General features: G+C 38.9%; 1 protein-coding gene across 2 annotated transcripts; it reads right to left on the minus strand.

Moving 5' to 3' along the window:
- Window positions 1-19,258: 19,258 nt before the first annotated feature.
- On the minus strand, window positions 19,259-58,811 carry GSDMC (gasdermin C). 2 transcript variants are annotated; one of them, XM_063709494.1, is made up of 14 exons: window positions 57,701-58,811; window positions 48,740-48,963; window positions 47,473-47,656; window positions 37,066-37,231; window positions 34,057-34,162; window positions 31,956-32,000; window positions 23,762-23,884; window positions 23,170-23,211; window positions 22,926-22,955; window positions 22,606-22,632; window positions 21,494-21,633; window positions 21,053-21,182; window positions 20,515-20,588; window positions 19,259-19,803 (listed from the first exon to the last, which is right to left on the minus strand). In XM_063709494.1, exons 2-14 carry the CDS (start codon window positions 48,957-48,959, stop codon window positions 19,564-19,566), a joined length of 1,527 nt encoding a protein of 508 aa, XP_063565564.1. In that variant the 5' UTR covers window positions 48,960-48,963; window positions 57,701-58,811; the 3' UTR covers window positions 19,259-19,563. The 2 variants fall into 2 exon arrangements, with proteins under 2 accessions (XP_063565564.1, XP_055205199.2); XM_055349224.2 differs by lacking the exon at window positions 22,926-22,955.
- Between the last annotated feature and the right edge of the window lie 2,137 nt (window positions 58,812-60,948).

Below are 60,948 nucleotides of genomic sequence, written 5' to 3' on the forward strand. Positions count from 1 at the left end.
ACAAACAACCCCATCAAAAAGTGGGCAAAGGATATGAACAGAAACTTCTCAAAAGAAGACATTTATGCAGCCAACAGACAGACATGTGAAAAAATGCTCATCATCACTGGCCATCAGAGAAATGCAAATCAAAACCACAATGAGATACCATCTCGCACCAGTTAGAATGGTGATCATTAAAAAGTCAGGAAACAATAGATGCTGAAGAGGATCTGGAGAAATAGGAACACTTTTACATTGTTGGTGGGAGTGTAAACTAGTTCAACCATTGTGGAAGACAGTGTGGTGATTCCTCAGGGATCTAGACCCATTTGACCCATTGATCCCATTACTGGGTATATACCCAAAGGATTATAAATCATGCTATAAAGACACATGCACACGTATGTTTATTGTGGCACTATTCACAATAGCAAAGACTTGGAGCCAACCCAAATGTTCATCAATGATAGACTGGATTAAGAAAATGTGGTACATATACAACATGGAATACTATGCAGCCATAAAAAAGGATGAGTTCATGTCATTTGCAAGGACATGGATGAAGCTGGAAACCATCATTTTCAGCAAACTATCACAAGGACAGAAAACCAAACACCGCATGTTCTCACTCATAGGTGGGAATTGAACAATGAGAACACTTGGACACAGGGTGGGGAACATCACACACTGGGGCCTGTCATGGGGTGGGGGGCAGGGGGAGGGATTGCATTAGGAGAAGTACCTAATGTAAACGACAATTAACAGGTGCAGCACACCATCATGGCTTATGTATACCTATGTAACAAACCTGCACGTTGTGCACATGTACCCTAGAACTTAAAGTATAGTTTAAAAAAAAGAAAAAAAAAACTTCTAAAGCAATCTAGGAAATGAAGGAAGAGATAAACATCTTAAAAAGAAATCAGTCAGAGTTTCTAGATTTGAAAAACTCACTTAAGGCATTTCAAAATAAAATTGAAACCTTTACCAACAGACTGGACCAAGCAGAAGAAAAAGTCTCAGCTAGAGCTTGAAGACCAGTTTTTGAACTAATCCAGTCAGACAAAAGTAAGAAAAAAGAGTTGTTTTTTTTTAATTATACTTTAAGTTCTGGGGTTTGTTACATAGGTATACATGTTTGACGCTGGTTTGCTGAAGACCTGAAGGAAGTGGGTGGCAAGCCATGTGCACGTTCAGGACAGGTCATTCCAGGCAGAAGGAACAGCAGGTGAGAATGCCCTGAGATGGGACTGTGCCTGAGGGCTTAAGGGACAGCAAGTATGCCATGTGCCTGGAGGGAGCAGCTAAGGAAGAATTATGAAGCGATGGGGACAGAAGAAAGCAAGAGCAAATCCTGTGCACTATTAGGAGTCTGCTTTTTACTTTGAACTAGAGGGGAAATTATTAGAGCATTTTGAGTAGAAAAAAAATGCAGAAAAGTTCATTTGTATCTCTCCTTTTGAGAAATGTCTGTTTGGATCCCTTGCCCATTTTTAAATCAGATTATTTGTTTTCTTGCTATTGAGTTGTTTGAGTTCCTTATATGGTCATGCATCATATAAAGACATTTCTGTCAATGACAGGCCACACGTATGACGGTGGTCCCATAAGATTATAATGGAGCTGAAAAATCCTATCGCCTGCTGACGTTGTAGCTGTCCTAATATCCTGGCAGAACTCATTCTTCACATGTATGTGGTGATGCTGCTGTCAACAAACCTACTTCACAACCAGCCATATAAAAGTATAGCACACACAGTTATCTATAATACACAATACTTGCTAATAATCATAAATGACTGCATTACTGGCTTATGTGTTTACTATAGATGGTTATTTTAGAATGTATTCATTTGTCATATTTTTTTAATTTAATATAAAACAGACTCAGGCATGTCCTTCAGGATGCATTCCAGAAGAAAGCCTTGTTATCCTAGGAGATGACACCTCCATGCATGTTATTGTCCCTGAAGACCTTCCAGTGGGACCAGGTGTGGAGGTGGAAGAAAGTGATATTGATTATCCTAACCCTATGTAGGACTGGGCTAATGTGTGTGTGTTTGTGTCTTCATTTTTAACAAAAAGTTTACAAACTAAAAAATAAAGAAAAAGAAATTTTACATAGAAAAAAGCTTATAGAATAAGGATATAAGAAAATGTTATGTACAGCTTTAGAATGTTTGTGTTTTAAGCTAAATATTACAAAAGAGTCAAAAAGTTTGCAAAAAAATAAAAAGTTCATAAAGTAAAAATCACAGTAAGCTAAGTTCATTGTTGAAGAGAGAAAAATATTTTTTGTAAGTTTAGTGTAGCCTAAGTGTATAGTATTTATAAAGTCTACTGTAGTGTATAGCAATCCTAGGCCCTCTCATTCACTCACCACTCACTCACTGACTCACTCAGAGCAACTTTCAGTTCATAGTAAGCTATTTCTGCAAGTTCCGTTCATGGTAAGGGCTTTATACAGGTGTACCATTTTTAACTTTTATACTTTATTTTTACTGTACCTTTACTACTTTAGATTTGTTTAGTTACACAAATTCTTAGCATTATGTTACAGCTGTCTACAGTATTCAGTACATTAACATGCTGTACAGGTTTATAGCCTTTGAGCAATAGGCCATACCATATAGCTTAGGTGTGCAGTAGACTATATTGTCTACGTTTGTGTAAGTACACTTTATGGTGTTCCCACAACTGAAACCACCTAATGATGCATTTATTAGAATGTATCTCCATCATTAAGCAACTGATATATACACGACTATATATTTTGGATATTAGCTCCTTAGCAGATGTATGGATTGCAAATATTTTCTCCTAATCCATAGGTTGTCTCTTCACTCTGTTAATTTCTTCCTTTACTGCACAGAAGCTTTTTAACTTAATGGAATCCATTTGTCTATTTTTGCTATTGTTGCCCGTGCTTTTGGAGTTCTACCCAATAAATCATCGCCCAGACCAGTGTCATGGAGGTTTTCCCTATGTTTTCTTCTGGTAGCCTTGCCGTTTCAAGTCTTATGTTTAAGTCTTTTATCCATTTTGAATTGATTTTTTTTTATGGTGTGAGTATAAAGGTCCAATTTTATTCTTCTGAATGTGGATATCCAGTTTTCCCAGTACCGTTTATTGAAGAGATTGTTCTTTCCCCATTACGCATTCTTGGCACTTTCGTTGAAAATCAATTGACCCTAAATACTTTGGTTTATTTCTGGGCTTTTTATCCTGTTCCATTGGCCAGTTTGTCTGTTGTAATGCCAGTACCATGTTGTTTTGATTATAATATCTTTATAATATATTTTAAAAATCAGAAACTGTGATGCCTCCAGCTTTGTTATTTTAACTCAAAATTGCTTTGGCTATTCACAGTCTTTTCTGGTTGTATATGAATTTGGGGTTTTTTTTCTATTTCTGTGAACATGATATTAGAATTTTGATAAGAATTGCATTGAATCTGTAGATCACTTTGGGTAATAGGGATATTTTAACAGCATCAGTTCTTCCAGTCCATGAACATGGGATTTTTCTAATTTATTCATGTCTTCTTTAATTGTTGTCATCAATGCTCAATCATCAGGGAAATACTCTAATCATCAGGAAAATGCAAATTAAAATTACAATGCACTATCCCCTCACCCCTGTTAGAATGGCTATTAGCAGATAAATGAAAGATAAATGTTGGTGAGGATGTGAAAAAAAGGAAAGTCTTGTAGGCTGTTGCTGGGAATGTAAATTAACACAGCCATATTAGAAGACAGTATGGAGGTCCCTCAAAAAACTGAAAGCAACAGAACTACCATATGATTCAACAATCCCACTTCTAGTTATATATCCACAAGAATTGAAATCAATATGTTAGAGAAATATCTGCACTCCCATGTTCATTGCCGTATTATTTACAATAGATGAAACCAATCTGAGTGTTCATAAACAGATGAGTGAATAAAGAAAATGTAATATATATATATATATATACATGAAATAATATTCAGCCTTAAAAAAGAAGGATATGCTTTCTTTTGTGACAACACAGATGAATGTGGAGGACATAATGCTAAGTGAAATAAGCCAGGCACAAAAAGAAAAATACTGCACAATCTCACTTATATGAAAAATTTTTAAGTCAAACTCATAGAAATAGAGAGTAGAACGGAGGTTACCAGATACTAGGGTGGGACTGAGATGGGGGTTATTGAAGAGATGTTGGTCAAAGAGTACAAAGTTTCAATTAAACAGAAGGAATAAGTTTTTGAGATCTATTGTACAACAGGGTGACCGTAGTTAATCGCTGAGAGTAAATTGCAAATGCCCCATCACAAAAAATGATGAGAAAGTGAAGTGATAGATACATTAATGTGCTTGATGGAATCATCCCCTATTGTATACATATATCAAAATATCACATTTTGCCCCATAAAAATATACAATTATGATTTATCAACTTAAAATAATATTCATTTTAGAAACAAAAAATCTGTTCAATAATCTAATGATATCTCACTTAGTCAACACATAATTGCAAGCCATCCAACCAGGGTCATTCTACAGGTCTCTAGGGTTTTCTCTCTGTACAACTCTTTCTTCTCTGGTACTCTGTCCTGAAAACTCTAGCTGCCTTGGCTTCCCCAGACTCTCACCTTCATCCATTCAACTCGAGGAGGTTCTTAGGCTGTTCTTGGGTTCCTCCTTCCTGTGCCATGCTGGAAACTCTCTCAAGACAGTAATCTGGGGCAATCAGAGGGCTCACCTTTGTTTTCTTCCATTTCTCAAAGCTCACTGTCCTTTTTAACTGCTGTCCAATTACTTGAAAACCATTATTTCATATACTTTGTGGGTTTTTTTGTTGTTTCCAGCAGAAGGAAAAATCCAGTCTCTGCTACTCCATGTTGGCCATAATCAAAAGTTTACTTTCATTTTTGAAAGTTATTTTGCTGAAAATTATTGTCAATTCTAGATTGATAGTTTTCCTTTATTTTGCTTTGCTTTTTATCATGGACTTGCGTTATAATCATCAATAATTGTAACCTTTCTTTCTCTGAATGCATTGGGTCTTTCTGTGCCTGCTCTTAAAGTTTTCCCTTTATCATTGGTTTTCAGGAATGTGATTATTGTACATCTTGGGATAGTGTTCTTGTGTGCTTATCCTGTTCAGAGTTCACCAAGCCATTTGGGTCTGTAGAGTTTGGTTTTTATTACATTTTCATTAAATTTTCAGCACGTATTTCTTTTAAGTATTGTTTTTGCCCACTTTAGTTATGGGGCTCCAATTACATGTGTTATATTGTATCACAGGTCCTTGAAGGTTTTTGCACTTTTTGTTTTTTGTGCTTCAGTTTAGCTTCTATTACTATATCTTAAATTTCATTTATCATTCCATCTGCATTACCTATTCTACTAACAAGCCTGTACAGTGTATTTTTATTTCACACATGGTATTTTTTAGCTCTAGACATTCCATTTGGTTATTTTCAATTTATTCTTTTCTTTCCTCAATAGGCTTCTGTTTTCTTTTTAAACACTTGAGCATATTTATAATAAGCTGTTTTAAAGTCCTTATCAGCTAACCCACCATCGTCATCCCATCTGTCATTTCTGTATTCTGTTTGTTAACTAATTGATATGTTATAGATCACATTTACCTGCCTCTTCCCATGTGTAGTAATACTGGAATTGTGAATGTTGCATTATTGAATGTGTCTGGATTTTGCTATATTCCTTTAAGAAGTGTTAAATTTTGCTTTAGCTGGCAACTAGTTATATGCAGATCCACTTGATTCTTTTGAGGCTTGTTTTTATACTCTGTTAAAATGGGGTTTATACAGCCTCCACTCTACATCTTAACCCTTCTACTAAGACATGATCCTTCTGGGACTTCTAATGAATGTCCTGAGTGTTCAATGAGTTCTGTCCATGGTAGCTGGTTGAAACCCAAATATCTGCCAGACCCAGTCAAGCTCTAGAAATTTCGCCGGCTACAGCTAGCTGATAGCTTTTAAATCTACTATTTTGAAGCCTTATGCTATACATGCACAAGTTAAGTATTTAGACCAAGGCTCAAGGTACCCTATGTAAATTACTGGATAATACTCCCTCTTTCCTAGAACTCTGCCCTAAAAATGTTAGTTCCTTTGGCCTCCTCAACCTCCTATCTCTGTGTTGTTAACTCAGAGAGACCACTCCACCTTATACAGGTTTCTCTTTCTGAACTGTGGTTCAGAATGTGCTCCAGGCAGAAACCTGGGGCAATCTTAGGACTCCTGTTTGTTTGCCTGTGCTTCCTATTACACAATATCTGAAAACAGTTGTTTAGTATATTTTGGTGAGGTTTTTATTTATTTGCAGAAAGAGAGCAGATTCACTAAAAGCTATTTAATCAAGCTAAAAGTGAAAGCCTACTCAATATTTTAAGAAATATATCTGAAGGTTGATGTCTGCTCTAGAGATAGAGGTTAGGTAATTATTTGAAAAATAGACAGCAAATGAAATAGTAACTGCGAACAATATTGCCCAGGAAATGTATAACAATTAGAATTGGGTTGAGAGAGAAGTAATGCAGATCCAACATAATGGTAATTTCAACAAGAAATTGATTTTCATTCATGCAGAAGTAAAAAGTAGGCAGTGTAGGGCTGACAGGGCAGCTGTGTTTCACAAAGTCCTCAGGAACTTAGTCTTCCTCCAACTCAATGCTCTGCCCTCCCATCAGTATTCCAGCAGACAAATGAATAAATGGACCAGTAAGAGACAAGGAAGGCACACACTAACCGTCTTTAAGAATGGTTTCTGGATATTAACTCAGAAAACTACTGCTTACATCCCCCTTGTCATATGGCCAACCTAGCTGTATAGGAAACTAGAAAACATACTATTTCTTCTGAATGACCACGTGCTCATTTAACAATGCTATCATACTGGTAGCAGTGGAAAATGGATATTGGAAGTCAATATTTTGTGTAGACACTTGTTTCTCTGCCACAAATGTATAAAGAGAATAGATGAGACCTAGAGAGGTCCACTGTTTAAGGATGAATAAGTATAAACATAGCCTATAAGGGATCATGGGTTGCCTACCCTGACTGTCTCTCACGGATTTCTTCCCATTCCCTCTTAAATCCATTCCAATCAAGTTTTCATACTACAAGCCCATGAAAATTGCTTTTGTCAAAGTTATCAATGACCTCAATGTAGCAAAATTCAATAGTCAGTTCTCAGTTCTCCTCTCAATCTATTAGCACCATTTGATCTGTTAGCACTGTTTATACCACACTTAAGGAAGTTTTTGAAACCTTTTTCATATGGCTTCCAAGTGTCACATTCTCTCGTAGTTTTCTCCTTACTTTACATTCAGTCGTCCTCATCTTCTTTGATGTTCCCTCCTCTTCACTCAACCTCTAAACAGTAGGGTTCCCTAGGGATTAGTCTCTGGAACTTTTTACTCTCTCATAGGGATTTTTCACTGCTTCGTAAGTTGTCTTATCCAGCCTCATGACTTTAATACATCTATAGTGTCTGTGCTCAAATGATTGTCTTCAACTCAGGCATCTTCCCGAATTATATGCTATAACCTTAGTATCTCTACTTGGATAAATAATGACACGTTACTTTCTAATATACTATATAATACATTTATTTATTTTCTCTTTTTTTTCCACTGAAATATAAAATCAATGGGAAGTGGAACTCCAGGTGCATAGAATAATGACTGGCACATACTAGGCCTTCAGTAAATAATGTTTAGTAAATAAAAAGAAATAGGTGATAGGGAAAACAAGAGCACTACTTCTCTGCAGCCACAAAAGGAGGAAATTTGAAGAAGGAGTGAGTAGTTCATAGTGTATAATTCAATATCAAATCTCCAATAAAACTAGGACTATAATTTTTTCATTAGTTTAAATGATTAGGAGGTTATGGTAACCATGATGAGAGCAAATTCAATAAATGTGTCAGGTATGAAGACAGATTGCGTTGGGCTGAAAAGTGACTATAAAGTGAGTTAATAAAGATAATAAGCATATTGTTTTACTAAATTTTGAGAAGTTTGGAAGAAAAAAGGAAAAAAGATTAAAAGACTAAAATTAGTTTTAAAGGATTGGAAAAATGTAGACATTTTTCAGGCCAAAAAGAATCTGAACAGTTTTGAGGGCGAGATTGAGATTCAGAAGATGGAAGAGACAATTAATAGAGAAGGTTACTTAGGGAGGGAGAATAGGTTCTGCTCAGTCTACAGCTGGCCTTGAATAGTGTGGGAGACAGGCTAACCTCTAAGGAGGAAAGAAAGCTTGTTTTGTGTATGAATCTGTCAGTAGGGAATGTGAAATTGAGGTGTGGTGAGGGCAGGAAGAAAGGCTCTAACATGTGGACAGAGGTAAAGATAGAAGCAAATATTTGGAATGTGTTTAGAGAGAGAGAGAGTGTTGGCCGAAATAATATAAAAGGGGCATCAGTTAAAGAAGTTGGGTGACTGAAGCAAAGGAAGTCTCAAAGACTTGTAAGAGCCAAAGCAAGATTGAGAGTTTAGCTAAAAGTGAAGACCAGAATCACAGAAGATGAAAGCCCTAGAAGTAGAATCCATCTAGTCAAAAACATTTCATTTTACAAAAGAGAAAACCAAAATCAACTCAAATAAAATAACTCATCCATATGCCTTATCTCTTCAACCTCTCCCTCTTTATTAATATTTCCTGTTAATTTTTAATCATGCTCAAATGAAAAAAAAAGTTTCTAGTCAACCCTCCAACACCCTCGAGGAACTTACTGCCTTATAATTACCTTATTTTCCTACCAAGAAGAAGGGAAGTTCCAAAGATGTCTATACTTGCCATCTCCTTTAATTTACCTCCCAGTGTTCTCAATCCATGCCAACCAAATTTCAGGGCTCGTCACTCCAGGCAATAGGTCTTGTTAACCTCTTCAAATTATATCTGTGTACCTAAACCTAATATGTAGGGTTAATTCTTTGTTTTTATTTCTTAGCAGCATTCAAATCTGTTGGCCATTTTCTCTTTCTTGAAAAACACTCTTTCTATAATGTTGATTATTCAACACACTTGGCTTTTCCTCCTACCTCTTGTTAACTATATTAGTTTTCAGTTGTTGCATAAGAGGGGGAAAAGCTCAGAAGTTTACAACACTCTATTGTTATTACTATCTCACATTCTGTAGGTCAGAATTCAAGGCAGGCTTGACTGGATTCTCTCCTGAGTCTCACAAGGCTGAAGTCAAGGTACCCAGTCTGGTTGGGCTGTTTTCTGTAAGCTCTAGGAATAAGTCACTTGCAAGCTCATTCAGTTTGTTGGCAGAATCCAGTCCCTTGTGATCATAGGACTGAGGTCCATTTCTTTACTGACTCCAGGGGCCTCACTCTCAGCCCCTTAAAGCTCCCATATTCCTTCTCACACGCACCACCCCATCTTCAGTCAGCAGCGGCACATGGAACCCTTCTCATGTTTAGGATCTCTCTGAATTCTTCTGCCATCAGCTATAGAAAATTCTTTGCCTTTAAGGACTTATTTGATTAGATTAGACCCATGAAGATACTCCATTTTTTTAAATCAACACTGCTTTATAACATAACACAATCACATGAGTGATGTCACATTCACAGATTCCAGGGATTAGGGCATGGAATATTGGGGACCATTCCTAAAGGTTCTGCCTACTATACCACCCCATTTTAGTTTTATTTGCTGGATCAACCTCCTCTAACCACCTTTAAATGTTGGGGAGCCTCAGGCTCAGCCTTAGGTTCTCTTTTCTTCTGTCATGTACTGTGTCTGAAGCCAATCTTACTTATCTCTCCCCATGCCATCAGTTACCATCTGTAGAGCAATAACTCTAAAATTTACATCATCACCCCAACCTCTCAACTCCAAAACCATTATGTGAAACTACCTTTTTTTTTTTTTTTTGAGATGGAGTCTCGCCCAGGCTGGAGTACAGTGGCGTGATCTCGGCTCACTGCAAGCTCCGTCTCCCGGGTTCACACCATTCTCCTGCCTCAGCCTCCCGAGAAGCTGGGACTACAGGTGCCTGCCAGCATGCCGGGCTAATTTTTTTGTATTTTTAGTAGAGACGAGGTTTCACCATGTTAGCCAGGATGGTCTCAATCTCCTGACCTCGTGATCCGCCCGCCTCAGCGTCCCAAAGTGCTGGGATTACAGGCGTGAGCCACCGCGCCCAGCCGTGAAACTACTTATTCTACACCTTCACTTGGAGATCTCACAGACTTTTCAAATTCAATGTGCCTAAACGTGAATGCAAGATCCTCCCCACCCAAGACTGATGCTCAGCCATTGCCCCTCAATGCGCAGCACTACCAGCCACTCAGTTGCACAAGCTAGAAAGCTAAACATCATCTTTTACCTACTGTTGTTCTATATCACTCTGAATACTCGTTTCATCATCAAGTCCTGCTCTTTTACCACCTAAATACTTATAAAATCCCTCCACTTTTCTTTATCTCCATTCTTAGCACCCTAGTCCAAACTATCAGTCATCCCTCACCTGGCCTACTACAACTACCACCTCAGAGAGTACCCTGATAGCTACTATACCCCAACTAACTTATTCTCATCACCATCAGAATGTTCTTTTTAAACCCCATATTTTGCATATCATTGATATGCAAAAAATTAACCCAAAATAATCATAGACCTAAACATAAAACCAACCTTTAAAACATAAGAAAACACATAAAATAAATTTGTATGGCCTTGAGTTAATCAAAGATTTCTTACATGCTACACAAAAGACACAATCCATAAAATAAATAAATGATAAATTGGATTTTATCCAAAATTCAACTGCTCTTTAAAAGACACTATTAAGAGAATGAAAAGATAAGTGACAGATTAGGAGAAAATATCTGCAAACATATATCTGATGAGAAACTATACATAAAGAACACTGATAACTCACTAATAATAAGACAACCCAATTTTAAAATTACAGAGAATTTAAGTAGACATTTATCCGGAGAATATATACAAATGACCAGTAAGCACATGAAAAGATGTTATTAGCCAAAAGGAAAATGCGAATCAAAACCACAATGAAATACCAAATCATATCCACTAAGATGGCTATATTCAAAAAGACAGATGTAACAAGTGTTCTTAAGGATGTGGAGAAACCTCAACCGTGTTACACTGCTGGGGGGAATGTAAAATGATACAGCTGGTTTGGAAAATGGTTTGACAGTTCACTAAGATGTTAAACACTGAGTAACCATAACACTCAGAATACCCACACCTAGCTATACAGTCAAGAGAAATGAAAGCACATGTCCAACATAAAAATGTGTACATGAATCTCCATAGCAAAGTAATTCATAATAGCCAAAATGTAGAAATAATCCAAATGTCCATCAGTCAATGAATGGATAAAATAAAATGTGGTATATCTACACAATAGAATATTATTTAGACTTACCAAGAAAGGAAATTTTTTTTTTTTTTTTTTGAAACAGAGTCTCCCTCTGTCGCCCAGGCTGGAGTGCAGAGGCGATCTCGGCTCACTACAAGCTCCGCCTCCCAAGTTCACACCATTCTCCCACCTCAGCCTCCTGAGTAGCTAGGACTACAGGCGCCCACCACCACACCTGGCTAATTTTTTGTATTTTTAGTAGAGACGGGGTTTCACCTTGTTAGCCAGGATGGTCTCGATCTCCTGACCTCGTGATCCACCCACCTCGGCCTCACAAAGTGCTGGGATTACAGGCGTGAGCCACCGTGCCCGGCCACAAAGAAAGGAAATTCTAACAAAAACTACAACATGGGTGAACGTTGAAAACATCATGCTAAGTGAAGGAAGCCAATTGCAAAAGACCACAAATTGTATGATTCCATTTATATGAAATGTCATTGAGCAAACCCACAATGTCAGATTAGTGGTTGCCTAGGATTGGGGAAAATTCTCAGTGGCTGAAAATGGGTGTGGGGTTTCCTTTTGGGGCAATAAAAATGTCCTAACATTTATTGTGGTGATAGTTGCACAACTCTATGAACATATAAAAAAACGTTGATTCACACACTTTAGGGGAATTAGGTCGTATGTGAATTATATCTCAAAGCTGTTTTTAAAAGCTGTTAAAAATATATAAATAAATAAAACATCTGATAAAAGACTTGTATCAAGAATATATAAAGAACTCTCAAAACACAATAAGAAAATTAAAAAAAATTTTTTTGAGACAGTCTCTCTCTGCTGCCCAGGCTGGAGTGCAGCAGCAAGATCACAGCTCACTGAAACTTCAAATTCCTGGGCTCAAGTCATTTTTTGACCTCAGCATCCTGAGCTGGTTCTACCACACTTGGCTAATTTCTTTCTTTTTTTTTTTTTTTTTTTTTTTTCTGAGACAGAGTCTCACTCTGTCACCCAGGCTGGAGTGCAGTGGTGTGATCTGGGCTCACAACAAGCTCCGCCTCCCAGGTTCACGCCATTCTCCTGCCTCAGCCTCCCGAGTAGCTGGGACTACAGGCGCCCACCACCAAGCCCGGCTAAGTTTTTTGCATTTTTAGTAGAGAACGGGGTTTCACCATGTTAGTCAGGATCATCTCGATCTCCTGACCTCGTGATCCGCCTGCCTAGGACTCCTGAATTGCTGGGATTACAGGCGTGAGCCACCGCGCCTGGCCAGACAAAAGATTTCAATAAACATTTCACCAAAGAAGACATATGGATGGCAAAAACTAAAAAATTAAATGACATCATTAGTCATTAGCAAAATGAAAATCAAAGCCACAATGAGACACCACTATACAATTATCAGAATGGCTGCAATCAAAACGCATGACAACGCTATTGAGACTGCTCTGGAGAGTACAGATAAACTGGAACTCTACTGGGAATGCAAAATAATACAGCCAAAAGAGTTGGCAATTTTCCATAAAATTAAAGAGCACATACCATACAACCCAGCAATGCAAAAATTAAGTGTTTAAAGTGAAATGAAAACTTATGTTCATAGAAAAACATGCTCACAAATGTTTTTAGGGTCTTCATTCAAAATTGCTGAAAACTGGAAACAATCCAAATATTCTTCACTGATGAGTGGATCAAGAGACTATATAAAATGGAATAAAAACAAACTCAGAAAGGAAAATGAACAAGTGATACATGCAACAACATGGATGAATCTAAAGTACTTTAGGCTAAGAAGCCAAACTCAAAAGACTACCTAGAGTATGATTCCATTTCTGTGCTGGGACACAAAACCCATCAATGCTTATAATGGGCTAAAGGTTGGAAGAGTGGCTAACTACAAAAACCCACAAGGGAAATTTGGGAGGGTGACAATATTCTGTATTTTGATTCTTATGTTGGTTACATACTTGCATGCATTTGTTAAAACTACTAGAATTTTTAAGGGGGAATTTTATATTATGCCAATTATGGTCTATGAAAAAGGAAACCTTCTCTGACCCCCCCATACCAGGGGGGCTCCCCTATTTGTGTGCTGTCACACTATTATGCCACTTGTCCCTCATGTTGAAATAATAATATTTTAGATATAATACAATAATGCCATTATGAGCATTAATTTTACTGGTTTCATGTTTACTTTTTTAATGCAGCTGCTGGGAAAGTTAAGATTACATATGTGGCTGCACTATAGTTCCGTTGGACAGCTTTGCCTTAGCACCTGCCTAAATTGGTAGGAGAAGAAACCCTTAGACCTTTAACCCTCACCAGTGAGAAAAAGAAATAGTTTGGCTATATTCTTTTCAAATCCATCCTTTGGTATTCCCACTGTAAGTTCTATGCTGAACTAGACTCAATATAGATGTCTAACTTTTCCTCGTCCTTTTCCATTCAGTAGAAAATCAGCAGATCATCTTCCCCTCCCAGGTGATGCGTGCTCCCCTTTCTGTGTCCATTCACCTTGGGAAAGTTTCTCCACACCTGAACAACATGCCTGTAAGTCAGTCACGTAGTTAGACAACAAGAAACCTGAACTGCAAAGCTTCCTCCAAAGGACACCCCTTCGTATAGTACAGGCTCAACAAAGCCAATGTTTATTTTTGTCTTTTGGAAACACTTGTGTGATGTGAGCCAATTCCTCTAATAACTCTCCTCGTGTATACGTGGTTCTGTCTTTCTGGAGAACCCTAACTTGATATTTCTATTATTCTCACTTTTTTTCCCATTCTCTGGAGAGCAATGGGGTCAATCACCGTATGTCAGCATGGGACAGCAAGGAAGGCAGACGTCAGCTTCAGGAGGAGGGACAAATCCAAGGGCCAGGACCCTGGGAAGCATCTCTGAACTGCCTGGCTGTGGGAGTCTGGACATCTGTACAAGCAGAATTAATGTTTTTAACACCTCCTTTCTGTCAAGCACCTTGCATATATTATATAATCCAATCTTACAACAATATTCTAAAGATAAAGCAAAAGGACAAAAAAAATCTTGCCCCAAACCCATTCCCTTTCCATTTACTCCCTGTGGGCTTACAGGAATAAGTGAAGTGCCTGAAGGAGGAGAAACTGTGTTAACAGGATTGCCACACCTGTAACTTCTGAGTAGCATCCCAGAACTGACACACAAAATAGTCACACTCCTTTCCATTGACAGTATTCACAATGCATTTATTTTACTTTTGCCTTCTCTAATATTCATAAAAATCCCATGTCCTTCCTTCTCAATCTTAGGAATCTGATATGCAGCCCATTGAGAACATAGCTTAGAGCTGTAATTTCTGCATATTACCACCAGACAAGATTTACCAAAATGGAGTTTTACTTTCTATCATTTACATTGTAAAAACTACAGAATTGAAATATAAAATCTTAGTTACATATGCCACTCCTCCATACACCAACATGCTGAGGGTCCTGCTTCAGGTGAGGTTCCTTGATTGACGATATTCTGTATACCTCGATGTGCCAAGAGGGTGAGCCGTCCCTGAGGACGTGAGAGTTTCACATTTATTTTCATTTGCTTCACCATAGTAACTGATATGGTTTGGCTGTCTCCCCAACCAAATCTCATCTTGAATTATAGCTCCTATAATTCCCAAGGGTTATGGGAGGTACTGGGTGGGAGATAATTGAATCACAGGGGCAGTTTCTCCCACACTGCTCTCGTGGTAGTGAATAAGTCTCACGAGATCTGATGGTTTTATAAGGGGTTTCCCTTTTCATTTGGTTCTCATCCCCTCTTCGCCTGCCTCTTTTTTCTTTATAAATTACCCAGTCTCGGGTATGTCTTTATCAGCAGCATGAAACCGGGCTAATATAGTAACCATTTTACTATTTATATGTGTTCCATAATATCATGTCATATACCTTAAATATACACAACAAAAGATATTTTTTTAAAAAACCAATTTCACATATCAGAACCTCCTAGACCTCTCCCTATGCAACTCTACCTTTTGCTGATTCTGATTTGTATCCTTTTGCTATAATAAAATGTAAATGCATGTATGACACTTTCGATGAGTTCTGTGAGTTGTGTCAGTGAATTATTGCACCTGAAGGTGTAGTGAGAAACCCCAAGTTTGTAGCCAGCTGGTCAAAAGTGAAGATGTCCTGGGAACCCCCAAATTTGCAACTGGTGTCTGAGGTGAGGGCAGTGCCCTGCATCTGTGAAATTCAGCCTGACTCCAGGTAGTTAGTGTCAGAAGTCATTTTTCTGATCTCACAAAAGTGGTATTGGCTACTGACCTGGACTCACTGAAACACGTGTTTTGGGAAGAGAAAGAATGAAAGGGTGAGACATAAATACTCATTGATTCCTGAATGGCTACCTGGTCCCTAGTGACCTGTGATATAAAATTGCAGCTGTGCAGTGATCAGTTATAAGTTGAGGATCTCTGTTTTCTAATTGCTAACTCTTATCTTAACTGATAAGAGTTAAGCAATGGAATTTGTCTTTTTTTTGAGACAGAGTCTTGCTCTGTCACCCAGGCTGGAGTGCAGTGGCATGATCTTGGCTCACTGCAGCCTCCACGTCCCAGGTTCAAGCAATTCTCCTGCCTCAGCCTCCAGAGTAGCTGGGACTACAGGCGCATGCCACCACTTCTGGCTAATTTTTGTAGTTTTAGTAGAGACAGTTTCACCATGTTGGCCAGGCTGGTCTCAAACTCCTGACCTCAAGTGATTCACCCACCTTAGCCTCCCAAAGCATAGGGATTACAGACATGAGCCACTGAGCTGGGCCAGCAGTGGAATTTAGAAAAGAGAGACCCAGCTCCTAAGGGAGCTGGCTCATTGTAATGCATCAGAAAATGCAAAGTAACAAGAAAGAGCAAAACATGCAATTCTTTGCTTATTGTGATCCATGGTAGCTAAAATCAAAGAAATAGACAAGCGGAGCTTAGATTCTGGCTGGCCTGACTACAGTCTGAGGACTCGGGATCATCATGGAAAGGATGTGCTGGGATAGATCCTGATGCTGGATCAAGTTCAGATGCTGGCACACCAGAGATATAGCCACTAGCCTCAAAGCCATTTCCAAAAGGAAAGGTTATGCTGAAACTTGGACAATGAAGAAGACTGGTGTAGTTCCTAAGAGAATGGGGAAAAAGGAAGAGGGTGAAATAAAAGAGAAAGGATGTCAGGGATCTCATCCCAGCAGGGTGGAAATCTTTAAATGCCTATAAAGAAATGGAGTGAATAAAGCAGATGTTCATGGGCCAAAAAAAGCTCTTAATGCAGCACTCTTAAGATTTGGAATGGGAGCCCCTGCTGTTCCTCTAATATTGAAGGGTCTGCTTCATTCACCCTAGTTTGATGGAATTAAGAAATCTGACCTCAGATCACCTGCCATGATGATCCCACAATCTAATCAGTACAAGGATTGACAAAAGTACCTGAGTTCCTTGAATGAATTCAGGTAGTTGGTGTCAGAAGTCATTTCCAAAAGGGCAAAATCCCTTGATGAGGTGAGGGAACTCAGGTACAGAGAATGTTTAAAATCGTAGAAGGTGAAAGAGAGGCCGGGGCAATCATCCAAGACTGCCCAGACCCCCAGGTGAGCCCTCCTGCCGTTCTACATGCCATGACCTTAAGCACTGGAAAACACAGGTTTCAATCCATAGTTTGCAGAGGAACAGAAACCATCTCATTTAATTGATAAAAGAGTTGAGAAAAACTCATTTACCCTATTGTCTTTGTGCAAATAGAATTTGGACAGAGCTACCCATGCTGAGGATGAGCATTGGGGGCGGGTGGGGGGAGAAGGTGGGAAGTGACAGAGATTCCATACAAACACACTACAGGAAAAGAAGAGAGTGGAGGAATCAATTCAGGTAGAAAACATAGCTCAAGAAAAAGAACGGTTTTATGCCATGGAAGAATCTAAGAGAAATACTTTAATAAGGTAAAAACCTCAAAGCTGCAAAGATACAACAGAAATATGTGAAAAGAGAGACTGTAAAGCTAAGGAAAAGAACTGAAGGTCACAACACAATATCTGAACTGATGAATTGGAAAGTAATTATAGTTGAGAGTCGAGTTATAGACATAGAGGAAAGAGCTGCCGTGATCTCAGAGAATGCAGACGAAAAAAAATCAAAGATGCAAGAATTAGACAAGATAATGTATGGAGAATCCTAAAGGACAATTGGTATCTGTGAGGTAGGGAACCTAACAAATAGAATATAAAAGATATTTAATTATTATAAGAGGAAATTTTCCTGAAAGGAAAAAATGAATCTGTAGCTCCCAGGAAAAGTGACACAGAGTGACTGAGACACAGGTATTGCCTGGTTAAAGTGCTTAACTTCAAGGATGAAGAAAGAATTCTTCAGGCATACATTTAGATGTATATGCAAAGAGTTTGGGAAAATTTGACTAGCCTTGTTCTTCTTCAAAGCATCAATAAGTCAACGGGAGACCTTTGCATGGCTACAAAAGACTGAGGGCAAGAAGGTGTTACCTGTTACCTAAAAATATAATCTCTCTCCAAGGAGTTCTTGAAGAACAAAGGCAAGAGGCAAAGTTTCTCAAATATGAAGGGACTTGGGGAGTGAAGCACTACTGAAAAAATTATTTGATCACAGCCATTCAAGGAATAAAACAAAATGACTGATACTTACCAATGAATAAATTTAAACAGACTGGGAATGGTGGCTCACACCTGTAATCCCAGCACTTTGGGAGACCGAAGCAGGCAGATCACTTGAGGCCAGGAGTTCAAGACCATCCTGGCCAACATGGTGAAACCCTGTCTGTACAAAAAAAAAAAAAAATTAGCCGAGTGTGGTGGTACATGCCTGTAATCCCAGCTATTCAGGAAGATGAGGCACAAGAATCACTTGAACCTGGGAGGTGGAGGTTGCAGTGAGCCGAGATCGTGCCACTGCATTCCAGCCTGAGTGACAGAGTAAGACTCTGTCTCAAAAAAAAAAAATGTAATAAAGAATTAACACTAAACAGCCATGAGGAATACGGTTACACTCCTTGGCAATTTACAAATAATAAAATAATTGGAGATAGGAGATGACAGAAGAGCAAGATGGGAGAAGAACTCATTTTCTTGCCTTTTTTAGCAGAAAAAAAGTAAACACTGTTTAAAAGTGAAGACATGATGTGAGCAATAGGGATTACTGGAATACACTAGAGTGAAGTGGTGATTAGTCACTTCATTATTGTCATGTGGAAATGTCGGCCAAGGTGATTCTGATGAGACATCATATTTAAAATCTTGGTTGATAATTCTAGATGACAGGGAGCATCTAAAGGATTTTAGGCAGAGGAGTGACATACAAAGGTTGCATTTTTAAATTATTCCCCATGCCTGCTGTGATATGAGCCTCCAGGATTCAAGGAAAATTTGAAGAGAACAAGATGGTGGCAGGACAACCAGCTGGGAGCACCAGACCAGCCATCCAGGTGAGAAGAGGAGGGCTATGGTGAGTCGGCTGGACTGTATTGACTGGGGATTAAAGAGAGAAGTCAAGGTGGACTCCCAGGTTTCAGCTTAGGAGGCGAGGTGGCATTAGCAAATGACACAGAGAGCACAGAATGAGACAGATACATGACCAAGAAAATGTGACAAAATATTAATAATTGAGGAATATGCACATACACACACACACGTGGGGGCTAACATCTAATGTGAAACAATTTCGGACTCACAAAATGTTTCAAGGAAAAAAAAATCTCTTCTATATCCTTCACCCATATTCCCCAATTACTAATACTTTATCACATTTACTTGGTCACTTATCTGTCTATCATCAAGTCAACTTACTTTTTGTTGCATTTCAATGTAAGTTACCGTTATCGGTACACTTCACCCAAAACAATTCAAAATGCACACCATTAACTAGAGTCAGTATTTGTTTTTATTATTTTGAAGTAAAATTTATACATAGTGAAACGCTTACGTCTTTAACATACTATTTGAAGAGTTTTGACAAATATATAAACTCTTGTCAATATATAAACTCTTGTCAATATATAGAGTATTCCACCACCCCAAAACATTTCCTAAAGTCTCTACCCATTACTGCCTCTACTCCACCTGGAAACGCAGAGAGGCACAGCCCTATCTCTTGCACCCATAAGGACACTCACAGCATAGACTGGGCGAGCGCCAGCATCTCTGGACTGACTGCCCATCAGGGAGGGCTTAGGCCTCAGCCAGCTGCTGCAGCAACGAGAGAGTCCCATAGAGGGCAGACAGGGGCACCTTTGCTTCTACATCCCAGGTTGACCTGGGGTTATCCAGCTCCATCCTAAGGCCACACTCCTCCAGCAGGCCATAGGTGATGGCCAAACCCTCACTCTGGAGTGGGGCGAGGAGCTCAGGTTTGAGGGTGAAGGGAATGCTCCAGGGGTATCTGAAGTTTGGCTCCAGGATGCTCCTTACCTAGAAGAAAGATGATCAGGTTCTACAGACCAGCCTTTAAGATCAGGAAGAGAAGGCTTCTGCCCCAGTATCCAGGGGCCATGCAGGATAATAAAAGGAGCAAGAGCTTTGGGATCCAGAGGACCAGGAGTAACATGCTGGTCATACCCTACGATCCAAAGATCAAGTTATCGGAAATCAGGGAGCATTGGTTCCGCATCTATGAAATGGTGAAAATAAAACTCCCCTTGTAGAATAGTGGTGTTTTTATTTCTAAATGTATATGCATATATGTATGTATATAGTATATGCATATAAAGGTACGTATTTATATACACATATACTTGGAGAGAGAAAAACAGAGAAATTAGCAAATCATAACAGTGTAACTAGAGCAGGAGTAATTAGCAAATGGTAACAGTGTGACTAGAGCAGGAATATTATATCCCCTTAGACCTCAAAGTCCTGTGCTCCTATATGGCTATTTTAGGCCTGTTGGGGAATGCTGCAGGGATTGCCATGGAAACTAAGACCCTCCTGAGGGAGGCTTATACCCACTGGACCAGGTCTCCAGAAGGACACTGCAGCCAAGGATTCCCCAGTGGCCACCCTGTGATCTGGACTCCCCTCCCAGCAAAAACCTGTATCATCTCTCTTTCCTCAGAATCATTCTTCTTATCTCTGGTTCCATCACCCTCTTCCCTGAACTTCTGGCCCCTGGGAAGTTCTCACCAGCTCCTGTTGCTGAAGCAGGATCCTCTTCTCCATGGAACAGGCCAGCAAATCGTGTTGGAAGTCACTCAGCACTGAGGGTGGGGGACATGTGGGGAAAGACAGTAGTGAAGAATCCAGATTTTTCCTCCCACCATAAAGCAGGAGACCCCCTGAGAGAATAACTCCAAGGCAGAGGAATAAAACCCATTAGACTTGAAGGTCAAGCTCCCTGCCCTGGGAAGCCCTTCAGAATGGTCTCCAGGATGCTAAATAAGAGGGACCAGAGGACAGGATTCAGGGGCTGAAAGCTGGAATCACCCACCTCCAATGATCTGTGGATGAACATAAACTGGTAACTCCCTAGGCCTTAAACCCAATTCTGTATCATATGGCAAGTTATCACAGTGAGCCCTCTGACCTTAGAGAGACCTGTGATGTAAGGATGAAAGATCATGGCATTCAAAGGGCTTTGGAGACACGGCATCTAACACAGCTTTTTGCGGGTCCTGGGGACCAATCTTATGATTCTCCCATTCTTCCCTTTAATTACTCTTACCCATTATGGCTTCAAGGAGATAAAGAATGGGGTCCTTTGGGTTAAACCATGCATGGTTTGAATCCTGTTGAAGTTTCTTTAGGATGGCACCACCAGGGCCATCCAAATGACCTGAGCTGTCCAATTCCAGCTATAGAAGACAGGTATTATTGTTAATAATAATACTAATAACAGTAATGTTATATAATTTGCCTGTGTCTACTGGTGATAACCAAGGAGTAGGCATGAGGGTTCTCTACCTCCCCCAGGGGATTCCAAGCAGCCTCAGTAGTGGGGGCGACACTTCCCTGGCCCATTGTGCCCGGCACCAGAGTCCCCAGTCTTTCTCATTCCCCTGGCATCTTGCTTATTCTTCCTCCTCCATGTAACTTGGGAGTCATATCTCCTAACCAATCGCATTTACAGCTTTTACCAGACCTATGCAACTGTGGAGCCCCTCACCATGTTCATCAGGTCCTGTAGAGCCCCTCTGTCTCTGAGCATGGCCAGGATACTATAGAACATGACATCCTGAACATCCTTTGAGAGCTGAGCCAGTGTCTTTATTTTCTGGAAAACCTCCTCTTGTAGATGCTTGAAATCTGCTCTCAGGCATCAACGCCGACCAGAAAGTGGGGACAAGTCTTTGATTAGAACATCCTTGGAATGACAGCCTGTTTGCACGAATATGAACCAAACTCCTCTATCCCTTTCAGCTGCTAACCAAAATTGTCTCTGCTAATGGCATGCTTGAGCTTTGTGGATAGAGCTGGCATAAGAAGCTAAAAAGATGGACAATCCAGTGTTCTGAAAAGGGGAAATAGGGTACTGGGAGCAGAGATTGAGATTCTGAAAAGACATCATCACAAATGGAAGAGAATGACAAAGTGGTCATTTCTGGGACATGTCAGGAATACTGTAAAATCTAGCATTGGGCCTTAGAGGCGAAAAACTTAGGTGCTCTGGAATCAGTTTCCATATTGGTTAAATGGGATGTTATGAGGATTAAAAGAGTTTATGTAAGCCAAGCATGATTGCTCACACCTGTAATCCCAGCACTTCGGGAGGCTGACATGGGGGGATTGCTTGAGGCCAGGAATTCAAGACCAGCCTGGTTAACATAGTGAGACCCCATCTCAAAAAAACAAGAGAGAGAGAGAGAGTTTATGTATGTAAGGCACTTGGCACATATAAGCTACCCTTATTATCATGCAATTTTGCCAGTATCCTCAATGTTTATGAAGAATTAACCAAGGGGTGGATGTTGGGGGCCCTCTGTCTCTCCCAGGAGACATCTGGCTCCCTCAGGGTGATCTGCTTGGGATGAGAGATCACTGGATTGGAAGCTCCAAAGAGGCAAGAATTTGTCTGCTTGGTTCACAGCCATAACTTTCAGGTTCAAAATAATTCTTGTTGTCCAATAAGTCCTCAATAAATGTTTGTTTGTTTCATGAGCAAAGTGCAAATTTGGAAGTGGACCTCAGTTTCTGACTTGCATAGAAACCACCAACTTGGGTGCTCAGACTTGCAGCTCCCACCCAGAAGCCCCAGGTTCCCCCTTAATAAATACTTACTTTGCCAGAAGGGTTCCTCTATTCTTCCTAGAAGGAGAATCAAGTCATCATCTCACTTCCTCATCCCCCCAAATTTGCTTTTCAGATGTTTTGGAGGGTTCTGCTCTCCTACCACCTCCTCCCTCTTACGCAACTTCTTCCTGCCCCCATTCCCATTCATCCTCCATGTTCTCAGCTTTCTGGACCCTTCCCATTCCACATGACCAAAGGCCAGGCCCTAGGGCGGTGGTGGCAAAGGCGAGGCAGGGGCAATCTGCCCTACTTACCCCATGTGTGCAGGATGGGATCCCCACCCCCACCTCCAGCAAACTCACACTCACCTACTGGGAGGATGTGAACTTGTTTGTATTCTAAAAAAAGAAATGAAATTCCTCACCAAAGAGGCTCAAAGACTAGATTTCTCCAACCTTCTGCCCTTCTTTCCCTGAACCACTCTTCTCTATCTGTTCCTGCCCTTTTCCCAAGAGGCCAGACCCCAAGACTTTGGGTAATAGCACCAAAGGCAATCAGGTGGTTTTTTGTTGTGCAGATTGTCCTGGAAGGGGAGGGCCAGATTCCACTCACTTGGCAAATGCCCGCTCAAAAATTGCTGTGTCAGAAATAGCTCTGGAAAGAGAAAGAAAAGTGTTTACTCACCAAACATTAGTCTACCCCTACTTTTCCTCTTCTACTTCTTTCCCTCTTGGTCTCACCTCTAACTCCTCTATCCTCCCCTTATTTCTCACATGTTCCATCAGTTCAGTTGAAAAACTTCCCCAGAGAGATGGATCCCCAGGCAGCCTCTTTCCCCAACAGACTCACACCTATCCCAATGTTCAAAGGAGAAAGCCTGGTTTCCCTGTGGCCCCAGGGGACAGTGGCTGGGTCAGAGGAAGGGGACAGTTGCAGGAAATGGAGGAGCATGACTGGGGGAATGTTCTCTGTGGGTCTGTGTGGGCTGAGCCCAAGCAGGGCTCTTGTGGGAATCCAAAGGGGGTCAGGGATCAGCAGTGCCTAAGTTCTAGGCAAAAAAACACTGCCAGAGGAGGATGAGCAAGATGGTGCAATAGAAGCCTACATGGTTCATACACCCCACATAAACACCAAATTTTAACAACTATCTGCACAAAGAAAAGCACCAACATAGAAGTAAAAATCAGGTGAGCAATCACAGTACCTGGTTTTAACTTCATATCATTGGATGAGGCATTGAAGAGGGTTGGAGAGATGGTATGAAACGATGGTAGCAACCCCTCACTCCTCGCAGCACAGTAGCCTACCATTGCGGAAATTTCGTATCCTTGGGAGAGAGGGAGAGCAGAGTGACTGGGTAACTTTACATTGAACTCAGTACTGCCTTGTCATAGCAGAGAGCAGAGCCAGGCTGGGCTCAATCAGTGCCAGTGCACGAAGGGAGCATTTGAACAAGACCAACTCAAAGAGGAATTGCCCATTCCTTCTTTCAGAACTCAAGTTTCTTGGCAAGCCTCGCAAATGCCAGCCAAAGAGCTCTGGAGCCCTAGGTAAACTTAAAGGTCAGTCTAGGACAGAAGGACTGCAATGTTTAGGCAATTTCTAATGCTGAGCTAGGCTCAGAGCCAGAGGACAAGAGTGACATGTGACCTAAAGAGACACCAGCTGGGGTGACTAAAAAAAGGTGCTTGCGCTACCCCACTCCCAATCTCAGGCAGTGCAGCTCACAGAAATGAAAGTGTCTCATTCCCTTTGTTTAAGTGAAGAGAGTGAAGAGTACAGAGGATTCTGTCCCGCATCGTGGATACCACCTCAGCCACAGTAGGATAGGAGACTGGGTAGAGTTGTGAGGCCCCCATTCCAAGCCCTAGCTCCTGGACAACATCTCTAGACACCCCTGGGTGAAAAGGGAACCTACTGCCTTGAAGGGAAGAACACAGTCCTGGCAGAATTCATCATCTGCTAAATACAGAACCACTGGGCCCTAAATAACCTGCAGCAGTACCCAGGTGGTATGTAGTGGGCCTTGGGCTCTGAGATGTGCTAACTAAAGGTGTGACTCAGCATATTCCCAGCTGTGGTGGCTATGGTGAAAGACTCCTTCTGTTTGAGAAAAGCAGAGGAAAAAGTAAAGAGGAGGCTTTGCCTTACATCTTAGGTACCAGTTCAGCCACAGTGGTGTAATGCACGAAGCAGGCTCTTGGGGCCCTCAAGACCAGGCCTAGGGTCTTCAACAGCATTTCTGGACCTGCCCTGGGCCACAGGAGAGCCCACTTCCCTAAAGGGTGAGACCCAGGCCAGACACCATTTACCACAAGCTGGCTGATGAGCCCTTGCGCTGTCAGCAAACATATGCAGTGGCCTGGCAGAACCCCTCGTGGGCCGGTGGTAATGGTGGCCACAGAGAGAGCTCCTCTACCTGTGGAAAGAGGAGGGAAGAGTGGGGAAAACTTTGTCTTGTGATTTGAGTGACAGCTTAGCAGCAGTAGAGCAGAACATAAGGTAAATTTATAAGATATTTTACTTCAATCCCTAGCTCCCAAACAGCATCTCTGTACCCACCCAAGGCCTAGGAAAACTCACTGCTCTGAAGGGAAGTGAAAAAACCTCACTGGCTTTGTCACCTGCTGATTGTAGAGCCCTAGGGCCTTCAGTGAACACAGGTATAGCCAAGTAGTGGTTACAGCAGGCCTTGGGTGAGACCCAGTGCTGTGCTGGCTTCAGGTCTAACCCAGTGCGGTGCCAGTGGTGGTGGCCACAGGGGTGCTTGCATCACCACACTCCCAATTTCAGGTGGCTCAGTACAGAGAGAGAGAGACCCCATTTGTTTGGGAGAAAGTAAAGGGAAAAAACAAGAGTCTCTGCATGGAAATCCAGGTAATTTTTCTGGATCTTATGCAAGACCACCAAAGCAGAACCTCTATAAGTCTGCAACAACAACAGAGATATCAAACAGGAAGACCAAGTCCCTTTGAATACCTGGAAAGCCTTCTCAAGGACAGGCACAAACAAGCCTGAGAAGACTAAAATAAATACCTAACTCATCAATGCCTACATACCAGAAAACATCTACAAGAATCAGGATCATCCAGGAAAACATGACCTCACCAATGAACTAAACAAGGCACCAGGGACAAATCCTGGAAGAAAAAGAGACATGTGACCTTTCAGATGAAGAATTCAGAATAGCATTCTGAAGAAACTCAAAGGAATTCAAGATAACTTGAGAAGAAATTCAGAATTCTATCAGGCACATTTAAAAAAGAAATTGAAATAATTAAAAAGAATTAAGCCAAAATTCTGGAGTTGAAAAATGCAGTTGACATACTGAAGAATGCCTGAGAGTCACTTAATAATAGACTCAATCAAGCATAAGGAAGTATTAGTGAGCACAAAGACAGCCTATTTGAAAATATACGGTCAGAGGAACCAAAAGAAAAAAAAATAAAAAACAATGAAGCACACACATATGATCTAGAAAATAGCCTCAGAAAGACAAATCTAAAAGTTGTTGACCTTAAAGAGGACACAGAGAAAGAGATAGCGTAAGAAAGTTTATCCAAACGAATAATATTAAAGAATTTCCCAAACCTATAGAAAGATACCAACATTCAAGTACAAGTAAGTTATAGAACACCACGCAGATTTAACCCAAAGCAGACTACCTCAAGGTGTCTCATAATCAAACTCTCAAAGATCAAGGATAAAGAAAGGATCTTAAAGCAGCAAGGAAAAAGAAACAAATAGCATACAATGGAGTTGCAATATGTCTGGCAGCCGACTTTTCACTGGAAACCTTACAGGCCAGGAGAGAATGGCATGACATATTTAAATTGCTGAAGAAAAAAAAACCTTTTATCCTAGAAGAGTATAACTGGCAAAAATATCCTCCAAGAATGAAGGAGAAATAAAGACATCTCCAGACAAACAAAAGCTGAGTAATTTCATCAACACCAGACCTGTCTTATAAGAAATGTTAAAGGGAGTTCTTCAGTCTGAAAGAAAAGGACATTAATGAGCAAGAAGAAATCATCTAAAGATACAAAACTCACTGCTAATAGGAAGCACATGGAAAAACATAAACATTATAACACTATAATTATGGCATGTAAACTATTCTTAAGCAGAAAGACTAAATGATGAATCAATCAAAAATAACTACAACAACTTTTCAAGACATAGTACAATAAGACATAAAGACAAACAACAAGAAGTTAGAAAGTGGGAAGGTAAAGTGTAGAGTTTTTACTTTATTAGGTTTCTTTTTGCTTATTAGTTCATTTGTTTATGCAATCAATGTTAAGTTCTCATCAGTTTAAAATAATGGGTTATGAGACAGTATTTGCAAGTCTTACAGTAACCTCAAATCAAAAGACTTACAATGGATACAGAAAACAAAAAGCAAAAAAATAAAACACCATCAGAGAAAATCATCTTCACTAAAAGGAAGGCAAAAAGGAAGAAAAGAAGGCCAGAAAACAATAACAAAATGGCAGGATTAAATCCCTATTTATCAACAATAACATTAATTGTAAATGGGCTAAACTCATCAATCAAAAGATGAAGAGTGGCTGAACGGATTAACAAAAAAAACAAGATTCCATGATCTGTTACCTACAAGAAACACACTTCATCTATAAAGATACACAAAGACTGAAAATAAAGGGTTGGAAAAAGATATTCCATGCTAATGGAAACCAAAAAGAAAAAAGCAGAAATAGCTATATTTACACAGACAAAATAGATTTCAAGACAAAAACTGTAAGGAGAGACAAAAAAAGGTCATTATATAAAGATAAGGGGGTCAATCTAACAACAGGATATAATGATGGTAAATATATATGCACTCAACACTGCAGTACCCAGATATGTAAGGCAAATATTATTAGAGCTAAAGAGAGATATTATTAGCGCTAAAGACAGAGAGAGCTAAAGAGAGATTATTAGAGCTAAAGAGACAGTAATAGGTGGAGACCTCAACACCCTACTTTCAGCACTGAACAGATCTCGCAGAAAGAAACTCAAGAAAGAAGCATGAGACTTATTCTGCACTATAGAGCAAATAGAGCTAATAGATACTTAGAGAACATTTCATCTAAAGGCTGCAGAACACACATTTTTTTCTCCTCAGCACATGGATCATTCTCAATGATACATCATATGTTAGGTTATAAAACAAGCGTTAAAACATTCCAAAATATTGGAATAATATCAGCCACCTTCTCTGACCACAATGGAATAAAACTACAAATCAACAATAAGAGGAATTTTGGAAACCATATGAATACATGGAAATTAAACAATATGCTCCTGAATGACCAGTGGGTCAAGGAAAACATTAATAAGGAAATTGAAACATTTCTTGAAACAAATGAGAATGGAAACACAACATACCAAAAGCTGTGGGACAAAGCAAAGCAGTACAAAGAGGCATATTTATAGCTATAAGTGCCTACATCAAAAAAGAAGAAAAACTTCATAAAAAACTACCTAATGATGCATCTTAAAGAACTAGAAAAGCAAGATCAAACCAAACCCACAATTAGAAAAAAAGAAATAATAAAGATCAGAGTAGAAATAAATGAAATTTAAGTGAAGAAAACAATACAAAAGATCAATGAAACAAAAAGTTAGATTAATGAAACAAAAAGTTGGCTTTTTCAAAAGATATACAAAATTGACAAAACTTTAGCCAGAACAATTAAAAAAAATGGAGAGGATGCAAATAAATAAAATCAGAGATGAAAAAGGAGACATTACAACTGATACAGCAGAAATTTAAAGGATCATTAGTGGCTACTATGAACAACCATATGCCAATAAATTGGAAAATCTAGAGAAAAATGATACATTCCTAGACATAGAGAACCTACCAAGATTAAACCATGAAGAAATTTAAAACCTGAACAGATCAGTAATGAGTAATGAGATAGAAGCTGTAATAAAAAGTCTCCCAGTAAAGAAAAGCCCAGGACCTGATGGATTCACTGCTGAATTCTACCAAATATTTAAAGCAAAATATGAATACTAGTCCTACTCAAATTATTCCAAAAAATAGAAGAGAGAATACTTCAAAACTTATTCTATGAGGCCAGTATTACCCAGATACCAAAACTAAATTAAGATACAACCAAAAAAAAAGAAAAAGGAAAAAGAAACCCTATAGGCAATATCTCCGATGAATATTGATGCAAAAATTTTCAACAAAATACTAGCAAACAGAATTCAATGAAACATTAACAAGGTCATTTACAGCCAGGTGTCATGATCACACCTGTAATCCCAGCACTTTGGGAGGCCAAGGTGGCTAGATTACCTGAGCTCAGGAGTTTGAGACCAGCCTGGGCAACATGGTGAGACCATGTCTCTACAAAAAGATACAAAAATTAGCCAGGCATGGTGACACATGCCTGTAGTCCTAGCTACTTGGGGGCTGAGGTGGGAGGATCATTTGAGTATGTGAGGCAGAGGTTGCAGTGAGCTATGTTCATGCCACTACCACTACAGCCTGAGCAACAAAGTAAAACCCTGTCTCAAAAAAAGAAAAGAAAAGAAAAGGAAAGAATTCATTATGAGCAAGTAAGATTTATCCCAGGGATGCAAAGATAGTTCAACATACACAAATCAATCAATGTGATACATTATATCAAGAGAATGAAGGACAAAAACCGTATGATCATTTCAATTGATGCTAAAAAGGTATTTCATAAAGTTAAATATCCCTTCATGATAAAAACCCTTTAAAAACCAGGTACAGAAGAAAGATACCTCAACATGATAAAAGCCATATATGACAGAGCCACAGCTAGTTTCACACTGAGTGGGGAAAAATTGAAAGCCTTTCATCTTAGATCTGGAACATGACAAAGAGGTCCACATTCACTACTGCTGTTTAGCATAGTGCTGGAAGTCTTAGCTAGAGCAATCAGACAAGAGAAAGAACTAAAGGGCATCCAAATTGGAAAGGAAGAAGTCAAATCATCCTTTTTCCCAGATGATATGATCTTATATTTGGAAAAACCTATAGGCTCCACTAAAAAAACTATTAGAACTGATAAACAAATTCAGTAAAGTTGAGGAATATAAATTCAACATACAAAAATCAGTAGCATTTCTATATGCCAACAGTGAACACTCTAAAATAGAAATTTAAAAATTAATCTCATTGACAATACGGATAAAATAAAACATCTAGGAATTAACTTAACCAAAGAAGTGAAAGGTCTCTACAATAAAAACTATAAAACATTGATGAAAGAAATTGAAGAAGACACCAAAAAAGTGAAAAGATATTCCATGTTCATGGATGGGAATAAATAAAATTGTTAAAATGTCTATACTCCCCAAAGCAATCTACAGATTCAATGCAATCCCTATCAAAACACCAATGACATTCTTCACAGTAAGAAAAAAAAATTCTAAAATTCATATGGAAGCACAAAAGACCCAGAATAACCAAAGCTATCCTCAGCGAAAAGAACAAAACCAGAAGAATCACATTACCTGACTCCAAATTAAACTGCAGAGCTATAGTAACCAAAACAACATGATACTGCCATAAAAACAGAACCATAACCAATGGAACAAAATAGAGAACCTAGAAACAAATCTATGTACCTGCAGCGAATCATCTTTGACAAAGTTGCCAAGCACATACAATGGAGAAAGGACAGTCTCTTCAATAAATGGTGCTGGGAAAACTGGATATCCATATCCAGGAGAATAAAACTAGACCCCTATCTCTTACCATATACAAAAATCAAATCAAAATCATTTAAAGACTTAAATCTAAGGCCTCAAACTATGAAACTACTAAAATAAAACATTAAGAAAACTCTTCAGGACAATGGTCTAGGCAAAGATTTCTTGAGTAAATACTCCACAAGCACTGGCAACTAAAGCAAAAATAGACAAATGGGATCGCATCAAGTTAAAAAGCTTCTTCACAGGAAAGGAAACAATCAACAAAGTGAAGACACAACCCACAGAATCTGAGAAAATATTTGCAAACTACCCATCTGAGAAGGGATTAATAACCAGAATATTTAAGAAGCTCAAATGACTATATAGAAATAAATCTAATAATCTAATTGAAAATGGGCAAAAGATGTGAGTAGACATTTCTCAAAAGAAGACATACAAATAGCAAACAGACATATGAAAATGTGCTCAACTTCACTGATCTTCTGAGAAATGCAAATCAAAACTACAATGAGATATTATCTCACCCCTGTTAAAATGGCTTATATCCAAGACAGGCAATAACACATGCTGGGGAGGATGCAGAGAAAAGGAGACTCTCATATGCCATTGATGGGAATGTAAATTAGTACAATCACTCTGGAGAACAGTTTGGACCTTCCTCAAAAAACGAAAACTAGAGTTACCATATGATCCAGCAATCTCACTGCTGGGTATATACACCAAAAGGCAGGCAATCAGTATACCAAAGAGAGATTTAAGAACGAACATTGCAACACTGTTCACAATAGTCAAGATTTGGAAGCAAACTAAATGTCCATCAACAGAGGAATGTATAAAGAAAATATCAAACATATACACAATGGTATACTATTCACCCGTTAAAAAAAGGAATGAGATCCTATTATTTGCAAAAACATTCATGAAACTGGAGTTCATTATGTTAAGTGAAATAAGTCAGGAATAGAAAGACAAACATCTTATGTTTTCACTTACTTGTGGGATGTAAAAATCAAAACAGCTGAACACATAGAGATAGAAGGATGCTACCTGAGACTGGGAAGGGTGGTGGGGGGCCTGGGGGAGAGGTAGGGATGGTTAATGGGCACATTTTAAAAAGCTAGAAAGAATGAATAATACCTAGCATTTGATAGCACAACAGGGTGACTACAGTCAAAATAATTTAATTGTACACTTTTTAAAAACTAAAAGAGTATAACTGGATTGCTTAGAACATGAAGGATAAATGCTTGAGAAGATGAATACTCCATTTTCCATTATGTGATTATTACACATTGCATGCCTGTATCAAAACATCTCGGCCGGGCGCGGTGGCTCACGCCTGTAATCCCCGCACTTTGGGAGGCCGAGGCGGGCGGATCACGAGGTCAGGAGATCGAGACCATCCTGGCTAACACAGTGAAACCCCATCTCTACTAAAAATACAAAAAAATAGCCGGGCGAGGTGGCGGGCGCCTGTAGTCCCAGCTACTCGGGAGGCTGAGGCAGGAGAATGGCTTGAACCCCAGGGGGTGGAGCCTGCAGTGAGCCGAGATCGGGCCACTGCACTCCAGCCTGGACGACAGCGAGACTCCATCTCAAAAAAAAAAAAAAAATCTCATGTACCTTATAAATATATATACCTCCTATGTACTCATAAAAATAAAAAAATAAAAAGACCAGGCTTTGGAACTCACCATCTTGAAAGGTTCTCTGTTCATCATCATCTGAGATGAGAATGGCTGAATGGAAAAGAAGAACTTCCATTAGGAGAGTTGAGGTTATTCCTGCCTGAGTCTTTCCCATAGCCTGAACCTAGACCAGGGAACCCCTTATATCAAAACCACTGGGATGCCTGTTAAATCTGACCACTGGCCTCACTCTGTGCCTTCTGAATCACTTTGAAAGGTGCCCTGGAACCTGCATTTAAATAAGCAATTTAGGTAATCACTTTGCCATCCAACATTTGGAAATTACCTTGATAGAGTAAAGGAACTCAGCTCCCTTTGACCTTCACTAGGTAGGATTGCCTCTTGCTGCCCTTTTCTTACTGATCTGCCTTACTTACCACTCTCAATTTGGCATCTTCTTGGATGATTTCACATTCCGTGTAGAGAAATATGCTGAGGTCTGAAATTCACCTAACACTAGAGTGTAAGTGTTCAACAGGGGAAAGAGCCTATGAAGAAGACAAAAAGCTGTATAAGGGTTGAAAAGTGTGAACTGAATGAAGTTAGAGGAAAAGCTAACCTCACAGCAGTGACTGCAAGTCATGTTCTGACTACTAGCGGGGAGAGTGGCGCTCCTCTATGTCAGAAGCCTCACTGTAAAATGGAGATGAGATCTTCTCTCCCTAGCTGATGCAAGGAGTAGAGATACATGCCCAGCAATGTAACTGACATCAATTCATCTTCACCCTCTCCAGTTCATCAGGATCTTTCCCCTAGCTTGACAACAGGCTCAGGTCTTCACCATCTCATAAACCCCCTTCCCAAAGCTAAGTGTCCTCCTTTAGTTATCACCTCCTCCCACCTGTTTTCCCCTCACAGCCAACTTCCTTCAAGAATCAGCTACACACTGGGTCCTCACTTCCCCTCTTTGCATTCACACTTCAACCACTGTAGTTTATTCTCCAAAGAATCCACCTGGCTTCAGTCACCAATGAATATTGACCTGATTCTATCTGGATACTACCACATCATCTTCTGTAGGGTCTTCTTTTATCTGACCACATCATTTTTTGTTTGTTGTTGATGATGATGATATTTTGAAACTAGAGCTCCTTTTCTTTTCCTTCTATGTTAAAATCATCTTATCATTCACCATGACTTTTGATAGTGCCACCATCTCCTGGTGCCCTCAGCAGGACTCTCTGACCTCTCCTGAGAGTGGGAATCCCATTCTCACCCCTTCTCCTCATTAGAGAGCTGCTTTGGATATGGTCGGTCTTTCCAGAAGCCAGAGTCCTCTAACTGAAAGACTGGAGACAGTTCAGCCTCATTCTGTCTATGGTCACTGAAGGGAGGTAACTGACATCAGGATACTCCCGTGACCATGTTGCAGTGAGGATACTATAGGCAGTAGAGTGTGAGAGTGAGTGTGGGAGAAGGAGGAGCTGAGCTCAATCTGTATTAGAATGAGCTCTAGCTGGGACTCAGCATTTGGGAAGGGAGAAAACAAGGACTCTGAGAGCCAGTTGTGTTCCCAGCACTCCCCGTCACACCTAGGTATGCAACTGACACAGATGCTTCTGCCCACATGGAGTCTAAACCCAAAGTGTGTGTGGTCAGGAACTGTGCATTTTGAGGCTGATGAAAGAGGGAAAGATGTAGATAAAATTCGGGCTTATGTTCTTAGGACATCGTGTCTGCAGTTTTGTTTGTGATTGTGATGTAGTTACCTCATAGGACCTTAATGTGGGGTTATGGGTAACCTTGGGTAAGCCTCTGTGGCTGATGAGTTGCTGAGGGTACTTAAATGAATAAGGATGGTCAGGATTAGGGTTGGAATTTGCCCAATGCTAACAACACTCCAAGATGAACAAGTTGGATTATTTTCCATGTACGAGACTGTCTGTATCTGTCAATAGCAGCATTTCACCCAGGCCATGCTTGGAGGTGCCTCTGTGTGGTGAGATGGGTGTGTGCCCTGGACAGTAAGAAATGTGCATGCTTCTCCTTGGATATCGGCAGAGCAGCAAAGGTTGCATACTATGGTTATTTTCCTCTCATTTCTCTCTTAGGAGAAGCAGACACCCCCTCCACTGCCATCTGCCTTGCTGAGCTCTGCTGCTCCCACCTTTCTCCTTGATAACCAGCTGCTTTCTCTTATAAGCCATCACCATGCCTTTCTGCAGAGTCAGCGCCTTCTTCTTCACTCTGAGACTCTCTCCTTGGCCTTGACCCTGGGGAGAGAAACCAGACAATACGGTATTAAATGTATGTAATTTTAAAGGTCAGATGGCTCTAGAAAGCTCATTAGGAAAAACACCAGCATTCCCTGCTCTCATCCTCCCTACTGCTGACTTCTGATTTCCAATCACTGCTCTTTCTTCCTTATTTCATCCTGTGCTCATCTTCCCATTTTTCAATTTCATGTTGATATTGCAATGTTTTTATTTCTTTCCAGATTTAACTATTTATTCTCTCTTTTTGATTATGTTGAATTTGTTTTCCTTCTCTTTCATCATTCCTTATTTCCCTTCTCCCATCTTCCTAAAATATTAACATCCCAATGTTTAAGTTAATATTCACTGTTTATGCTTGGGGAAAACTGCTTTTCCCCACTCCCGATCTTTCCTTTATCAGTTAACCTGATGTCCCTTTGCCTTGTCCGTCTCTTTACTCATTCTCTCCAGAGGAGATGGGGGACACGTTTTTTTTGAGACCTTGTACATCTAAAGACATTTTTATTGTACCTCTCACACTTGATTGATATTTTGACTGGCCATAGAATTCTTGGCTGGAATTCTCTGGAATATGACTTCATTTCCCTTTTAGAAATATTTATGGTTGTCTTTTTGAGGTAAGTGTTCTGAAAATTCACAGTTATGTTTTATGGGGTGGATCTATGTTGACTCAAGAAACCATGCCTTCAGTGGACACTTTCATTCTGGAAACACATTCTTTGGGTCTCAGAATCTTTCTTGTATTTCCTCCTGAAAGATTTTCCACATTGCATTATGTCTTTGTTCTCCCCTTCTGGAACTCGTATTATTCAGGAGTAGTTAAATCTCCTCAACTGATCCTCAAGTTTTGTTTTGTTTTAATTGAGACAGTGTCTCATTCTGTCACCCAGGCTGGAATGCAGTGGCACAATCATGGCTCACAACAGCCACAACTTCCCAGGCTCAAGCAATTCTCCCACCTCAGCCTCCCAAGTAGCTGGAACTACAGGCATGCACCACCGCACCTGGCTAATTTTTTGTTTATATTTTGTAGAGACAAAGTCTCACTATGTTGCCCAGGCTGGTTTTGAACTCCTGAGCTCAAGCAATCCACCTGCATGAGACTCCCAAAGTGCTAGGATTACAGGCATGAGCCACTGTGCCTAGCCTCCAAATTTTTTTAATGAATATTCTCCTGTCTTTTTGCTTACTTTTTCCTGGAAATTTCTTCGATTTTGCTTTTTGACTCTTCTATTTAAGAAAAAGAATAATAAATTTCTACTACTCTATTTTTAATTTCTAAGAGCTATAAATACCCTTTTTGCAAAGCATTATTCTTTCATGAAAATAAAATATTATCTCTTAAAGAGGATCAAGTATTTCTTACCTTCCTATGTTGTTTTTGTTTCCTCTAATTTCCTAATTTCAAAGTGTTTTTGTTTTGGGTTTTAGGCTTTCCTCAAGTGTCTGTGATTTTTTTTTCTGTTTTGTTAACGAGTGAAGCATGAAAGCTGTTAAATGTGCATAGGCAGGGCATGTTGAGTAGATGTTTCACTTTGGGGCAACCAGGCAGGGATTAAACTATCTCTTTGGAGTCTCCAGTTGTTGGGGTTTTTTTAGTTATTTCTTTTGTACTGGTTAATTTTCTTAGGAAATAATTCTTCAATCTCCTGCCTAGGCTGTGTGTTGTAGGGGTAGAAAGGGTAGAGACGTGATGCCTGGAGCTGAATGGGGAAAGGGGCTCAATGTCCCCACTCTCAATGAGGACTTGCACTTATTTTCCTTTTCCATTATGGCTTCTCACTCCCACCCTTCACTGTAACTAGTCTCCCTAAATCTAGAACCCACAGGGAATAAGTTTTCCAGAAGGTCTTCTGCCAGAGTGGGTGAGGGTAGGTGCCTGGCTATGCAGAGGTGGGAAGGGATTTGGGCTCTGAGTGTTCCTTATAAAAATTCCCTGAAGTGATTATTACACATTGTATGGCTGTATCAAAATATCTCATGTACCCCATGAATGTATACATCTACTATATACCCACAAACATTTTTTTAAAAATTAAAAAGATTTCCAGTCGATATTCTTACTTTCAGCCCCACCTACCCCCTATCTTCAGAGGTAGCTAGTGCCTCCGATTCCTGAACCTTTTGGGGTTCTTGTTTCTAGACTTTCTTCCCTGCTGCAGGTGGGGGTCTACTATTCCTCCTTTCCAGGGTCTGTTACCATTTGTCCACTTTTTAGCAGTAACTCATTGGCATCAGGAAACTTAGTACACATATCGGGTTTCTTCTTTAGTTTTTAAAGCTCTTAAGTAAAGACAAATTATACAGACATATTGTAAAAGCACATTATAACACATATAAACTTTATAAGCCCTTGACCCATACTTAATCTGAATAGTTGATACATGAATTTATTTATATTAAAAAATATTATACTTGGTTACTGTGAATGACTCATATCAGTCACATGTGCTTGAAGATACTCTGATCTCACTCCTTGAAATATTTCTTATCAGGTTACCTTAGAGTTTAAAGTACTTTAACAACCGGGGTTTGGTGTTAGTGGTCCCTCATTTCTTCCAGCCATAAAACTAGACTGTATATAACACAGTGGCCACTCATTTGAATTCTGCAGAATTTATCATTTACCCAAAGCAAAACACAATACTAAATAATTAAATATATTTCTGATTTTGTCAATACTGTATGACCCCGTATAGTAAAACACTGTAACGGAGGATATTAGAATATACTCTCAGATCAGAAGTCAGGATACATTGACATGTAAGAAGTGGGAAATAATGACTCCATCCCTTGTAATCCCTGGAAATAGAGTCCAGAGCCCCCTAGGAAATGAAGCTTGGCTGCCAGGACTGGCTGTATTTTTTGAATTTCAATCCCACTTCAGGACAACTTTATACCTTGCCATAGGTAATCCAAAGAGCAATTTTCCCTAAAATATTCACACTACTGCTATCGTACAGCACAGTATTGTTGATCAGTTCAACAGCCTCTGTCACCACATACAGGTTGTCCCCTCTCCTCCGGCACTCTTTCAGAAATGATGGCTCTGGATCCAACAGTTTCCTGGGGATTTAAGGAAGGAGGACAAGAGTCAGAGTGGGAAAGTGATGCCTTTTCAGGTTACTCTGGGTGCCCTTCTGCCCAACACCTGGGAGGGGTTCAATGGCTTTGGACCCTGACAGGTAAGTCACCCATGGGTGGTAGGGCAGCAGAATGTTTTATCTGACATACAGGATAGAGGAGATCCCATTGATGGTGGTTCGGGTGTGAGAGTATATGTACCATATTGTTAAAGGCATCTGCATTTTACTAAGTTATACTGGTCCTGTTAAGGGGTAACTTATAGAATTTTAGCACTAGGGTCTCTCAGAAAAAAAAAGGGCTAGAAGCAGACAGGTCCAGATGATTGAGAACAGTCTTTAGGAGGTCCTGTTGTCAAAGCTGGGTATTCACACCGAACGTGTCAATTAGCACAATCAGGGTGGGCTGGGGAGCAGATAGATAAAGTGGAATGAAGCAGGGAAGACTCTGGATGATTTCATGACCATTACGGATTTACTGTCCTTGGTGGGTGGATTGGTAGGGCTGACTTGATGATGTATTTTCCAGGGATATATGAATGGTTTGAAGTACTGAAGGTAGATTTCATTTCTATTTCAGTTCTTTCTGAAGCTCAACCTTGATTCTACTCAAGGCACCCATGGAGTCAGTGTCCTAGATAACAGTCATGTGGAATATTGAGGTATTCTTAATTGGCTTTTCAGTAGAGAAGGTTACTGCGCACACTATATTAGGTTTTGTCATTGCTGTCTTCTTACCATGTCCTTAGATGCTATGTTATGTGACATCTACTTATCTTCCAAGCTTCATGTTATATCTCCTTTATCTTGGTTGTCTAAGCTTCCGACTCACTGACCATGCCCCTTATCCTGAAAACACCAAGCTTGGTGTTTCACCCTTCATTAGAGGGTAAGCGTAAGAGTTTTACTTTGACAGCATCACCCCTCCCCCAGGCGCCACCACAACATGAATGGAGTTCCCCTGGGCCGATGATCTCTTCAACGGGAAAAAGAGAGCCAAAGTAGATAACCAGCTTCAAACAGCGTTCCAAAGCGCATCCTAGGAGGTCCAGCTCTGTCCCATGTCACAGAGAACATTGAGGGCATCGGCAGGACTAAACCACCTGGGGTCACCTAGAAGCAAAGAAGTGGTCAAGACTTCAGCAATCACTGCATGGATCTTGGCAGTGACACTACATTCCTACTAGCAGTGGCACCCGATCAGGGAGACCAGCCAGCAGCTTGCCTGCCTGCAGACCCAAGCCAACAAATTTGTCTGGCCAGGAAGTATGGTAGGCAGATTCTGTCTGGCTTGCATCCTTAACCAGTGGTATAGCCTCCCTGTGGAGGTCAGCCTCAGAGCCCAACCTAAGTTCCTTGTGAGACAGGAAAGCCAGCCAGCAATCCTGCCTAACTGTGGAGCACAGCCTCTGGCCGCAACTGACCAAGGATCCTCCACAACAACTCTGCCCAGCCTCAGGGCCAAGCCTAAGACTTTGCCCAAATAGGGAGGCCAGCCAGCAACCACACCTAACTGCAGAGCACAGCCTCTGGCCTGGCCTGACCAGGAAGTCCAAACAGTGACCCTTTCCAAACTCAGAGCCCAGCCCCAGGCCCCACTCAAGCAGAAAGTAAAGCTGGTGACTCTGCCTAACTGTGGAGCATAGTCTGTTACCCTGCCTCACGAAGGAGCCTGATCAAGAACCCAACACAACCTTGAAGCTCTGCCTGCAACCACACCCAAATGTGGGACACAGGCTACAAACCCAGCCAATCTGGGAGTTCACAGTGACCCTGACTGACCATGGAGCAAACTGAGTAGCCCTACCTGGATCAAGTTCCCAGCCAGTGACCCAGCACAAACACACAGTTCAGCCTGTGTCCCTACCCAAACATGGAGCCCAGCCTGTGGCCTGCCCAACTACTAAGCACAGCCTGAGACCACCACCAATTACAAAACCTAGTCTGTGGCTCCATCTGAATATGGCATTCAGCCAGCATCACACCCAGTCAGGGAGCACTTCATGGGCCCCTACCCAACCAGGGAAAATTTCAGAGCCCAGCCTGAAGCCCTGCCCAATTATATACCCTAAACAACAGTACCACAAGGAGCACAGGCTGCAACAACATCTGACAAGAGGTGATTGTGGGGTCCAGCCCGTGGTCCTACTTGACCACAAAGTCAGTCAAAATCCCCACCCTATGAAGGAGCCCAGCCAGTAGCCCCGCCTGAATGCAGAGCCCAGCCAACAGCTCATCCTGATCATAGAACCCAGCCAGTGGTCCAGCCCGACCGTGGAGCACAGCCAGCAGTTCTACCTCAGAGTACGGGCAGTGGCCGCATCAACTAGAGAGTGTGAGCAGCAAGCCACACTTATTCATGAACACTAACAGCCAATCCATCTAGAACCAAAGGTTGGACTGACTGGTGAAGGTCTATCTCTACTGATATGAACCTGTTAAAGCTAGAAGAGGTGGCTGCTGCCTCAAAAGCACAAAAAGAAATGCAAGATACAAGGATTATGAGGTATTAGGAAAATGTTATACCACCAAAGGAAACTAATAAAGCTCCAATGACTGACTCTAAAGAAATGGGAGATCTATAAACAAACTGACAAAGAATTCAGAAGTTCAATGAACTACAAGAAAATACAGATAGACAACTAAACAAAATTAAGAAAACGATACACAAAATTAGTTCCACAAAGAAATAGAAACCATTTTTTAAAAATCCTGCAGATAAAGAATACAGTAACTAAACTGAAAAAAGTTTAGGAAAGTTTCAACAGCAGATTCAATCAAGCAAAAGGAAGAATTAGTGGACTCAAAGACAGTTTGAAATTAACCAGTCAAAGGGATAAAAAGAAAACAGAATGCAGAGTGAAAAAAGATATATGGCACTTATGGGACACCATCAAGTGAAACAAAAAAATATTCTCCAGAAACATAAGAGAGTGAGAAAGAGATAAAAAGCTTATTTGTAGAAATAATGACAGCCAGGGCCAGTGGCTCATACCTATAATCCCAGCACTTTGGGAGACCAAGGTTGGAGGATCACTTGTGTCCAGGAGTTCAAAACCAGTCTGAGAATAATATTGAGACCACATCTCTCCAAAAAATAAAAATTTAAGCAGGTTGGTGGCACACACGTGTAGTCCTAGTTACTCAGGAAGCTGAGGTGGGAGAATCACTTCAGCCCAGGAGGTAGAGGCTGCAGTGAGCCAGGATCTTCCACTGCACTCCAGCCTGAGTGACAGAGCAAGACCCTGTCACAAAGGAGAGGAGAGGAGAGGAGAGGAGAGGAAAAAATGGAAACTCCCAAATTTTGAGAGAGAAGTGGGCATCAAAATTTGTGACACTAAAAATTTCCCAAATAGGTTGAACCCAAAAGGGTCTACACCAAGACACATTATAATTAAATTATCAAAAGTCAAAGATAAAGAGAAAATATTGAGAGTAACAAGAGAAAAGCTACTCATTACATACAGGGGAGTATCTAAGAGACAATCAGCAAATTTCTTAGGAGAAATCTGGCTAAGAAAGGATGATATATTCAAGATACTGAAAGAAAAAAAAACTGTCTTAGTCTGTTTTCTGTTGCTATAAGAGAATATGACAGACTGGCTAAATTATATATAACTGAAGTTTATTTGGCTCATGATTCTGGAGGCTGGGAAGTCCTCAGAGCATGGCACCAGCATTTGGTGAATGTCATCTCATGGAAGATGGTGAAAAGCAGAAGCAAACACACAAGACAAAGAGAATACAAGGGCTGAACTTCACCCTTTTGTCAAGAGCCCACTCCCACAAAAACTACCCAACTCCCACGATAATGATATTAATCCATTCATGAGGGCAGAGCACTTATGGCCCAATCACCTCTTAAAAGCCCCACCTCTTAATACTGTTACAGTGGCAATTAAATTTCATTAGGAGTTTTGGAGGGGACATTCAAACCACAGAAACTGCCAAACAAGAATAAAAAACTCAGTTGTCCTTCAGAGATAAAAGAGAGATAAAGACTTTCCCAAACAAAAGCTGAGGAAGTTCACCACTAGATCTGCCTTACAAGAAATGCAAAAGGGAGTTCTTCAAGTTGAAATGAAAATGTGTTAATTAACAACGTAAAACCCATTAATGTGTAAAATTCATCAGTAAAGGAAAATATATAATCAGAGTCAGAATTCTGTAATATTCTAAATGTGGTATATAAATGATTTTCAACTCTGGTATAAAAATGTTTTACGTATATTAAAAATAACTGTATAATAATTTCTTATTAGATATACAATATAAAAATATGTGAATCTTAATATCAATAACCTAAAATATCAATGAGGGGAAGAAGTAAAGGTATAATGCTTTTTACGCAATCAAAATTAAGCTGAAGGCCAGGCACAGTGACTCATGCCTATAATCTCAGCACTTTGGGAGTCCAAGGCAGGCAGACTACTTGAGGCCAGGAGTTCAAGACCAGCCTGGCTAATATGGCAAAACCCTGTCTCTACTAAAAATACAAAAAATTTACCAGTTGTGGTGGCACACACCTATAGTCCCACGTACTTGGGAGGCTGAGGCATGAGAATTGCTTAAACCTAGGAGGCAGAGGTTGCAGTTAGCTGAGACTGTGCCACTGCACTCCAGCCTAGGCAACAGAGTAAGACTGTCTCAAAAATGTCCCAAATAGGTTGAAACCCTCAAAAAAAATTAATCCCCCCAAAATTAAGTTGTTATCAGCATAAAATAGGATATTATAAGATATTTTATGTAAGCCTCATTGTAACTACAAAGGAAAAACCTGTATTAGATACGCAAAACATTAAGAGAAAGGAATCAATCATACTACCACAAAAAGTAATCAAATCACAAAGGAAGATGGCAGGTGAGAAAGAAGGAAAGAAAAAACTATAAAAGTCATAAAACAATTAAAATGACAATAGCAAGTACTTACCTATCAATAATTATATTAAATGTAAACAGATTAAATTTTCCAAACTAAAGACAGAGTGGATAATATATATAAGAAAGCAAGATCCAATGACTTGCTGCCTAAAAGAGATTCATGTTAGCTTTAAGGACACACAGGCTGAAAGGAAAGAGATGGAAAAAGAAATTCTAATGCACAAGATGACCAAAAAAGAACAAGGGTGGCCATGCTTACACAGACACACACGCAGACACATATTTTATATATATATGTATATGTATATATTTATATATATGTATATGTATATATTTATATATGTATATGTATATATTTATATATGTATATGTATATATTTATATATATGTATATGTATATATTTATATATGTATATGTATATATTTATATATGTATATGTATATATTTATATATATGTATATATTTATATATGTATATGTATATATTTATATATATACATATATGTCAGATAAAATGGACTTAAGTCAAAATTGTAACAAGATAGAAGAATGCCATTATATAATGATACTACTATAAATATGCACCAAACATCAGAGCACATAAATATATAAATCAAATATTAACATAACTGAAAGGAGAAATAAACAGCAATACAAAATTAGTAAGAGACTTTAATACCCACTCTTACTAATGGCCACGTCCCCCAGAAAAAAAAAATCAATGCAGAAATATAAGACTTGAAAAACATTATAAACCGAATGAACCTAACAGACATATACAGGACATTCCATCTAACAGCAGCAGAATACAAATTCTTCTCCAGAGCACATGGAACATTCTCCAAGATAGATCATATGTTAGGCCACAAAACAAGTCTTAACAAATTTAAGAAGACGGAAATTATTTCAAGTATCTTTTCCAATAACAATGACACAAAACTAGAAACAATAACAAGGAATTTCAGAAAATTCACAAATATGTGGAAATTAAACTGAACAACCAGTGGGTCAAAGAAGAAATCAAAAGCGAATTCAAAAAATATCTGAGACAAACAAAAATGAAAACACAACATACCAAAACTTATGGGATACAACAAAAGCAGTTCTAAGAGGAAAGTTTATAAACACCTACATTAAGAAAATAAAAATTCAAATCAACAACCTAACTTTATACCTTAAAGAACTAGAAAAGAAGAACAGGCCAGGCGCAGTGGCTCACACCTGTAATCCCAGCACTTTAGGAGGCCAAGGCGGGCAGATCACGAGGTCAGGAGATCGAGACCATCCTGGCTAACATGGTGAAACTCCGTCTCTACTAAAAATACAAAAAATTCGGGCATGGTGGCAGGCGCCTGTAGTCCCAGCTGCTCGGGAGGCTTAGGCAGGAGAATGGCATGAACCCGGGAGGCGGAGCATGCAGTGAGCGGAGATCGCGCCACTGCACTCCAGCCTGGGCGACAGAGCGAGACTCCGTCCCAAAAAAAAAAAAAAAAAAAAAGATTAGAGCAGAATAAATTAAATGGAAAATAGAAAAACAATAGAAAAGAAAAGGTAATAAAACTGAGGGGTTTTTTGAAAAAAATTAAAAATTGACAAACCCTTAGCTAGACAAACCAAGAAAAAAGAACTCCAATAAATAAAATTATAGTTAAAAGGAGACATTACAAATGATGCCACAGAAATAAAAAAGATCATGAGAGCCTATTATCTATAATTAAATACCAACAAACTGGGGTAGATAAGAGAAATGGATAAATTCCTAGAAACATATGATCTATTGAGATTGAGTCATGAAGAAATAGAAAATATAAACATATCATTAACAAGTAAGGTGATTAAATCAGTAATCAAAAAAGCTCTGAAAAAACATGCCCATGACCAAATGCTTTCACTGGTGAATTCTGCTAAACATTTAAAGAAGGTTAATATCAATCCTGCTCAAACCAAAAAATTGAAGAGGAAAGCATAATTCAAACTCATTGTGCAAGGCCAGCATTACTCTAATACCAAAGCCAGATAAGGACATTACAAGAAAAGAAAATTACAGGCCAATATATCTGATAAACATAGATGCACAAGTCCTTAACAAAATTTTAGCAAACCAAATTTAACAGCACATTAAAAGGAACATACACCACAATCAGTGGAATTTATACCTGGAATGAAAGGATAGTTCAACATTTGCAAACCAATAAATATAATACACCATATTAACATAATCAAGGACAAAAACCATACAATCATCTCAGTAGATGCAGAAAAAACATTTGATGAAATTCATCATCCTTTCATGATAAAACTCTCAGCAAATTAGATATAGAAGAAATGTACCTTAACATAATGAAGGCTATACATGGTCATAATAAAGTCCACAGCTAACATTATGCTCAATGTTGAAAAGCTGAAAGCTTTTCCTTTAAAATAAGGAACAAAACAAGAATGTCCACCCTCACCACTTCTATTCAGTATGGCACTGGAAATGCTTGCCAGTGAAATTAGGGAAAAATAAATTAATAAAAGGAGCCTAATAGGAAAGAAAGAAGTAAAATTGCCTCTGTTTACAGATGACACTATCTTATACATCGAAAATCCTAAAAACTTCATTTAAAAAATGTTAGAATTAATAAATAAATGCAGTCAAGTTGCTGGATACAAAATCAACATTAAAAATCAGTTGTATTTCTATAAATTAACAATGAACTATCTTTAAAAATCAATGTATAGGCCGGGCATGGTGGCTCTCACCTGTAATTCCAGTTCTTTGGGAGGCTGAGGCAGGTGGATCACCTGAGGTCAGGAGTTCGAGACCAGCCTGGTCAATATGGCAAAACCCCGTCTCTACTAAAAATACAAAACATTAGCCGGGCATTGTGGCGGGTGCCTGTAATCCCAGCTACTTGGGAGGCTGAGGCAGGAGAATTGCTTGAACCTGGGAGGCAGAGGTTGCAGTGAGCTGAGATCACGACATTGTACTCCAGCCTGGGAGACACAGCGAGACTCTGTCTCAAAAAAAAAAAAAAAAAAAAAAAAAAAAAAAAAAAAAAGTCCGTTTATAATAGCATCAAAAATAATAAAATACTTGTGAATACATTTCACCAAGGAGGCGAAAGATCTATATACTGAAAAACTACAAAATTCATGAAAGAAATTAAAGAAGACAAAAATAAACAGCAAAATATTTGTGCTCATGGATAAGAAGAATTAATATTATTAAAATGTCATACTACTCAAAGCAATTTACAGATTCAATGCAATTCTTATCAAAATACCAATGACAATCTTCACAGAAATAGAAAAAATAATCTTAAAACTCTTATGGAAAGACCCAGAATAGCTAAAGCAATCTCAAGAAAGAACAAAGCTAGACACCCTATACTTCCTGATTTCAAAGTATATTACAAAGCTATAGAAGTTAAAACTTATGGCACTTGCATAAAAACAGACATATAAACTAGTGGAATCAAGTAGAGGGCCAAGAAATAAACTCATATGTGTATGATCAACTAATATCTGACAAGCGTGACAAGAATAGACAGTGAGATAAAGGATAGTGTCTTCAAAAAATGGTGTTGAGAATACTGGATACTCACATGCAAAAGACTGAAACTAGCTCCTTACTTTATACACAAAGATCAACTCAAAGTAGATTAGAAACCTGAATATAAGACCTGGAACCTTAAAACATTTTTAGAAGAAAATACAGGGGGAAAGGTCCTCAAGATTGGTTATGGCAACAATTTGTTTGATATGACACCAAAAGCAACAGCAGCAAAAAAAAAAAAAAAGAAAAGAAAAGAAAAAATAAGTGTTACTCTAGCAAACAAAAGTTTCTGCACAGCAAAGGAAACAATCAACAGAGTGAAAATGCAACCTACAGAATGGTCAAAAATATTTGCAAACCATATGCCTGATAAAGGGTTAATATCTAAAATATATAAGGAACTCATACGGCTAAATTGCAAAATCAAAAACAAAAACAAAAATCTTGATTTAAAAAATGGGCAAAGGACCTAAATATATATTTTCTCCAAAAAAAGACATACAAATAAGCTAACAGGCACATGAAACTGTGCTCAAAATTACTTATCAGGGACATACAAATCAAAACCACAATGAGACATAATTTCGCATCTGTTTGGATGGCTTTTAACAAAAAGATCAGTGTTGGCAAAGATGTGAATTAAAGGAAATACTTGTATGCTATTAGTGGGAATGTAATTGATATAGCCATATGGAAAACAGTATGTTGGTTCTTCAAAAAACTAAAACTAGAACTACCATATGATCCAGCAATCTCATTTCTAGGCATACAGCCAAAGAAAACTAAATCGGTAGCTCAAAGACATATCTGCACTTCCATGTTCATTGCAGCATTATTCACAGAAACCAAGACACCAAAACAACCTAAGTGCCTGTCAACAGATGAATGGAAAAAGAAATTGTGGTATGTGTATACAACGGAATATTATTCAGCCATAAAAAAGAAAGAAACCCTGTATTTGCAACAACATGGATAAACCTTGATGGCATTATGCTAAATAAAAGTCAAACAGAGAAATACAAATACTGTATAATCTCACATATATGTGGAACCTAAAAAAGTCAAACTTATAGAAACAAAATAAAATGGTGGTTAGCAGGGGTTAGGAAGTCAGGGAAATGGGGCACGTTGGTCAAAGGGAACACAGACTATAATTAACAATACTACATTGTGTATCTGAAATTTGCCAAGAGAGTAGATATTAAACATTCTCACCACAAAAAAATGATAACTAGGTAAAGTAATAGATATGTTAACTGACTTTATTGTGGTCTTTTCACAATATATACATACATCAAATCATCACATTGTACACCTTAAATTCACACAATTTTATTTGTCAATTATATCTCAATACAGCTGAAAAAAATAAAAATAAATCCCAAGACAGCAATGTACATGTTATTTAAATAAACAGCTTTAGAGTCTTTGTCTCACTTAAATTAATACTTTGTTAATTTATTTTTTATTGCTTATTTTCTTACTCCCTGCCCATCCCTTGTCTCCACTAAATGTAAGCTGCTTTATGACAGGTGTTTACATCTGTCTTGTTTTCATTGTATCTCCAACATATAACAACATAGTAGTGGGTAGTTACTGCTCTAATAAGTATTTGTTAGGTAATTAATAGCTATTACTTGAGTAAAGGGAGGTATGAATACTCAAGAAGAGTAGCAACATCTGGGATGTCATCATCTTGATTTTCATCTCTACAACAAGACTTGCTAGATGTATTTTTGTGTTCAAGGAAAACACCCCCTGGGATACTGATGATCCATCCCCTTCCTCTCCCATGGCCTCACCTTTTTTGAAAGTCTTCCAGGTTTGGTGATGGGATGGTAACAATTTGAAACTCGAGGGAGCATCCATGGTCCACAGAGGCCTCCCCTGACACACTCACTTCTATACCAACATTCACACCCATGTCAGCCTTATGCTTCTGGATCATAATGTCACTGAAGTGGAACGGTCCTGTCACAACAGTTTCTGGGGAAAGAAAAGATGACCATAGGTTTAGCCAAGAATTCATTCAAGAATTCAAAGGTTTAGCCAAGAACAGCTGGTGTGCAAAATGAAATAACAAAGACCTATTTTGCCCCAATCCTCCCACTCACTTAAACTCTGTTGAAAACTAATCAATTAATGTTTGAATGTAAATTACTACAGATGGAAAATATTCAAATGTTTAAATGGGCATTGTGTGACAGAGATAAAATCTGCACCCTGAGAAATAGTGGTGTCAAATGTACAGTGTCTAGAAGACCCTGGGATCATCCTTTCAGGCACACTGTCTCCTCTGCAGCAGGCACAGCACCCAGCAGCAGAGGGCAGCACACAGGGGCAGAAAACGTTTGGGATGTGGAGCCAGGCAGACCTGGGTTTGGATCCCAGTTCTACTAGTTCCCAGGGACATAACTGTTTTTTTGTTTGGTTTTTGCTGTTGTTGTTGTTGTTGTTGTTTTTGTTGTTGTTGTTGTTTTGAGACAGTCTCACTCTGTCATCCAGGCTGGAGTGCATTGGTGCAATCTCAGCTCACTGCAACCTCCGCCTTCTGGGCTCAAGCAATTATTGAGCCTCAGCCTCCCGAGTAGCTGGGACTACAAGAGTGCACCACCCATGCCTGGATAATTTTTTTTTTTTTTTGTATTTTTAATAGAGACAGGGTTTCAGCATGTTGGCCAGACTGATCTCGAACTCCTGGCCTCAAGTGATCTGCCTGCCTCGGTCTCCCAAAGCGCTGGGATTATAGGCATGAGCCACAGTGCCCAGCCCCCAGGTACATAACTTTGAACAGATAATTTTATAACCTTCTATTTACTCTTATGTAAAATGGGGATAATATCCTCACCTCATGAGCCTGATACAAATATTAAATGACCTAATGAATGCCTACATCCAGATAATTAGTAGGATTCTCAATTTGTCTTCGTTTCTTGCCCCTTGCCTATAGGCAAGGCTAATCCTGAGAGCTCCTTTCTGGGTGCTCAGTTATCTTTGGATGGTGGGCCATCTTTTTCTGACCACACATGTTTTTCACCCCTCACCTCCTTGGCCTCTGGCTGACAATACCTGGGACTGAAGAACTTGGCTCCAGGATGTCATTGAGGGAGAATTCAACTGGAACATAGTCAGATTGTTCCCAAAATGATGAACGAGAATCCTTCTTCTTTCGTAATATAACAAACTGACGTAATTTGGTGGCACTCAATAGGTATTTGACAGGTGTCAGGTCTTTGCTTCCAATCTCTTTGACCAAATTTTTGCTAATGCGTTCCAACATGGAGGGCATGTTGCTAGGAGGAGATGAAAGGAGAGCATCAGTTGGGAGGGGAAGAAAATGGTTAAACTCTCACCAATTATTGATATTTCCCCTAAAGGAAAAGATCTACATATGAGATTAGCAGGTCTTTACTTAAAATAGTGACTAGATTATAACTTTCTCAACTTTGAGTTCATTTTTTTGTTGTTTTTGAGACAGGGTCTTGCCATGTTGCCCAGACTGGTCTTGAACTCTTGGGCTCAAGTGATTCTCCGCCTCAGCCTACCTAGCATCTGGGATTATAGGCACACACCATCACACCTGGCTTCCAACTTTGGAATTCTTAAGACAATTTGGGCTTCTGACAGGCACTGCTGTAAAATTCATTGCCCCTTATTGTTGGAGTAGGAAAGCCTGGGTATCTCCTCACCTCTAACCCAGGGATACTCTATGTACAGTGTCTAGAAGACCCCTGGGATCATCCTTTCAGGCACACTGTCTCCTCTGCAGCAGGCACAGCACCCAGCAGCAGAGGGCAGCACACAGGGGCAGAAAACGTTTGGGATGTGGAGCTAGGCAGACCTGGGTTTGGATCCCAGTTCTACTAGTTCCCAGGGACATAACTGTTTTTTTGTTTGGTTTTTGCTGTTGTTGTTGTTGTTGTTGTTGTTTTTGTTGTTGTTGTTGTTTTGAGACAGTCTCACTCTGTCATCCAGGCTGGAGTGCATTGGTGCAATCTCAGCTCACTGCAACCTCCGCCTTCTGGGCGGAAGGAATAACAGGAAGAAGGAAGGGCTCAATACTGTCATCAGCTAAAGGGCCAGAGGGAAGGCGGGGCTTATGTTAAGATGATATGAGTAGTGGTAGAGAATATGTTGGTGTTTGCAGTTTTACAGAGAAAGCCACACTGAGAAGTGACATTTGAACAATAATGTAGAGGAGGCAGGGTATAAACAATGAACATTATGTGGAGAAAAGAATTCCAGGTACAGAAATCAGCAAGTGCAAAGATTTGGAGGCAATGCATGCCTGGAATATGTGAGGTGGAAAGGAAAGAAGATGAGGTCAGAAGAAAGTGAGGGCAAGTTGGTGAAGGCCCAAGATTGCAGTGTTGGCTGCATATACGTCTTCTTCATTCAATAAATGGTGCTGGGATACCTGGCTAGCCATATGCAGAAGAGTGAAAATGGACCATTTCCTTACACCATATACAAAAATCAATTCAAGACGAATAAAAGACTGAAATGTAAAACCCGAAACTATAAAAATAAAACACTAGAAGACAATCTAGGCAATACCATTCTGGACATAGGAACTGGCAAAGATTTCATGATGATGCCAAAAGCAATCGCAATAAAAGCAAAAATTGATAAATGAGATCTAATTAAACTTAAGAGCTTCTGCACAGCAAAAGAAGCTATGAACAGAGTGAACAGGTAACCTACAGAATGGGAGAAAATTTTTGCAAACTATGAATCTGACAAAGGTCTAATATCCAGCATCTATAAGGAACTTGAGCCAATTTACAAGAAAAAAAAACATTAAGAAGTGGGCAAACGACATGAAGAGGCACCTTTCAAAAGAAGACATACATGTGGCCAACAATCGTATAAAAAAAAAAGCTCAACATCACTGATCATTAGAGAAATACAAATCAAAACCACAATGAGATATCATCTCACACAAGTCTGAATAGCTATTATTAAAAAGTCAAAAAATAACAGATGCTGGCAAGGTTGTGGAGAAAAAGGAATGCTTATACACTGTTGATGGGAATGTAAATTAGTTCAACCACTGTGAAAAACAGTTTGGTGATTCCTCAAAGTCCTAAAGACAGAAATACCATCTGACCCAGCAAGCTCATTACTGGGTATATACCCAAAGGAATAGATATCATTTTATAATGAAGACACATGCATGCATATGTTCATTGCAGCACTATTCACAATAGCAAAGACATGGAATAAACCTAAATGCCCATCAACTGTGGACTAGATAAAGAAAACGCGGTACATATACCTCATGGAATACTATGTAGCCAAAAAAAGAACAAGATCAAGAACAGCTCCCAATGGAGCTGGCAGCCATTACACTTAGTAAACTAACACAGAAACAGAAAACCAAATACCACATGTTTTCACTTATAAGTGGGAGCTAAATGATGAGAACACATAGACTCATGGAGGGGACCAACACACACTGGGGCCTACTGGAAGGTAGAGCATGGAGGGTGGGAGGAGGGAGATGATCAGGAAAAATAACGAATGATTACTAGGCTTAATACCTGGGTGATAAAATAATTTATACAACAAACTCCCATGACACAAGTTTACCTATATAACAAACCTACACATGTACCCCTGAACTTAAAATAAAAGTATAAAAAAGAAAATATACATATAATTTAAAAAAAGAAAGAAAATGTAAGTCACTAGTCCAGGAAGCCTATAAGGAAAATTATTTTTAAATTCTGCAATAAAATGTAATTTTGAATTTAAAAAAAGACGATTCAGGAAAACATCACCTTACCAAAGGGACTAAGTAAGCCACCAGGGACCAATCCCAGAGAGACAGAAATATGTAATCATTCAAACAAAGAATTCAAAATAGCTGTTTTGAGAACACTTAAAGGAATTCAAGATAACACATAAAAGGAATTCAGAATTCTATCACATAAATTTTTTAAGGAAATTGAAATAATTAAAAAGAAGCAGAAATTCTGGAGTTGAAAAATACATTGACCTACAGAAGAATGCATCAGCATCTCTTAATAACAGAATTGATCAAACAGAAGGAAGAATTAGTGATCTTGAAAGCAGGCTATTTGAAAATATACAGTCAAAGGAGACAAAAGAAAAAAGAATGAAGCATGCTACAAGATGTAGAAAATAGCCTCAAAAGGGAAATAGAAAATAGCCTTAGAAGGGCAAATCTAGGAGTTACTGGCCTTAAAGAGAAGATTGAGAAACGGATAGGTGTAGAAAGTTTATGCAAAGGGAGAACTTCCCAAAGCTAGAGTAAGATACCAATATTCAGGTACAAGGTACAAGAAGGTAATAGAACACCCAGCAGATTTAACCCGAAGAAGACCACTTCAGGCATTTGATAATCAAACTCCCAAATATCAAGTATAAAGTAAGAATCCTAAAGTGGCAAAAGAAAAGAAAAAATAACAAACAATAAAATTCCAATACGTCTTGTAGCAGACTTTTCACTGGAAACCTTACAGGCCAAGAGACAGTGGCATGACATATTTAATGTGCTGAAGGGAAAAAAACTTTTACCCTAGAATAATATATCTGGCAAAAAAAATATGCTTCAAGGATGAAGGAGAAATAAAGACCTTCCCAAACAAAAACTGAGAGATTTCATCAACGCCAAACCTGTCTTACAAGAAATACTAAAGGGAGTTGTTCGATCTGAAAGAAAATAATGTTAATGAGCAAGAAGAAATCATCTGAAGGTACAAAACTCAATGGTAGTAGGAAGCACACAGAAAAACACAGAATATTATAACACTGTAATTGTGGTGTGTAAACTACTCTTACCTTAAGTAGAAAGGCCAAACGATAAACCAATCAAAAGCAACTACAACTTTCAAGACATAGTACCACAGGACATAAAGACAAACAACAAACAGATAAAAAGCAGGAGACAAAGTTAGAGTGTAGAGTTTTTATTAGTTTTCTGTTTGTGTTTGTTTGTTTATGCAATCACTGTTAAGTTGTCATCTATTTAAAATAATGAGCTTTAAGATAGCATTTGCAAGCCTCATAGTAATTTCAAATCTAAAAACATACAATGAATAAGCAAAAAATGAAAAGCAAGAAATTGAAATATACCATCAGTGAAGATTACCTTCACTGAAAGGAAGAAGATAAAGAAGAAACAGAAGATCACAAAACAACCAGAAAACAAAAACTAAAATAGCAAAAGTACTCACTTATTAGTAATAACATTAAATGTAAATGAACCAAACTGTCCAATCTAAAGACATAGAGTGGTTGAATTAATTAAAAAAACAAGACCCAATGATCTGTTACCTACAAGAAACACACTTCTCCTATAAAGATACACATGGAATAAAAACACAGGAATGGAAAATATATTTGTGCCAATGAACACCAAAAAAGAGCAGGAATAGCTATACTTGTATCAGACAAAATAGATTTAGATTCAGATTAGAGCTAAAGAGATAGACCCCAATGCAATAATAGCTAGAGACTTCAGGCCAGACGCGATGGCTCACGCCTGCAATCCCAGCACTTTTAGAGGCCAAGACGGGCGGATCACGAGGTCAGGAGATCAAGACCATCCTGGCTAACACGGTGAAACCCTGTCTCTATTAAAAATACAAAAAAATTAGCCAGGCGTGGTGGCGGGCGCCTGTAGTCCCAGCTACTCAGGAGGCTGAGGCAGGAGAATGGCGTGAACCCTGGAGGTGGAGCTTGCAGTGGGCCGAACGGAGATCGCGCCACTGCACTCCAGCCTGGGTGACAGAGCGAGACTCCGTCTCAAAAAAAAAAAAAATAGCTAGAGACTTCAACATCTCACTTTCAGCACTGGACAGATCTCCCAGACAGAAAATCAACAAGGAAACTTTGGACTCAATCTGTACTATAGAACAAATGAACCTAATAGGTATTTACAGAACATTTTATCCAATGGATGCAGAATACACGTTTTTCTCCTCATCACATGGATCATTCTCAAGCGTAGACCATATTTTAGGTCACAGAACCAGTCTTAAAACACTCAAAAAGTTGAAATAATATAACGTATCTTCTCTGAACAAAATGGAATAAAACTATAAATCAATAACAAGAGCAATTTTATAAATTATACAAACACATGGAAATTAAACAATATGCTCCTGAATGACCAATGGGTCAATGAAGAAATTGATGAGGAAATTGAAACATTTCTTGAAACAAATGATAATGCAAACATACCAAAACCCATGGGATACAGCAAAAGCAGTACAAAGAGGGAAATTTATAGCTATAAGTGTCTACATCAAAACAGAAGAAAAACTTCAAATAAATAACCTAATGATGCATTTTAAAGAACTAGAAAACCAAGAGCAGCCCAAACCCAAAATTAGCAGAAAATAATAAACAATAATGATCAGAGCAGAAATAAATGAAGTTAAAATTAAGAAAACAATACAAAAGATGAATGAAATGAAAGTTGCTTTGTTGAAAAGATAAACAAAATAGAGAAATCTTTAGCCAGACTAAGAAAAAAGAGAGAAGGCCCAAATAAATAAAATCACAGATGAAAAAGAAAACATTACAACTGATATTGCAGGAATTCAAAGGATTATTGGCAGCTACTATGAGCAACTATACACCAATAAATTGGAAAATCTAGAGGAAATGGATAAATTCCCAGAAACATACAACCTACCAAGATTGAAACTTGAAGAAATCCAAAACCTGTACAGATCAATAACAAGTAATGAGATCAAGGCTGTAATAAAAAGTCTCCCAGTAAATAAAAGCCTGGGACCCAGTGAATTCAATGCTGAATTCTACCAAACATTTAAAGAAGAACTAATGCCAATCCTATTCAAACTATTTTTAAAAATAGACAAAGAGGGAGTACTTCCAAACTCATTCTATGAGGCCAATATTACCCTAATAAAAAACAGGACAAAGAAACTTAAAAAAAAAAACTATGAGCCAATATTTCTGATGAATATTGATGGAAACATCCTCGACAAAATACTAGGAAACCAAATTCAACAATACATTAAAAATATCATTTATCATGACCAAGTGGGATTTATCCCAGGGATGCAAGGATGGTACAACATGCACAAATCAATCAATGTGATACATTATAGCAACAAAATGAAGGACAAAAACCACGTGATCATTTCCATTAATGCTGAAAAAGCACTTGATAAAACTCAATATCCCTTGATGATAAAACCCCTCAAAAAACTGGGTATAGAAGGAACATAACTCAACATAATAAAAAGCCATATATTACAGACTCACTCAATGGGGGAAAAGAGAAAAACATAAAGGGCATCCAAATTGGAAAGGAAGAAGTCAAATTGTCCTTGTTTGTGGATGATGTGGTCTTATATATGGAACAAACTAAAGATTCCAACAACAAAAAACTATTAGAAGTTATAAATTTATTAAAGTTGCAGGATACAAAATCAACATCCAAAAATCAGTAGCACTTCTATATGCCAACAGAGAAGAATCTGAAAAAGAAATCAAGAAAGTAATTCCATTTACAAGAGCTACAAATAAAATTAAATTCTTAGGAATTAATTTAACTGAAGAAGTGAAAAATCTCTTCAATGAAAACTATAAAACACTGATGAAAGAAACTGAAGAGGACACAAAAAATGGAAACATATTCCATGTTCATAGATTGGAAGAATCAATATTGTTAAAATGTCCATACTATCCAAAGCAATCTTCAGATTCTATGAAAATTATATCAAAATATCAATGACATTCTTCACAGAAAGAGAAAAAACAATCCTAAAATTTATATGGAAACACAAAAGACCCAGAATAACAAAATCTATCCTGAGCAAAAAGAGCAAAACTCAAGGAATCATATTATCTGACATCAAATTATACTACAGAGCTACAGTAACCAAAACAGCATGGTACTGGCATGAAAACAGACACACAGACCAAAGAAATAAAATTGAGAACCCAGAAACAAATCCATATACCTACAGTGAGCTCATTTTTTACCAAGGTGCCAAGAACATACATTAGAGAAAGGACAGTCTCTTCAATAAATGGTGCTGGAAAACCTGGATATTCATATGCAGAAGACTGAAACTAGACCACTCTCTCTCATCATGTACAAAAATAAAATCAAAATAGATTAAAGACTTCAATGTAAAGCCTCAAACTGTGAAACTACTACAGGAAAACACTGGGGAAACTCTCCAGGACATTGGTCTAGGCAAAAATTTCTTAAGTGATACACCACCAGCACAGGCAACCAAAGCAAAAATAGACAAATTGGATCTCATCAAGTTACAAAGCTTCCCTCCAGCAAAGGAAAAGATCAACAACAGAAAAAGACAACCCACAGAATGGGAGAAAATATTTGCAAACTTCCCATCTGATAAGGGAATAATAACCAGAAAATATAAGGAGCCCACACAACTCTATAGGAAAAAATCTAATAATCGGATTAAAATATGGGCAAAAGAGTTGAATAAACATTTCTCAAAGGAATACATACAAATGAAAAAAAGGCATATGAAAAGGTCCTCAACATTATTAGTTATCAGAAAAATGTAAATCAAAACTACAATGAGATATCATCTCACCCCTGTTAAAATGGCTTATATCTAAAAGATAAGTAATAAAAAATGCTGGAGAGAAGGTAGAGAAAAGGGAAACTTGTACCCTGTTTGTGGGAATGTAAATTAGTACAGCCACTATGGAGAACAGTTTGGACCTTCCTCAAAAAGCTAAAAATAGAGCTGCCATACAACCCAGCAACCTCTCTGCTGGGTGTACACCCAAAAGAAAGAAAACCAGTATATTGAAGAGATATCTTCACTCCCATGTTTGTTGCAGCACTGTTCACAATAGCCAAGATTGGGAAGCAATGCAAGTGTCCATCAACAAATGAACGGGTAAACAAAATGTGGTACATATACATAACAGAGTACTACTCAGCCATAAAAAAGAATGAGATTGGCTGGGTGCGGTGGCTCATGCCTGTAATCCCAGCACTTTGGGAGGCTGAGGCAGGTGGATCACCTGAGGTCGGGAGTTCAAGACCAGCCTGACCAACATGGAGAAACCCCGCTCTACTAAAAATACAAAATTAGCCAGGCGTGGTAGTGCATGACTGTAATCCCAGCTACTTGGGAGGCTGAGGCAGGAGAATCACTTGAACCCAGGAGGCGGAGGTTGCAGTGAGTCGAGATTGCACTGTTGCACTCCAGCCTGGGCAACAAGAGCAAAACTCCGTGTCAAAAAAAAATGAGATCCTGTCATTCGCAACAACATAGATGGGACTAGAGGTCATTAAGTGAAATAAGCCAGGCACAGAAAGACAAACTTTACAATGTTCTCACTTATTTATGAAAGCTAAAAATTAAGACAATTGAAGTTATGGAGATAGAGAGTAAAATGATGGTTACCAGAGGCTGGGAAAGATATTAGGGGGTGGGAGGGAGGTGGGGATGCTAAATGAGTACAAAAAAAATAGACTGAATAAGATCTAGTATTTCTGAATAAGATCTAGTATTTGATAGCACAACAGGGTGACTATAGTCAATAATTGTACAGTTAAAAATAACTACAACAGTATAATTGTATTGTTACAATTAAGAGTATAATTGTATTGTTAACAATTATAACAAATAGGAATAGGACTTCCTAACTACATGGAATTCAGTTTTTGAACATTCTAAATATGTTCAATAATGAAGAGAGACAGAATTTTCAACAGTTCATGTAAAAGTCCTGATGTGACCATTTCAATTCTCTGACATGGGCCATGTAAGAGGTCACTGGACAGCAGAGAATAATGAGAATATAAGATGCTTCTTTAAGACTGCACCTGTGCAATAATGTATCGAAGATATATTCCTTAGCCTTACATGCTATCAGGAATTCTCCATTATTAAGACGAACTTAACTTCCTTTTCAGTCAAATTCTGTAGGAAAAAAAACTCTTTCGACTCATTTCACAAACCCATCCAGAACATTTTTGTCGCTGATGATAGTAATCTTTTCTTTTTCATCCCCGATCCCATTAGGACTTACCAGATTATATGTCCCTTTGTCCTGTAGAGAAATAGCACGATTGGCCGGGCACGGTGGCTCACGTCTGTAATCCCAGCACTTTGGGAGGCTGAGGCCGGTGGATCACGAGGTCAGGAGTTCAAGATCAGCCTGGCCAAGATGGTGAAACCCTGTCTCTACTGAAAATACAAAAATTAGCCAGGAGTGGTGGCAGGCGCCTGTAATCCCAGCTACTTGGGAGGCTGAGGCAGAGAACTGCTTGAACCCGGGAGGCAGAGGTTGCAGTGAGCTGAGACCATGCCGCTGCACTCCAGCCTGGGCGACTCCGTCTCAAAAAAAAAAAAGAGAGAGAGAAATAGCACAATTGAGTAGGGCCCCTTCCAATCTTCAGACCTCCTGCAGTCAAGTAGAAATTGTCAGACAAACTCCAGGACCAGATCAATGTGATTCTGTTCACTGTTCTCTTCTCACCAATGGGTCCCTGACTCAATTTCCAATGCAGTATCCTGGAAAAATAAGCACAGGAGGGCCCTCTTCATTTCCAGAAGAGTAAGTCTGGAACTAGTTCTGGATCACAGAACCTTAGCTCTCAAGTCCTTCTCAGCAAAAAGTCTGTGGAACAAAATCAAGTGGCATCTAATTATGTATCTCCTGAATCAGAATTAAAAAGGCTTCTTCAGAGTCACACCCATTTCCTTTCACATACAGAACTAGCTGAGCAAGTCTTTGATTCATGGATTCCCAGCAACTCTAGCTGGAACAACTTCTTTGGCTTGTATTCCTCTGGTATATGTGCTGAATTTAGAATTCAATCATTGGACACCAGGAAAGGCAACTTCAGCAGGAGGGACAGGCATTAGCGCCAGGGCCCTGGGAAGCACCTCTGAACTGCCTACATGTGGGGCTCTGTACAACAGGAATTACTGTGCTTAATGCCTCCTCTGTGTTAAGTACCATGCATGTATTATCTAAATCCAATCTTACAACAATCTTTATTTTAAAGATAAATAAAAAGGAGATTTGTGAAAGGAATTAAAAACTTGCCTGAAACCCATGTCCTTTCCAATTACTCCCTATGGGTTTCAAGATGAAGTAAAGTGCCTATAGGAGCAGAAACTGTATAAACAGGATTGCTACACCTTTAAGTTTTGAGTAACTTCCTGGAACTGACACTCAATACAGCAACATTCCTTTCAGCTGACAGTATTTCACAATGCATTTACTTTACTTTTGTTTTCTTTTAATATTCATAAAAGTCTTATGCCTTCCCTTTCCACTGTAAGAACCTGATATGCACTTCACTTGGGACAAAGCTCAGACTGTGCTTTCTGCATATCACCACCAGACAAGATGTTCCAAATTAACTTTCACACTCTATAATTTCCATCGTAAAAACTATAGACTTGAAATATAAAATTATAATTACATACATAACCCTTCTGTGTACCAACATTCTATAGGCCCCAACCTGCTATTGGGTATTCCAGAAGTCGGAGAAAAGTAACTTAGCTGTTTGGGAACAGTTATGTGAGTCACATCAACCTAAATAACAGATAAAGAAAAGCTCTCTAAAAGACAGTGATATTTATTCAAGAATGAGCATTGCAATGGGAATATGCGTGCCATCACAAACTATGTGTGTATTCAGACAGGTAAGGGAAGAAAAAAGTTTTAAAAAGAAAAATAAGAAGGATTACACAATTGTTTTGAATCAATTATCTTTGCTTACAAGGATCAGTAACAAAGGTGGCACCAGTCCAAGGTTAGACAGGCAGTTGGCGGACAGATGTCCTGGCAGAAGTATTTTTTGTTTAAGGTTGCAATAGCCTTTGTGCAAAGCTGTAGTTTTTAGTTTTGTTTTGTCTTTAATTTTTATGGGTACATAGATGTATATATTTATTTATGGGATATATGGGATATTTTAATACAGGCATACAATGTATAATAATCACACCAGGGTAAATGAGGTATCTATCATCTCAGATATTTATTTTTTGTGTTAAAATACTATACTCTTTTAGTTATTTTTAAATGTACAATTAAATTATTATTGACTATAGTCAATAATATATTGTGCTATCAGACATTAGATCTTACTCATTCTAAATCTTTTTGTACTCATTAACCATTCCCCCTACCCCTGCAAACCCACCCCACTACCCTTCCTAGCCTCTGGTAACCATCATTCTATTCTCTATCTCCGTAAGTTCAGTTGTTTTAATTTTAGCTTTCACAAATAAGAGAGAACATGTAAAGTTTGTCTTTCTGTGCTTGGCTTATTTCAGTTAACATAATGACCTCCAGTTCCATCCATGTTGTTGCAAATGACAGGATCTCATTCTTTTTATGGCTGAATAGTACTCCATTATGTATACGTACCATTTTTTTTATTCATTCATTTGTTGATGGACACTTGGATTGCTTCCAAATCTTGGCCATTGTGAATGGAACTGCAATAAACATGGGAGTGCAGATATCTCTTCAATATATTGATTTCCTATTTTGGAGGTATATACTTAGCAGTGGGTTTGCTGGATCATACGATAGTTCTATTTTCAGTTATTTTGAGGAAGGCCCAAACTGTTCTCCATAGTAGTTGTACTAATTTACATTCCCACAAACAGTGTCCAAGGGTCCCCTTTTCTCCACATCCTCTCCAGCCTGTTATTGCCTGTCTTTTGGATAAAATCCATTTTAACAGATGTGAGATAATATCTCATTGTAGTTTTGATTGGTGTTTCTCTGATGATCAATAATGTCAAGCACATTTTCATATGCGTGTTTGCCATTTGTATGTCGTCTTTCAAGAAATGTCTATTTAGAACTTTTGCCCATATTTTAATTGGTTTATTAGATGTTTTCCTGTATAGTTGTTTGAGCTCCTTGTGTGTTCTGCTTACAAATCCTTTGTCAGATGCTTAGTTTGCAAATATTTTCTCCCATTCTTTGGGTTTTCTTCTTCTGTTGTTGATTGTTCTTTGCTAGAAGGAAGCTTTTTACTTTGATATGGTTGCATATGTCCATTTTTGCTTTGGCTGCCTGTGCTTGTGGGGTATTACTCAAGAAATGTTTGCCCATTCCAATGTCCTGGAGAGTTTCCCCAGTGTTTTATTGTAGTAGTTTCATAATTTGAGTCCTTAGATTCAATTATTTAATCTATTTTAATTTAGTTCTTGTATATAGTGAGAGATAAGGGTCTAGTTTCAGTCTTCTACATGTGGATGTCTAGTTTTTGCAACACCATTTATTGAAGAGACTGTCTTTTCCCC

This window comes from Gorilla gorilla, chromosome 7 (genome assembly GCF_029281585.2).
Source record: "Gorilla gorilla gorilla isolate KB3781 chromosome 7, NHGRI_mGorGor1-v2.1_pri, whole genome shotgun sequence".
Classification (NCBI taxonomy): domain Eukaryota; kingdom Metazoa; phylum Chordata; class Mammalia; order Primates; family Hominidae; genus Gorilla; species Gorilla gorilla.

Bases quoted from the DNA above. Each gene is read 5' to 3' on its own strand.
- GSDMC (XM_063709494.1), bottom strand. From the start codon at position 48,959: ATGCCCTCCATGTTGGAACGCATTAGCAAAAATTTGGTCAAAGAGATT. The intron at 23,885-31,955 runs GTGAGTTCCAAA...CTCTCTCCCAAG, and splicing joins ACAGAGAACCTTTCAAGATG to GATACGAAATTTCCGCAATG. The intron at 23,212-23,761 runs GTACTGTGATTG...TTCTCTTTCCAG, and splicing joins TGATATGAAGTTAAAACCAG to AGCTATTTCTGACACAGCAA.